Source organism: Fistularia commersonii, chromosome 2 (assembly GCF_037954325.1).
Source record: "Fistularia commersonii isolate RoL2024-O1a breed Wild chromosome 2, RoL_Fcom_v1.0, whole genome shotgun sequence".
In the NCBI taxonomy this organism is placed as follows: Eukaryota; Metazoa; Chordata; class Actinopteri; order Syngnathiformes; family Fistulariidae; genus Fistularia; species Fistularia commersonii.
This window is the reverse complement of record NC_141285.1, coordinates 24,644,306-24,713,632: the sequence shown is the minus strand read 5'-3', so window position 1 is coordinate 24,713,632 and position 69,327 is coordinate 24,644,306. Positions and strand designations below refer to the sequence as shown.

The window sequence follows — 69,327 nt, the reverse complement described above, 5'->3', positions numbered from 1 at the left end:
GAGATTTCTCACAAAGTTGTCCTGTTGTAAATGGTCATTTAGGAGTTCATACCAGTTTCTTCCTGATTGTTTCAGGCCATAAAGAGATTTCTTTAATCTATACACTAGTTTCTCTCCTGTTTCTGACATCATTTCAAACCCTTCTGGTTGTTCCAAGAAAATCTCCTCATGTATAGGAGCATGTAAATATGCCGTCTTAACATCCATTTGATGGACAATGAGGTTATTTTGTACGGCTATCTGCATTAGTGCCCGCACTGATGTAATGTTAGCTGTCGGTGCAAAAGTTTCATAGTAGTCTATGCCTTCTGTTTGATTGTAACCCTTAGCTACATATCTCACCTTAAATATTTGTCCTCCTTCAGCATTTTCTTTAAGGGCAAATACCCATTTTCCTCCAATTACTTTTCTCCCTTCAGGTAAAGTTGTCAGTTCAAATGTGTCATTCTGTTTAAGCGAGTCAATCTCTTCCCTCATGGCACAATTCCACCCGGGTGCCAGTGGTGACTTCAGTGCTTCACTATAATTCTGTGGGACTCCGCACACAGTCCTGTAACAGTAATCAATAGTTGTATGGTTTTTATCATTGTTAATATAGTCCGTCTGATAATCCTCTAAATACCTTGGAATGACCCTTTTTCGTCTAGGATAGCGACTGGTTTGATTATATCTGGGTTTTATGTCTGACCTCGTCTCTTTTTCATTTTGGACATTTTCTGCTGTTTCTTCGTCATGCGACACATCTGCGTTAGTACTCTCATCCTCATTCTGTATATGGTTGTCTGTTTTATTTTCACTTTGTGACACATCAATACTGGTTTCATCTGTAGATTCTGTGCCTTCATATCCCTGGATTTCTGTCTCATAATCATCAGTTTGTGTTTGTTGTTCAATTCTTCCCTTTTTGATAAATTTCACCAGTCTCTGTTTTGACACTTTTTCTGTAAGTGGATTATAGACCAGGTATGAAGGGCTTTTCTTACTGTATCCCACAAATATTCCTCTTTCACATCTGGGATCCAATTTCTTAGTGTCATGTTTGTATGCATAGCACTCAGTTCCGAATATCCACATTTTTGAAAGATTTGGCTTTCTCCCTGTTAACATGAAGTATGGGGTATTTTTGTGTCTGTCATTGTAACATCTATTTCGAATATGAGCAGCGGTCTGGACAGCATAAGGCCACAAAACCTTTGGTAATCCTTTTTCTATTAGCATACACCTTGCCATTTCAAAAAGGGTCCTCCATTGTCTTTCTGCTGTCCCATTTTGATGGGGAGAGTATGGGGATGATGTTTCATGTCTTCTGCCTTTCTCCCTTAGAAGAGATTGAAAAGCATTTCCTGTGTATTCAGTCCCGTTGTCTGACCTGATACATTTGACACGACCATACGCTGCGCTGTCAGCAAGGAACTTCTCTGTTGCTAATGTAGCTTCACTCTTGTATTTGAGAAAATATACAAATACTGCCCCTGAATAATCATCTGTGAATGAAATGACATACTTATGCCCTTCTTGACCAGCTGGTTCAATCGGGCCTGATAAGTCAGTGTGTACCATTTTTAGGGGTTGCATCAGCTTTTGCATCAGCTTGCCTGTTTCTGCTATTTGTGAATTTTCCCTCTGTGCATACGTTACAGTCTACCTTGGTCTGACCTGTAATCTTCATACCCTCTACTAAGTTTGGTCATTTTAATACATCTTTTACATTGCAGTGTCCCATAATTTCATGCCATGTTTTGACATCACAAGTTAAGTTTACTTTATCTCTGGACATCATGTCATTTACTGTATCATCATAAAGTTGTTGATAATTTACCGTTCTTATGTAGTAGAGTCTGTCACATTCCTCAATGCTGAAAATTTTTCCTTCTTTGGTTATGAATCTGTTCTCTCCTTCTTTGAATATCACGCTGGCTCCATCAGCTGTGGCTGCCTTCACCGATATGAAGTCCTGAGGATATGATGGGATGAATAAGGCTCCCCTTAAGGTTACCAGGACAGGTTTTCCTTCAATGTCCTGGAGTAACACTTCTGCATCACCTCTTTTTAGTGCCACTTTGTTTCTTCTGGTCCTGTCTGCTAGCTCCATGTAATGTTTGTTTGGGTTGAAAAACTCATCAAATCTTATGAATTTGTCTTCTTGTGTTATGATGTGTGATGTAGCGCCACAGTCTACCATCAGTCCATTTTTTCTGATATTTTCCGGAGGGACTTTTTGACTGACCTTGAATACAAAAGTTTGCTCGTCTTCCTTATCTTTGTCTTGGACGTCTGTGTTTTGTTTGACCGAGTCTTCTTTGGGCTTGGATTTTCTTCTGCATGTCTCGTCGGTGTGGGTTGTGCTTCTGTGATAGCTGCACCATTTTGGCCCTGATTTTTGGTGACAAGCTTTTGCCATATGGCCACGGTTTCCACATCCATAGCAGATCACCGTTGACATGTCCACTTTCATGACATTGTCTGATTTGGTTTTGCTGTCAAACTTTTCAGTCTCTTCATAACTTCTTAGTTTACTCTTGAACTGAATAAACGTCATTTTTCACTGCTTGAGTTACGTGAATGACGAAGGGCTTGTACGGTCCTGGAAGCCCTTTCATAACCATAGCGATCATCAGCTCATCACTTAATCACTAAATCTTCAGAAAGATCTGGCAACATGATAGGGTGTTACAGGAAAGACCTTAAAATCGTAACCGAAATCTAATCCGCCATTTGGATTTTGAAATCGGTTTAAAGTTGGACCGAAGTATTTGGTTTTCTCAGAGTTGAGTAGAACCTCGGTGTTCCTGAAGCCAACATGCAGAAAGAAACAGCCCTCTGGTTCTTCTCGCTGCTTTCAGCGGCGCCTCAGTGTTTCTCCTTCACCGTCACGTCGCTGTACTTCAACTTGGTGTGCGAGTGGGTGAAAGACAAACTGGATTTGGTTTATTATCGGAGCTTTAAGGGGCGGACAACCTTGAACCTCAGTTCTGGGGAGCTGGAAATCAGGAATGCCACTAAAGAAGACTCTGGGATCTTCACACTGGAGCTCAACCGCCGGGTTCTTCAGGATCAATACAGGGTCCAGATGATCGAGGAGGTACCGAAGCCCACGGTGAGCGTCGATCCACCTTCCTGTGGTCCTGAATCCGAGAAATGCACCTTGAGCTGTGACGGAAACACTGAGAATGTGGGACCTGTCAGCTACCTGTGGAGACTGGGAGATGTTCAACTGGAGAATGATTTAAAAGTCATCACCGTCTCCAACGGCAACATCATCCAGAAGGTTGAGAAGTTCTCCTGCCGGCTACATATTTTTATGTTTTTTTATGTTGACGTTACAAAATCAACATCCTCTTCAAATTTAGAATTACGTTTAAAAAAAAACTGAGCTGCAGATGTTTGAGGTGTGCTGGTGGCCATAGTGAAGAACAAGGGAGATGTTCTGTGGAGGAATTAAGCTGATAAGCCACACAGTGGAGCACAGTGGTTGGTCATGAGAAAGGAGCCTAACGCTCCGTCCTTTCAGATGGCTTCCTCTCCATGAACGAAGTGGCGCTGAGGGGAGCGCTGGGCAGTGTGGAGTCCTTCGTGGGCGGGGTCGGGCAGCTGGTGGCGGCGGGCGTGGCTCGCTGTCAGGAGAAGGTTCGGCAGCAGCGGTCGCTGTGTCTGCAGGACAAGGAGCGTCTGCTGGAGCTGCTGGTGAGCCTCGCGCAGCCGATGCCTGTCTATCAAGCTTCAACATCTCGCTCTTTTTAACATGCGCCCCATCTCTCACCGCTAGGAGGAGCATCAGCGAGACATGGAGGAGGTGCTGGTAGGTCAGACCCTGGCGGGGCTCCCGGTCGTGAGGGAGCTGAGTCAAACGCTGGGAGCGGCGGTGGAGGCGCAGCGAGACCTGGCCGACAAGGTTCGTACACCTCCGGTCTGCGTGGCCCGGGGATCTCCGGAGTCACGGATCCGTTTTGATGGTGTCTTCGTCATTGGTCCCTCGCCGCCTCGCTGCGGCTCAACGCCGACAACAGCCGGGAAACGCTGGAAGAGCTGGCCGGCTGCTGCACCCACCTGCACGGCTCCGTGTCTGGTACTAGCCCCCGTCAGGAACCTCCTGACGTTCACCAACCCCCTGGTGAACGTCAGCAGGTGTGTGAGACCGTGTACTTGTGACCCGCCGGTCTGGTGGAGCGTGACCTCCGGTGGAGCTCCAGGGCCAGGGAGCACGCCGAGAAGCAAGCCCAGGAACGCCTCTCCTTTTTGGGGGAGCTCTCCACTGAGGCGGGGGCCCAGCAAGAGGTAACATTACTTTGTTTTTTTGTTGGTTTGTTTTTTGGGAGGAGGTTTAAAGGCTTCCTCCACCCGCCGCTCCCCAGGGTGTGCAGACACACTGCGCCACGCAGCTCCAGGCGGTGGAGAAGGAGCTCATGAACCAGCAGGATGAGCTGCAGCAGGCACTGGCGGCGCTGCAGAGCCGAACCTCCGCCGACCGGGCGGCTCTGGACCGGCGGACGGCCGAGATCCGGTCCCGCCTGGACGGGAGCCGGCGGCTGGTCAGCGGCTTCCTGATGGAGGAGCTTCAGCAGGACGTCCCTACAGGTCAGTGCCCGAACCCACGCTCTCCTCGGATTCCCGAGTGAAGACGCCATCTGAGAAGGTCTCCTGCTGTCCCCGTTCCCCAGGCGCGACCCCGCAGCAGCGGGAGTACGTTTACCCCCGGCAGATGGAGAAGTCACGGAGCCGGGGCGAGCTCCTGGAGAGCCTGAAGAAGCAGCAGGAGGAGCTGCAGGCCGCCTTGGTGGAAGAGGAAGAGGAGGAGCTGGAGGAGGAGGACGGCCACAGCCAGGTGGGTCACGTACGTCTGGTATCTTCTGCAAATGTGCAGTGTGCGTTTCTCACCTTGCCCTCCCGGCTCGTGACCCAGGACTCTCTGGAGGAGGAGCTGAACACCTGCAACCAAAGCGTGGCCACGGAGCCGTCCTTCATCGACGAGAACCTGGTGTTTAACGAGAGCAAGCGGCTGCCCTTCTTTAAGGTGGGCGACGGCCTCCGAAACGTGTCGCATCAAAACCCCTTCAGCCTCACGTGATGAGTTGTTCTTGCTCCCCGCAGAAGAAGAAGAAGGGAGGAAAGAAGGAGGCGCGGGTCCACGGCCGGCAGAAAGCTGCAGAGAAGGAAGCGGCGTCGACGCCACAGAAATCCAGGCTGCCGCTTCGCTGCCAGAACTGAAGCCCCATTCAGGGAAAGAAGTCTGTGTCTCCATGTGTGTGTGTGTGTGTCTTTGTGTGTGTGTGTTATCCTCTGGGTGTTTTTTTTTCCAGGGTAAAAAAAATCTTACCTAATACATCCATGATTTTAAGTGTTGAATAAAAAAAAAAATGGTATGTGCATGTGGGGAAAAAAAACATGTCTTTCAAAGAGCTGTGGTGTGAGAAGGAAGGATTGCGGAGACAAAGGTTGGTTCTATCTTTCTCAAACACCAACAACTGGTGAACTTCCAGGGGTGGAATATGTTTTAGCTCCCCAGGTACAAAGGTTCGCAGGAAACAGCGCCTTGAACGGGGCCCGGAAACAATAGTGATGGGAATTCCGGGTCTTTTTAGAGAGCCGGCTCTTTCGGCTCCCAAACGGCTCTTCAGATTTTTTTTGTTGCTAGAATCAATATATTACCAATAATAATGTAACATTATGCACAAAATGAATTAAGAATTAATAAACAAATGTATTATACTACTATATTATAATAGCCTTTATTTTTTTCACTCTACAACGAACTTTTAACTTATTTAAACTTTTAACTCTTTTATACGAAGCAACTTTAAAGTCAAGCAACGCAGACTCCCTGAAAAACACATGACACAAGAAAATGTAAATTAAAAATATTCGCTTTTCAGTTCAACCACAAATAAACTATGAAATACAAGAATAAACTTTTTTGTACGTAACATTTAAAGTGATTTAAACACAGGATCCCTGAAAAACACACGAAATATAAATTAAAATATTTACAGATCTACAAAAAATAAATTGTGAAATAAAAAACAATTTTAGCTTTTTATACACTCAACAAATGTAAAATCAAACAACACAGAATCCCTGAAAAAATGCAAAATGATAAAACATAAATTAAAAATATGAACTCTTCAGTGCTATAAATAAACTATAAAAATCCAAGAACTTTTAACTATTCACAATTCCACTTTTAACCAATTTAGACTGAAACAACACAGAGCCTCTGAAAAACACGCAAAAATATATAAATTGAAATGTGTGACAGTCAAGGATCCGCATTCTCTGTCGACGGTCGACATTTAGTCACCGACCACGCCACGCCCATTGACCAATCATGTACGGTAAAAGAGGGATATACGTCACGGGGGATCCACCTCTCAACCAATCAGCCGCTTTTGTCCGTCTCACGTAGGTGGCTCACTTGCGTTAAAGTTGGTTGGTCGACGTGTTTTCCCGGTGTTCAACATGGAGAAACAAACGGCCTTCTGGTTCTTCTCGCTTCTTTTAGCGGCGCCTCAGTGTTTCTCCTTCACCGTCAAGTCGCTGTACTTCAAGGAAGGAGCGGAGCTGCGGCTGAATCCGTCCATCTCAGAGGAAATGCGGGACATCACCTGGAAGCTGGACGGGAACTTGGTGTGCGAGTGGGTGAAAGACAAACTGGATGTGGTTTGTTATCGGAGCTTTAAAGGCCGGACAACCGTGAACCTCAGTTCTGGGGAGCTGGAAATCAGGAATGCCACTAAATACGACGCTGGGAACTTCACACTGGAGTTCAACCGCTGGGCTCTTCAGGACCAATACAGGGTCCAGATGATCGAGGAGGTACCGAAGCCCACGGTGAGCATCGATCCACCATCCTGTGGTCCTAAATCGGAGAAATGCACCTTGAGCTGTGACGGAAACACTGAGAATGTGGGACCTGTCAGCTACCTGTGGAGACTGGGAGATGATGAGTGGGATATTGACAGGAAAGACATCACCGTCTACAACGGCAACAGCATCCAGAAGGCTGAGAAGTTCTCCTGCAGGCTGAAGAACCCAGTCAGTCAGAAATGGAGCGACCCCTTGCAGAACCCTTTATTCCTTCCACCTCCACCACCTGTATATTTGGTGGTGGTGGGTTTGGTTTTGGGTTTGATTTGCGTTTCTGTTTTGGTTGCTTTAACAATCAAGGAACAGAAATCCATCCACGAACGGATCAGTAGATGTTTCAGAAGAAAGACTGCGAAGGAAAATGGTTCAGAAGATCCTCAAATAATACCAAAGGAAGGAGAACCGCTCTCAAACCCAGCCTAGACTCCACAAAGAACTGCAGACGCTGACATATTTTTTTATGTGTGTGTTTTTAGACTAAAGCACCAGAGTTACAGGATCAAAATGGTCACGCGCGCGTGTGTGTGTGTGTGTGTGTGTGTGTGTGTGTGTGTGTGCTTGCTTGTTATGCTCTTGGATTTCTATCTTCTTTTTTATACCTTCCTGTGATTAATTAGAATGCATCCAATTTTTATGGTGTTTTCTTGTCCATGGTCAATAAAAATGAACAAAATCAATAAAAGAATAATAAACTCTTTGGATCAGTGATGCGTTTCATGTTCAACATGTTTCTGTTTTACTAAGTTTGGGTTTCCTTTTATAGTCATTTTTACGCGCCATCAGGATGATGTAACAGGTGTCGCCCATGGAGTTGTGCATCTTCAACTTTTTTTCCACCACTGTTTCACTTTGTTTCTGCTTTTCTTTGTCTTGGTGTCTGGACTCGGGTTTCCCCTCAACGCGGTCGGTCGGGGGAGTTTTTGTCTTGGGGGTCAGCTAAGGACTGGTGTGTGTGTCTGTGTGTATTTCTGCACTATATTATATTGTCAGAATAGTCCGTTATAATACCTTGTGTTTGCACGCATTTGTTGTATTTACTTATTTTTTGTAGTCCTTGTGTGACGTGGGGACGCTCACGTCAAGAGAGGGACTTGCAAAATATCTTACGTCAAATTATAGAATCTCCAACCTCACATCATTATTTCGCTATCAATTGCAAAGACTGTAAAATGTAACTGCGAGACCCCATCATGGAAGGTGAAGGAATGCGCTACCCTGCTGTTCCAATGACACCCCCCGGGGATAATCGACTAGAGCCAGGGGTCGGAGGAAGTCACTATCAGGACTTCTTCCGAACCGCGACTTCGATCAAAGCACGGTTTTACACAATCCAGGTGCTCACGGTCCAAAAGAGCGTAAACCCGGGGTCGGAGGAAGTTTATCAAAACTTCCTCCGACCAACAGCTCTGATCGAAGCGCGGTTTACGAGGCCCCGCAGCCCAGATGGCCGCACTCCTAGAGAGCGTAAAACTGGGGGGGTCGGGGAGGCCATTGTCAGGACTCCCTCCGACCCTTTTGGCCAAAAGGTATAAAATGAGCCTGATCCTTTGGATCGGGGCCAGAACTTCTTCATCTACTCATTCGACTGGACGCGTCTCAGCGGGTGTCTAGAGGAGCCGAACGATCCTCGCGGGGTGACATTCATTCTGGCCCGGGATAATCCTAAGTGTATTTTCCTGACTTTGAATAAACCATTCTTGCTTGATTAGTTCCTGGCCGTTGTGACGCTTTTCCCTGAATGATAATCTGAACACACCGGGACAACAAAGTCCGGTCCCGTGGCAGGAGCCACAAAAACGGACAAATTAGTGACCCTGGCGTGATTATCAAATGTGATTGTCAACTGGTGTGGTCTTCCCGACGTGATTTCTCAGCGGGAAAAAAGCAGGCTCGAAGGTATTCGAGGACGGAAACTGTCGATTCCAAACAGCGCGCGCAACTAAAGGTAAGCAGTTTCCTTTTCCAAAAACTGTGATTGGATATTATAAATTACTGGAATCAACGGATGACCGTAATCTGATACAGAGTAGAGCCTGGAATTGGGAAAAAAACTAAAAACCGAAATTTGAAAATAAATCGGGAAAACAAGAGACGGAGAGGAACTAATCGATCAAAGTGGGGAGTCAGAGGGTTATTGTGTGGGATCCGAAGTGAAGTGAAGTTGAGGTTGAGAGAGAACCTCCGGAGGAGTCGAGGACTCCTGGAGAACGGTGATCAATCCATAACCAGTCGAGGTTAGGAAAACCTCTGAGACACTGTGAAAGAAGACAGCGGGAGCCGAAAACTCCACCTAGTGGATCAGCGGAACTGATCGCGCCGTGTGGATCGCTAGTGTTCAAAATACCGTTCCCATTATTTATTTTTATTTTTGTTTTGGAAACCAAAAATAATTAAACAATATAGAAAATTTATGGCGGCTGAGTCTGAGACCAGTCGAGATTAAGGAAATCTCTGAGACACTGGCAATAAAGCGCAGTGGGGGTTTTATGACCCCACCTAACAGGGCAGTTATCACTCCGTGCTGACTGTTAGTGTTCAAAAAGCCAAAGAAAGACAAAAAACAATGGAATATTAGGAAGACAAAAAACAATAGAACATCAGAAAAAAAGGGGGGGGGGAATGAGGGTAAGGGTAAGAGTTATAATATACGTATATTGAATTCTGTGTGTGAATGCTGTGCCGGATCGCTGAAGCAGCGGTGTCAGTGGAAACCTAGCGGTGCAAACGTAAACTGGCAGCCTGTTGAAGTAGGCGTGAAAGTGCAGATTGCTGTGTGAATGACAAGGAAAACTGATTGTAAGATGGTGCTGGCGGAGGAGGGTAAAGGTGGTTCCCCCACCTTCGCCGATAGATGGAATATGATTGTAGAAACGCTCACGTCTGGGGTGTACACCACCACCCCCCAGATGATGACCGTAAAACTTAAACAATTTGAAAAACAAGAGAAAAAGCGAACTTATTGGCCAAAACCAGATTACACCAGACCTTTAACAAGAATGTTTAAGACACAGTTATTAAGCGGAAAAATGGAAATATCTTATTGTAAAGCCAGGTGGGAGGAAGAATGTAGCGTGCCTAAATGGAGGCGCAACACTGGGAAGTGGGCCAAGAAAGGTGATATTGCCTTGGAACGAGTAAGTATGTTACCACATATTGCAAACCTTGTGGCAAAAATGGAGGGACAAACAGAGGACTGCACTAAAGCCGCAGCTGTCACCACCACCCCGACCGCATGTTCAGGAAAGGCAAAACATCAAACTCAGATGAGACGGCAACTCCACCCCAGCCTGCCTCCTCCTTACTCCACCCCCAGCGACTCCCCCGCAGCTCCTTTAACTCGTCTCCTCCCCATGTTTCAAATTACCGGGACAGTAAAGGGGAGGGGACAACTCCTCCCGACAGACGATGAAGACACTGATGAGGGGCCGGACGTGAAGAACAGAGCAAGAGAGATGGTCATGCCGTCTGCCCCTCCTTCAGAACCAAGTAGCACTACCCTAAAGGAGCAAGAGGAAGTGAATGCAGGCCTGGACCAGACAACGAAAAACCGGACCGAAACGACGAGGCTCTCGACTGGGTGTATGTGAAGAGGTTCAAGAGCAGCTGGTGGACGCCAAGGTGGTACGGCTACATATTTTTATGTCGACATTACAAAATCAACATCCTCTTCAAATTTAGAATTACGTTTAAAAAAAAACTGAGCTGCAGATGTTTGAGGTGTGCTGGTGGCCATAGTGAAGAACAAGGGATTGCACAGTGGTTGGTTGTGAGAAAGGGGCCTAACGCTCCGTCCTTTCAGATGGCTTCCTCTCCATGAACAAAGTGGCGTTGAGGGGAGCGCTGGGCAGTGTGGAGTCCTTCATTGGCGGGGTCGGGCAGCTGGTGGCGGCCGGTGTGGCTCGCTGTCAGGAGAAGGTTCGGCAGCAGCGGTCGCTGTGTCTGCAGGACAAGGAGCGTCTGCTGGAACTGCTGCTGAGCCTCGCGCAGCTGATGTGTGTGTATCAAGCTTCAACATCTCGCTCTTTTTAACATGCGCCCCATCTTTCACCGCTAGGAGGAGCATCAGCGAGACATGGAGGAGGTGCTGGTAGGTCAGACCCTGGCGGGGCTCCCGGTCGTGAGGGAGCTGAGTCAAACGCTGGGAGCGGCGGTGGAGGCGCAGCGAGACCTGGCCGACAAGGTTCGTACACCTCCGGTCTGCGTGGCCCGGGGATCTCCGGGGTCACGGATCCGTTTTGATGGTGTCTTCGTCATTGGTCCCTCCGACCAGGTGGAGGCGATGAAGGACATGGGCGCGTTCTTCATCGGCTTGGCACGGGACCTGGCGGCGCTGCGGGACAACGCTTCCCGCGGCCTGGGCTCCCTGCTGGAAGAACGCGACAGGCTGGAGGACGCCATCCGCCGGGCGCAGGAGCGACAGCAGGCGGTGAGAGTGCTCGTCTTTTCCCCCGTGCGCTGAACGTACTGAAAGTGAAATATCGAGAGGTGGGACCCCGATGCGGAGGGTCTCCCTGACTGCATGCTTCAGGAGGTTGTTGTTGCCATAGTTACCTGATCGTCGCCTAAGGGCCGCCGCTGCTTCTTTCAGGGCATGAAGCAGACCATCCAGTGCCTGCAGGACCAGCTGAACCTGCTGGCCCTGGAGACCCAGAAGGACTATGCCGACCTGTGCTCGGCCTCTGCGGCGCTGGGCGCCCCCCTGCGGGACCTCCAGGGGAGCATCGAGAGGTCAGCTGCCGAACTTTAGGCCCCAACCTGTTACAGTAACCCCTTGACAGCTCAAATGCCGTGTCTCCTTGTCTGCAGCGGCTGCAACGTAGCAGAACTCCAGGCTTCAGCGCAGGCGGACCTCCTCTCCTCCGCCTCCTCCTCCCTCGCCGCCTCGCTGCGGCTCAACGCCGACAACAGCCGGGAAACGCTGGAAGAGCTGGCCGGCTGCTGCACCCACCTGCACGGCTCCGTGTCTGGTCGGAGCCCCCGTCAGGAACCTGCTGACGTTCACCAACCCCCTGGTGAACGTCAGCAGGTGTGTGAGACCGTGTACTTGTGACCCGCAGGTCTGCTGGAGCGTGACCTCCGGTGGAGCTCCAGGGCCAGGGAGCACGCCGAGAAGCAAGCCCAGGAACGCCTCTCCTTTTTGGGGGAGCTCTCCACTGAGGCGGGGGCCCAGCAAGAGGTAACGTCACTTTGTTTTTTTGTTGGTTTGTTTTTTGGGAGGAGGTTTAAAGGCTTCCTCCACCCGCCGCTCCCCAGGGTGTGCAGACACACTGCGCCACGCAGCTCCAGGCGGTGGAGAAGGAGCTCACAAACCAGCAGGATGAGCTGCAGCAGGCACTGGCGGCGCTGCAGAGCCGAACCTCCGCTGACCGGGCGGCTCTGGACCAGCAGACGGCCGAGATCCGGTCCCGCCTAGATGGGAGCCGGCGGTTGGTCAGCGGCTTCCTGATGGAGGAGCTTCAGCAGGACGTCCCTACAGGTCAGTGCCCGAACCCTCGCTCTCCTCGGAGCCACCGAGTGAAGACGCCGTCTGAGAAGGTCTCCTCCTGTCCCCGTTCCCCAGGCGCGACCCCGCAGCGGCGGGAGTACGTTTACCCCCGGCAGATGGAGAAGTCACGGAGCCGGGGCGAGCTCCTGGAGAGCCTGAAGAAGCAGCAGGAGGAGCTGCAGGCCGCCTTGGTGGAAGAGGAAAAGGAGGAGCTGGAGGAGGAGGACGGCCACAGCCAGGTGGGTCACGTACGTCTGGTATCTTCTGCAAATGTGCAGTGTGCGTTTCTCACCTTGCCCTCCCGGCTCGTGGCCCAGGACTCTCTGGAGGAGGAGCTGAGCACCTGCAACCAAAGCGTGGCCACGGAGCCGTCCTTCATCGACGAGAACCTGGTGTTTAACGAGAGCAAGCGGCTGCCCTTCTTTAAGGTGGGCGACGGCCTCCGAAACGTGTAGCATCAAAACCCCTTCAGCCTCACGTGACGAGTTGTTCTTGCTCCCCGCAGAAGAAGAAGAAGGGAGGAAAGAAGGAGGCGCGGGTCCACGGCCGGCAGAAAGCTGCAGAGAAGGAAGCGGCGTCGACGCCACAGAAATCCAGGCTGCCGCTCCGCTGCCAGAACTGCAGCCCAGTACAGAGAAAGAAGTGTGTGTCTTCGTGTGTGTGTGTTATCCTCTGGGTGTTTTTTTTTTACACCAAGGTAAAAAAGTGTTACCTAATACATCCATGATTTTAAGTGTTGAATAAAAAAAAAAATGGTATGTGCATGTGGGGAAAAAAAACATGTCTTTCAAAGAGCTGTGGTGTGAGAAGGAAGGATTGCGGAGACAAAGGTTGGTTCTAACTTTCTCAAACACCAACAACTGGTGAACTTCCAGGGCTGGAATATGTTTTAGCTCCCCAGGTACAAAGGTTCGCAGGAAACAGCGCCTTGAACGGGGCCCGGAAACAATAGTGATGGGAATTCCGGGTCTTTTTAGAGAACCGGCTCTTTAGGCTCGGCTCACTAAAAAGAGCCGGCTCTTTCGGCTCCCAAACGGCTCTTCAGATTTTTTTTATTGCTATAATCGATATATTACCAATAATAATGTAACATTATGCACAAAATGAATTAAGAATTAATAAACAAATGTATTATACTACTATATTATAATAGCCTTTATTTTTTTTTCACTCTACAACGAACTTTTAACTCAATTAAACTTTTAACTCTTTTATACGAAGCAACTTTAAAGTCAAGCAACGCAGACTCCCTGAAAAACACATGACACAAGAAAATGTACATTAAAAATAGTCGCTTTTCAGTTCAACCACAAATAAACTATGAAATACAAGAATAAAATTTTTAGTACGTAACATTTAAAGTGATTTAAACACAGGATCCCCGAAAAACACACGAAATATAAATTAAAATATTTACAGATCTACAAAAAATAAATTGTGAAATAAAAAACAATTTTAGCTTTTTATACACTCAACACATGTAAAATCAAACAACACAGAATCCCTGAAAAAATGCAAAATGATAAAACATAAATTAAAAATATGAACTCTTCAGTGCTACAAATAAACTATAAAAATACAAGAACTTTTAACTATTCACAATTCAACTTTTAACCAATTTAGACTGAAACAACACAGAGCCTCTGAAAACCCCCCCAAAAAATCTACTGTCTCAACTTGAAGGTTTACAATGAGTCACACCGACCACGCCACGCCCATTGAACATTACCAACCATGTGAGCTTCAAGAGGAATAAACACCCCCCCACCACCCCCGATGCCTCAGGAAGCCGGCTCGCTCGCCTGAACAGTCATTCTCAGACGAGTTGGTGGTAAGTCGGCGCGTTCCTGGAGTTCAACATGGAGAAACAAACAGCCTTCTGGTTCTTCTCGCTGCTTTTAGCGGCGCCTCAGTGTTTCTCCTTCACCGTCAAGTCGCTGTACTTCAAGGAAGGAGCGGAGCTGCGGCTGAATCCGTCCATCTCAGAGGAGATCTGGGACATCACCTGGAAGCTGGACAGGAACTTGGTGTGCGAGTGGGTGAAAGACAAACAGGATGTGGTTTGTTATCGGAGCTTTAAAGGCCGGACAACCTTGAACCTCAGTTCTGGGGAGCTGGAAATCAGGAATGCCACAAAATTCGACGCTGGGATCTTCACGCTGGAGCTCAACCGCTGGGCACTTCAGGATCAATACAGGGTCCAGATGATCGAGGAGGTACCGAAGCCCACGGTGAGCATCGATCCACCATCCTGTGGTCCTGAATCCGAGAAATGCACCTTGAGCTGCGACGGAAACACTGAGAATGTGGGACCTGTCAGCTACCTGTGGAGACTGGGAGATGATGAGTGGGATATTGACAGGAAAGACATCACCGTCTACAACGGCAACATCATCCAGAAGGCTGAGAAGTTCTCCTGCCGGCTGAAGAACCCAGTCAGTCAGAAATGGAGCGACCCCTTGCAGAACCCTTTATTCCTTCCACCTCCATCACCTCCATATTGGGTGGGGGGTTTGGTTTTGGGTTTGATCTGCGTTTCTGTTTTGGTTGTTTTAGCAATCAAGGGACGGAAATCCATCCACGAACGGATCAGTAGATGTTTCAGAAGAAGGACTGCGAAGGAAAATGGTTTTGAAGGTCCTCAAGTACCCCTGAAGGAAGGAGAACCGCTTCCAAACCCCGCCGAGACTCTATAAGGAACTGCAGACGCTGCTTTTTTTACATCACTGTGTGTGTGTGTGTGTGTGTGTGTGTGTGTGTGTGTGTGTGTGTGTTTGTTATGCTTTTGGATTGTAGTCTTCTTTTTTAAACACGGATCGTCTGTTGTTGATAAGAATGCATTGAATTTTATGGTGTTTTCTTGTCCACTTGTCCAAAAATGGACACAATCAATAGATGACTAATGACCTTGTGGGCTCAGTGATGTGTTTCATGTTCAAAATGTTTCTGTTACACTCAGTTTGCGGTTCCGTTTAAACTTATTTCTACGAGTCGTCAGGGTGACGTAACAGTGTCGCCGTCTCATGTGGAGTTGTGCGCATGCGCCTTTCTTTCCTCTACTTTTTTAATTTTGTTTCCGCTTTTCTCCATCTTGGTTTCTGGACTCGGATTGCCCCTCAACGCGGTCGGTTGGGAAAGTTTTCGTCTTGGGGATCAGCCGATAGGACTGGTACCGATGAGGTACCAGTCCTTTACACAACCAACCTGTGTAAAGGTGTGAAAATCAGTCATGTTCTTAAGATTTTTTGGAAGCACATTCCATTCTTTTATGGCTTTACAGGAAAAGGCAGACTTTCTTTTAGGAACATTGCAGTCTCCTCTAGACACCGACCTTAGCACTCGACTTGTGAGTTGGGAGCGAGGCTTGATGTAGGTCTTAAGAGGAGGCGGGGCGGCGTTCTGGAAGATTTTGTGGACCAGACGGATATCAGAGTACCTGATTTAAGCCGCGTATATTAAGTTGATCCCGGATGTTCAAGTTCCAGTTGTATTTTGTTGGTGTTTAAAATTAAAGAACCGAACTCCTCTACGCCTCCGCCATTATTTCGTCTTTGAAACGCCACATTGGTGACCCCGAACTGAGCATGTCTGAATCAGGTGAGGTTTGCGATTCAACTTCATCTACGGCGCCCCATCCGGCTCAGCTGGACCCGGCCGTCACGGCCGTGGATCAGTAGATGTTTCAGAGGAAGGACTGAGAAGGAAAATGGTTCAGAAGATCCCCAAGTCAACCTGAAGGAAGGAGAACCGCTCAGTAACCAAGTCTCTACAAAGAAGTGGAGACACTGACATTTCCACACTGCTGTCTCTCGTGTTGCACATTTTTAAAATTTGAGCACTGTGTGTGTGTGTGTGCGTGTGTGTGTGTGTGAGTGTTTGTGTGAAACATGATAAAGCTCATACCATGAAGTGAAAAGGATGAACTGTGTGGTTGAAATTGATTGATTTCATCATTTGAAGCTTCTTCCACCAACAGACACTGAACTCAAACATTGTTACTTTTCATCCTTCCTTCTTCTTCATGTCCTCTTCACTGTGTCATCGCCAGAAATACATTTACTGTTGGTGTTTTTCTCCTCTTTCCCCATCGGGCTGCTTCAGTGTTTACTAACAAAGTATCAGATGTTCACATAAGGAACTCCACGTGTTTCCCAGGATCGTCGGTGTCTTGTTGCCAGATTAGATGTGTTTCCGCCTTTCGGCTTCTCTTGTACAGGTCACTCCTGAAAGAGATTTTCGATCTCAATAGAGTTTTTCCTGCTTAAATAAATACAATGAATGAATTTAAAGATCTTCGTGGGTCTCCTGGTGTGTTTCTTGATCAGCATGTTTCTGTATTTCTCAGCTTGCAGTCCGGTTTCAGGAAGCGTTTTTGCCTCATTGTCGGGATTATCTGGCAACACCGCTGTCAGACTGAGGAGGATGACGTCATGTGGCAACGCCTCCTCAGGAGTTGTGCGCATGCGCCAGCCAGCACGCTTTCGGTCCTCCACTGTTTACATTTCTTTATTGTTTTATTAATTTCCCTATGCCCGTCCTTATTGAGGCAAGCGCTTTCAGTTTCCCACAGAAAAGACATGTCGACATTACAAAATCAACATCCTCTTCAAATTTAGAATTTCCGGTACGTTTAAAAAACAAAGTGTGCTGGTGGCCATGGTGAAGAACAAGGGAGATGTTCTTCGGAGGAATGAAGCTGATGAGACACACAGTGGAGCTATGGGAAGGAGTCGTGGAAGCCAGACTGAAGGCAGAGGTGAGCGTTTTTGAGCGACCAGGAAAGAGTGTGTCCTGTTTCCTCACTGTGATATCCTTGCCCCGAAAGATTCACAAACACCAGAGATGTGGTTTTCGCTTGTTTTACTGAACACAAAGTGGATATAGCAGTGGATAAGCAGCTACTGGTAGCCGGTGCAACTGCACGAACAGAGGTGTAACATGAGCCCTTTTGGGTTGAGTGAATACCAACCGTGCTGCAGCATTCTGTACCATCTTACACCGGTCATCACGCACCCAGGTCTGTCTTCTACCCCTGCTTAAATACCCCCAGTGATGTTAACCTCTCCTGCCCTCTACTGGACAGGAGAAGTGAAAACCTAACTACTACACTCACCTTCCGTCTCACACACGTGCAGTACATGCTCTCGCCACTGGATGGCGCTGTAGCCCCAGTGCCGGCGGTGGCTGTGACGTCACGACATACGCTGATGTATGAGTGTGTGTGTTAAAGATTACCTTTTTTTCCGATGCAATCTATACACACGGCTCAAAAAAATCAAGGGAACACAAAAAAAAACACATCCTAGATCTTAATGAATGAAATATTATGATCAAATATTTTGTTCTTTACGCAGTTGAATGTGCCGACAACAAATCACACAAAAATGATCAATGGAAATCAAATTGATGAACCCATTGAGGTCTGGAATCAAAACGAAAGTGGATAAACACACGACAGGCTGATCCAACGTTGATGTAACGTCCTGAAAACGAGTCAAAATTAATCAGTGTTTCTTCCTAAGTGGACAGTTTGATTTCACACAAGTGTGTTCAACTTGGAGTTTCATCGTGTTGTTATAGTGTTCCCTTTATTTTTCTGAGCAGTATATAGTATATATTGTAGCGAGTCACAAATGTTGTGTTTATGTTGATGCTTGTTTTCTGTGTGATTTTGTGGTTGCCGTGAATGATGTGGGTGTTTTTTGTTGTGCAATAAATTCTGTTTTTTTTTTTTTTATACACAAGGAATTGATGTGAGCAGTTTGTTATATTGCAGGCTCGTGTGGCGTAAACAGACGTTTACCATCACCAGGGTGTTTCTCTAACTAAAACGTCCTGCAGTGCTGTTGACAGGAATGTTCAGAGGTCTGTTATTTCTTACTGGCTGTGAATGTGTTTTGGCTGAGAGAGCGGGGTGTGCAGGTGCGAGAGTGTTCGGGAGGCGTGAAGGTAATGTTTTTTGAGCTTCTGTCGTCGTAGGTTTTTGGATGTAAGTGTTCTGATAAAAGAAGCGCTTGTTTACCAACGGCTGCAACTCATTGAACCCCTCCCGTCGGAGGATACGTCGGAGTGGGATGAGGTTTCTGGGCGTTCAGCTGCAACTAAAGGCTTGTTTGTAAAGTTTGTCTGGAACTGCTCCTTTGCATCCTCAGAGCGATGGGCTCGTGGAACGATTGAACAGAAAAAACAGCTCTGCATCCTCACTGCAGAACATCAGTGTGACCGTGAGATATCACCTCCCTCTCATGTTACTGATTGAATACTGTGAAGTGATAAGTTCTTATCATTTGAACCCCTGCGCCTCTCACCGGTCCATAGAAACATTTTCATGAGAGAATGAGAATGAGAACAACTTTATTTATCCCGAAGGAAATTGTTGTGCCAGAGTTTAAAGCAAAAACATAACAGTAATAGATAATAGTAGGATGAAGGAAGAATAAGAAATACAATGCAATTACATTACATTACATTACATTTGGCAGACGCTTTTATCCAAAGCGACTTACAATAGAGGACATAGGGACTGCAAATACACTTGCAAATACACGATGCCCACAGTAAGCTTGGGTTAGTGAGGGTTTTTTTTTTTTTGACAGAGACACACAAACGTACACACACACACACACACACTGCATGGCCTAACTTGCTGCCAACCTGATCTGGGGCATCAGCGCAGTAAAAAGTCTAGAAAGAGAAAAAGAGTCCTTAAAGAGAAACAGTGGGTCCTGAAATCCAGAGACGACTGAGAGACTTTGAAAGCTGACAGGGAACAAGGAGGACTTTAGACACAAAGAAACAGAGCTTGTCGTGATTTAACCGATTGTAGAAATTGTCCCGGTGGTGTGTTTCATTTGGAACTGGAGTGATTTCTCTGTATTCGTTTTATTTTCCGCCCTTTCGCTGGAACACAGTGTATATGGGAGGGCCGTCCTGCAGATTTCGTTCCCTTGGAAACCTTTGTATTCTCCTGATGGTTTTCCTGTTTATTCTGACTGGTTTCCTTCTGGATCTGGGTGGGTTTTTATGAGTTGTGCTTGGACAGGCGACTGGAGGACCCACCGAACAACACTGCTGTTTGGAGAAGAAGGATAGAAAGTCACTGCGATCAGGACCTGGTTCTTCTCTCTTCTCCATGGTGCACCGCACACTCCAACCACCGAAGTTACTCAGAGACTGCTGGATTTTACAGAGTTGAGCAGAACCTCGGTGTTCCTGAAGCCAACATGGAGAAAGAAACAGCCTTCCGGTTCTTCTCGCTGCTTTTAGCGGCGCCTCAGTGTTTCTCCTTCACTGTCACGTCGCTGTACAACATTTATACAATACAACATTTTTTTTTTTACATTCTTGCTTTCCAAGACAGTGTTACTTGAGCCTGTACTATGGTTATATTACTGTACTCTTCTGGCTCTACTTTAAAGAATAATTTGAGTTACCTTATTAGACAATTTCACCCACTATTCCAAGGAATACCAAAGTCTCTGTATGAATAACCATATTTCCTCTCAAGATTAATAAACAGGTTAACTCGAAGTGAATGCTACCTTTTACGTTTGAAACCAGACACATAAACGGCCAACTTTATCACTTTGTCTGTTACCATATTCCCACGCTGTTTAACTTAACACTAGGGGTGGGCGATACTGTGAATTTTGGTATCGGTCCGATACCAAGTGAATACAGGGTAGAATCGGCCGATACCGATACTTTTTGCATGGAAATGTCATTGAACCATCTTCACTTGACGTGTCTAAAGGGTTTGTGGCTTTTGTGGAGGTTAAAGATTTTAAAATAACTACACATTTAGTTGAAGGCCACGATTGTTTGTGTGTGTGTTTTTTTCTCTCCTTGCATTTCTATTTATTTTTACAAAGAAAAAGGCTCAGTTTGTTCTCCTCAGGGGAACCGGAGCGGATGTGTTGTTGCCAGATTGGTGGTGTTTTCGTATTTCTTCTTCTTCTTTTCTCCAGGTCACTCCTGTAAAAGAGATGTTGATATTAATGGGATTTTATCTTTAAAATGATTAAAGACAAAAGACTTCATGGGCTCATCGACACGTGTCTTGTTCAGCACGTTTGGGTTTTAACAAGTATGGCGTCTTTTTCCCAAATTGTCAGAATGATCTGGCAACATGATAGGCTGTGGCAGGAAGGACTTCCGTTCAACCCGGATCCTAAAAAAAAACGGCACCAACCTCTTGTTTTGGGATCTGATGTGTTCGCAAACGGTTTACTTCAGTTAGAAGACTGTTCATTTTGATACTTCAGTTCGACTGAAGTATTCGGTTTGCTCAGAGTTGAGCAGAACCTCGGTGTTCCTGAAGCCAACATGGAGAAAGAAACAGCCTTCCGGTTCTTCTCGCTGCTTTTCGCGGCGCCTCAGTGTTTCTCCTTCACCGTCAAGTCGCTGTACTTCAAGGAAGGAGCGGAGCTGCGGCTGAATCCGTCCATCTCAGAGGAAATGCGGGACATCACCTGGAAGCTGGACAGGAACCTGGTGTGCGAGTGGGTGAAAGACAAACTGGATTTGGTTTATTATCGGAGCTTTAAGGGCCGGACAACCTTGAACCTCAGTTCTGGGGAGCTGGAAATCAGGAATGCCACTAAAGAAGACGCTGGGATCTTCACACTGGAGCTCAACAACCGGGTTCTTCAGGATCAATACAGGGTCCAGATGATCGAGGAGGTACCGAAGCCCACGGTGAGCATCGATCCACCATCCTGTGGTCCTGAATCCGAGAAATGCACCTTGAGCTGCGACGGAAACACTGAGAATGTGGGACCTGTCAGCTACCTGTGGAGACTGGGAGATGATGAGTGGGATATTGACAGGAAAGCCATCACCGTCTACAACGGCAACATCATCCAGAAGGCTGAGAAGTTCTCCTGCAGGCTGAAGAACCCAGTCAGTCAGAAATGGAGCGACCCCTTGCAGAACCCTTTATTCCTTCCACCTCCACCACCTGTATATTTGGTGGTGGGTTTGGTTTTGGGTTTGATTTGCGTTTCTGTTTTGGTTGCTTTAACAATCAAGGGACGGAAATCCATCCACGAACGGATCAGTAGATGTTTCAGAAGAAAGACTGCGAAGGAAAATGGTTTAGAAGGTCCTCAAGTACCCCTGAAGGAAGGAGAACCGCTTCCAAACTCCGCCTAGACTCTTTGACGTAGCAGCAGACTCTGCCTTGTTTATACGACAGCATTTGCGTGTGTGTGTGTGTGTTTGTTATGCCCTTGGATTGTAGTCTTCTTTTTTAAACACGGACCTTCTATTTTTGATAAGAATGCATTGAATTTTTATGGTGTTTTCTTGTCCACTTGTCCCAAAATGAACACAATCGATAGATGACTAATGACCTTGTGGGCTCAGTGATGTGTTTCATGTTCAAAATGTTTCTGTTACACTCAGTTTGCGGTTCCGTTTACGAGTTTATTTCTACGAGTCGCCAGGATGACGTAACAGTGTCGCCATCTCATGTGGAGTTGTGCGCATGCGCCTTTCTTTCCTCCACTTTTTTTATTTTGTTTCCGCTTTTCTCCATCTTGGTTTGTGGACTCGGATTGCCCCTCAACGCGGTCGGTTGGGAAAGTTTTCGTCTTGGGGATCGGCCGATCGGACTGGTACCGATGTGTGTGTGTGTGTGTGTGTGTGTGTGTGTGTGTGTGTGTGTGTGTGTGTGTGATTGGAGTGTGTCATCAGCCAAGTGATTCAGCAGAATTTGACGGGGCCGCCTGCTCTGAGCACCCTCTAGCGGTGGGAGTGCGAACTGCAGCAGGTGTGTACGTGTGTGTTACGTTAAGTGAGGAAACAGAACACACTCTTTTCTGGCCCCTCACAAACGCTCACCTCCATCTTCAGCCTGGCTTCCAGGTCTCCTCCCCATAGCTCCACTGTGTGTTTCATCAGCTTCATTCCTCCGCTACAGGCCGCTGGAGGCTCAGTGACGGCGGCTCTGTCCCATTCACCGACGCACACACACATATTTGACTTTTTTTAGAATAGGAAATATCCGTAAAGAGGTCGGGAGAGTTTTCAGAGGAAGGTCTGCACGGGTAAACACACTCTCACACACACTTTTTCTAAATATGAGAAGGACTCAAGAAGATGCTCCGTATTTTCTTTGACGGGAACTTTCAGCGTCTTTTTGCGTGGGAACGCATCACGTGATGGCAAAAGTGCACCCGACTTTGTATTTTTCCACTAACACCCCCAGTGCACTAGCAATGACGTATCCCGAAGGCCCGGAGGCCCAGTCCAAGACACAGCCTGGTACCTAGTTGCCCACTTCCAAAGAGTGTGAAAAACAACTCCTTATTAGGAAGTAACCTTGACCATCGAGACAGTGGAATAAATCACTGCCACTCCCTGAGAGTGGGGCCGAAACCTCCTCATCTGCACATCCGACTGGACGCGGCTCAGCGGACGTCTAGAGAGGGCGAACGATCCCCTCGGGGTGACATTCATTACACGCAAGTGTATTTCTTGACCTCTAATTAACCACTCATTGCTTAATCAGTTCCTGACAGCTCTGATGTTTTTCTTGGATCACATCTGAACACACCGGGACAACAAGGTCCGGTCCCGTGGCGGAGGCCGCAAAAACGGACAAACCACAGTAACCATCTTCACTTGACGTGTCTAAAGGGTTTTGTGGCTCTCGGAGGTTAAAGATTTTAAGACGAACAAACGATTAGTTGAAGGCCAAGATTGTGTGTTTGTGTGTTTTCTCCTTGCATTTCTATTTATTTTTATAAAGAAAAAGGCTCCAATTTTTCTTCCCGGGAGTCGTCGCGCGTGGTTTGTTTGTTTGTTTAGAAGTTTATTAGGACAGTGTACAATTACATTAAGCACAGAGGCAGAGATGTTTGTACTAGATTGTAGCTCATAGCTAATTTCCATCTGTAGTCCTGGACAATACAAATATAAAACTGTGCAAAATAGACAATATATATAAAATGTACAGATAGGCAATAAAATAACTATACAATATATAAACAGGCAATCAAATATGTATTTTGCAAGTTGAAAGTGCTATTGTTGTGATATTGTTGTAATATTATGACTTTGGTCATCTGGGACCCGTCTGGTATTGTTAGTGTGAGCATGTTTGGTGCTGCAGAATCCTATTTCTAACGACCTGTGTAAAGGTGTGAAAATCAGTCATGTTCTTAAGATTTTCTGGAAGCACATTCCATTCTTTTATGGCTTTACAGGAAAAAGCAGACTTTCTCTTAGGAACATTGCAGTCTCCTCTAGACACCGACCTTAGCACTCGACTTGTGAGTTGGGAGCGAGGCTTGATGTAGGTCTTAAGAGGAGGCGGGGCGGCGTTATGGAAGATTTTGTGGACCAGACGGATATCAGAGTACCTGATTTAAGCCGCGTATATTAAGTTGATCCCGGATGTTCAAGTTCCAGTTGTATTTTGTTGGTGTTTAAAATTAAAGAACTGAACTCCTCTACGCCTCCACCATTATTTCGTCTTTGAGACGCCACATTGGTGACCCCGAACCGAGCATGTCTGAATCAGGTGAGGTTTGCGATTCAACTTCATCTACGGCGCCCCATCCAGCTCAGCTGGACCCGGCCGTCACGGCCGTGGATCAGTAGATGTTTCAGAGGAAGGACTGAGAAGGAAAATGGTTCAGAAGATCCTCAAGTCAACCTGAAGGAAGGAGAACAGCTCAGTAACCAAGTCTCTACAAAGAAGTAGAGATACTGACATTTCCACACTGCTGTCTCTCGTGTTGCACATTTTTGACATTTGAGCACTTTGTGTGTCTGTGTGTGTGTGTGTGTGTGTGTGTGTGTGTGTGTGTGTGTGTGTGTGTGTGTGTGTGTGTGTGTGTGTGTGTGTGTCAAACATGATAAAGCTCATACCATGAAGTGACAAGGATGAACTGTGTGGTTGAATTTGAATGATTTCATCATTTGAAGCTTCTTCCATCAACAGACACTGAACTCACACATAGTTACTTTTCATCCTTCCTTCTTCTTCATGTCCTCTTCACTGTGTCATCGCCAGAAATATATTTTACTGCTGGTGTTTTTATTCTTTTTCACCAGCGGGCTGCTTCAGAGTTTCCCAACAATGTGTCAGATGTTCACAAAAAGAGCTTGTTGCCAGATTGGTGGTGTTTCCTCCTTTCGTCCTCTCATGTCCAGGTCACTCCTGAAAGAGATTACCGATTTGAATGCTTGAAAAAATACAATGAATGAATTAAAAGATCTTCTTGCGTCTCCTGATGCGTTTCCTGTTCAGCATGTTTCTGTATTACCCGGTTTGCAGTCAGGTTTCAGGAAGTGTTTTTGTTCATTGTCGGAATTATCTGGCAACACCGCTGTGGACCGAGGAGGATGACGTCATGTGGCACCGCCACTTCCGGAGTTGTGCGCGTGCGCCAGCCCGCACACTCTCGCAACTCCACTGTTTAAATTTGTTTGTTGTTTTATTCATCTCCATGTGCCCGTCCTTCTTAAGGCAAGCTCTTTCAGTTTCCCCTCAGAAAAGACACGAACATTCTACATGTTTTTATGTCGATGTTACAAAATCAACATGCTCTAAATTTAGAATTACACTTAAAAAAACAACTGAGCTGCAGATGTTTGAGGTGTGCTGGTGGCCATGGTGAAGAACAAGGGAGATGTTCTTCTGACAAATGAAGCTGATGAGACACACAATGGAGCTACGGGAAGGAGTCGTTGAAGCCAGACTGAAGAAAGAGGTGAGCGTTTGTGAGCGACCAGGAAAGAGTGTGTCCTGTTTCCCCACCCGCCGCCACACACACCTGCAGTTCCAGCCCTCACCGCTAGAGGGCGCTGTAGACCCAGTAACGCCGCCCCCATCCCTTTCACCCACGCTGAAGTATGAGCGTGTGTGTGTTAAAGACTGCTTTTTTCCGATGCACTCTATACTCACGGCTCAAAAAAATCAAGGGAACACGACAAAAAAGCATCCTAGATCTTAATGAATGAAATATTATTATCAAATATTTTGTTCTTTACGCAGTTGAATGTGCCGACAACAAATCACACAGAAATGATCAAGAGAAATCAAATTGATGAACCCATTGAGGTCTGGAATCAAAATGTTAGTGGGTAAACACACGACAGGCTGATCCAACGTTGATGTAACGTCCTGAAAACGAGTCAAAATTAATCCGTGTTTCTTCCTAAGTGGACAGTTTGATTTCACACAAGTGCGTTCGACTTGGAGTTTCATCGTGTTGTTATAGTGTTCCCTTTATTTTTCTGAGCAGTATATAGTACATATTGTAGCGAGTCACAAATGTTGTGTTTATGTTGATGCTTGTTTTCTGTGTGATTTTGTGATTGCCGTGAATGATGTGGGTGTTTTTTGTTGTGCAATAAATTCTGTTTCTTTTTTTTATACACAAGGAATTGATGTGAGCAGTTTGTTATATTGCAGGCTCGTGTGGCGTAAACAGACGTTTACCATCACCAGGGTGTTTCTCTAACTAAAACGTCCTGCAGTGCTGTTGAGAGGAATGTTCAGAGTTCTGTTATTTCTTACTGGCTGTGAATGTGTTTTGGCTGGGAGCGGGGTGTGCAGGTGCGAGAGTGTTCGGGAGGCGTGAAGGTAATGTTTTTTGAGCTTCTGTCGTCGTAGGTTTTTGGATGTAAGTGTTCTGATAAAAGAAGCGCTTGTTTACCAACCACCGCAACTCATTGAACCCCTTCCGTCGGAGGATACGTCAGAGTGGGATGAGGTTTCTGGGCGTTCACCTGCAACTAAAGGCTTGTTTGTAAAGTTTGTCTGGAACTGCTCCTTTGCATCCTCAGAGCGATGGGCTCGTGGAACGATTGAACAGAAAAAACAGCTCTGCATCCTCACTGCAGAACATCAGTGTGACCGTGAGATATCACCTCCCTCTCATGTTACTGATCGAATACTGTGAAGTGATAAGTTCTTATCATTTGAACCCCTGCGCCTCTCACCGGTCCATAGAAACATTTTCATGAGAGAATGAGAATGAGAACAACTTTATTTATCCCGAAGGAAATTGCCATGCCAGAGTTTAAAGCAAAAACATAACACTAATAGATAATAGTAGGATCAAGGAAGAATAAGAAATACAATCAAATATAAATTGTCTTAACTGTTTTAAGGTCTTAACTACAAAGATTTGGAGATTCCCTGCGACTGAGGGAAGAGGAATTAAAAAGTCTGATAGCCATGCATGCATGAAACTGATCCCTGGTACAGAAAAGGTTGTTCTATGTTACATGACGTTATATTACAGTCATTTGGCAGACGCTTTTATCCAAAGTGACTTGCAATGTGACAGGAGAGGCCGAGAAACTTGACTTGAAGAAGCAGAGACAGAATTCCTTCCAGTGATACAGACAGTGAAACAGTTCAGGTGTTTGGGGACAGAAATGCATCAATCTTGTTTTGCAACGTTGAGATTTTTGAAATTGTTCAACCTCGATTTTTATCTCACCGCTATGGAGCCAACTTTGAACCATTGCAAGTGCCAGCTGACCTCAGAGCACTCTGTGTGTGTATGTGTGTGTGTGTGTGTGTGTGTGTGTGTGTGTGTGTGTGTGTGTGTGTGTGTGTGTGTGTGTGTGTGTGTGTGTGTGTGTATGTGTATTATATTCTCTGTGTTTTTAAATCTTTTTGCTGCTTCTGTGTTTCAGATTTCCATGATCCTAATGTGTGTTTAACGCAATCAGAGTTTGAGTGTGTGAAGTCTGAACAGAAATCAAAGCTGAACTTGTTTTCACAGGGTTTCTCGTCTTACATGTTGTCAGATAAAGGTGTGTGTGTGTGTGTTTGCTTTTTAATTGAAGTTATTCAATTCTTTATATGTTTTATTTCCGTCCCTTTTGATGAACACAATGTTTATGCAAACCCCGCCCTGCACTTTGTTCCCTTAAAACCTGTTTTATCTGTTTGGGTTCGTTTTAAGATCTGGGCGGGTTTTTATTAAAATATTGCAGATTTTTGAGTTGTGATTGGACAACAGACTGGCTGACCTGCCTGACAACGCTGCTGATTGGATGAGAGGGATATTACTTCTCTGACAGGTGAGCAGGAACGGATTAGACTTTAACTGTTCCTCTCAGGTAACGCCGCCATCCGACATCCAACCCAAGAACTTACTCAGACACTGACGTCTTCTGGATTTCACAGAGTTGAGCAGAACCTCTGTGTTCCTGAAGCCAACATGGGGAAAGAAACAGCCTTCTGGTTCTTCTCACTGCTTTTCGTGGCGCCTCAGTGTTTCTCCTTCACCGTCACGTCACTGTACTTCAAGGAAGGAGCGGAGCTGCGGCTGAATCCGTCCATCTCAGAGGAGATCTGGGCCATTGGATGGTTGGTGGACGGGAACCCGGTGTGCGAGTGGGTGAAAGACAAAGTGCCCAAGTATTACTATCCAAGGTTTGAAGGCCGGACAACCATGAACACCAGAACCGCGGAGCTGGAAATCAGAAATGCCACTAAAGAGGACGCTGGGATCTTCACACTGGAGCTCAACTACAGGGTTCTTCAGGATCAATACAGGGTCCAGATAATCGAGGAGGTACCGAAGCCCACGGTGAGCATCGATCCACCATCCTGTGGTCCTGAATCGGAGAAATGCACCTTGAGCTGCGACGGAAACACTGAGAATGTGGGACCTGTCAGCTACCTGTGGAGACTGGGAGATGATGAGAGGGAGACTGAGAGGAAAGACATCGCCGTCTCCAACAACAACCTCATCCAGAAGGCTGAGAAGTTCTCCTGCAGGCTGAAGAACCCAGTCAGTCAGAAATGGAGCGACCCCTTGCAGAACCCTTTCTTCCTTCCACCTCCATATTTGCTGGTGGTGTTGGGTTTGAGCTTTTTTCTTTTTCTGGTCGTTTTAGTTATTATGGGAAATCAAATCCATCCACAACTGGACCAGAAGAAGTTTCATAGAAAAAAAAAATGATGGAAAATGATTTCAAAGATCCTCAAATAACCCCAGAGGCAGTAGAACCGCTCACTAACCCAGCTTCGACTCCACAATGAACTGGAGACACTGACATTTTTTGAGCATTTCTTCAGAACATGGGGGGGTGCTCTTGGTATTTTTATCTTATATTTATCAGCAGACCTGCATCATATGCATCAAGAATGCATCACATATCCGTGATGTTCTCTTGTCCAGGTCACTCCTGAAACAGACATTGTAAATAAGAAATGAATTTAAATAAAAGGTTGTGTGTTTCATGTTCAACATGTTTCAGTTTTACTCAGTTTGCGTTTCCGTTTAAGCTCATTTCTTTGAATCGTCAGGAACAGATGTCACGCGTCCTCTGGAATTGTGAGCATGCGCCGTTTGTTCCTCCACTTTTAACATTTTCACTTTTTTTTCTGGTTTTCATCATCTTGGTTCCTGGACTTGGGTTTCCCCTCAACACCGTCGGTCGGGAGAGTTTTCGTCTCGGGGATCAGCTGGTCGGCCTTAGACCGGCCCAGCGGTTCACCAGCTCTGTGGAGCTTCAGCTGGAATGTGGAGAAAAACAGGCCGCTGGAAGAGGAGGTGAGAAGAGAAGAACATACAAGCCGTGTGTCCCATTGAGCTTTCGGGGAAACGGACGGGACAAGTGGGGTGGACGGACTGTGCGGTCAGAAGGAGTGCAGGGAATTTCATTGATGCTATGAATGCCACTCACTGTAGTTGTTTTAAGCGCATTTTAACAGTCAAAACGATCCATGCGGTGTTATCTTGATTTTCCATGTCTAAAGGGGGTTTTGTGGCTCCGGATGTTTTCTTCCCTGTGGGAATTCGGGTCCGACCGCTTCTCTGCAGACCCCTTCTTCACACTTTTGTTGTGTCCAAGTGGACGCGCAAATCACACACATAGATGGAGGCAGACGTAGAAGAGCTGAACTTCAAACTGTAACTTTATTTGCACGACTGCATTATTACACGGGCTTTCTGCGATCTGCTTGTGGTACAGAAGATGTGAACAAGGTCCTTTTTTTGGATCCTAACTGGCAGCTGACGTGCAGACACTGGATTTGGTTTTCTCTGTCGGAGTTCATTGATTTCACTGAAACTGTAGCGCCCTCTAGCGGTGAGAGTGGGAACTGTAGGCGCGTTGAGCTTCTACTGCCAGCACCGGGAAACACCAGGAATGTTTTTTTCTTATTTTTTTTTTTTTTATTGAACTTAAACAGTACAAACAAATATACATATCTGCAAATACACATGGCAAGGTAGAACTGAATGTCAATGTCAATGAAACAACCAGGGTCCAGATGATCGAGGAGGTACCGAAGCCCACAGCATGGATCCACCATCCTGTGGTCCTGAATCGGAGAAATGCACCTTGAGCTGCGACGGAAACACTGAGAATGTGGGACCTGGCAGCTACCTGTGGACACTGGGAGATGATGAGTGGGATATTGAGAGGAAAAACATCACCGTCTACAACGGCAACATCATCCAGAAGGCTGAGAAGTTCTCCTGCCGGCTGAAGAACCCAGTCAGTCAGAAATGGAGCGACCCCTTGCAGAACCCTTTATTCCTTCCACCTCCATATTGGGTGATGGTGTTTGTGGTGTTTGTGGTGTTGGTGGTTTTGGGTTTGTTTTTTTCGCAATTCGGAGATGACAATTTTTTTCAACCATTGGATCAGTACATTTTGAGTGGAAGAACTGTTTGGGAAAATAGTCCTGAAGTAATCCAGATGGAAGGAGAACAGCTCAGTTATCCAACCTAGAATCCACAAAGAACTGCAGATGCTGACCTTTTTTTTTCTACCTCAGAGCATTTCTGTGTGTGTGTGTGTGTGTGTGCGTGTGTGTGTGTGTGTGTGTGTGTGTGTGTGTGTGTGTGTGTGTGTGTGTGTGTGTGTGCATAACGTGATAGACTTCAGACCATGAAGTGAAAAGGATGAGGTTAAAAAGAGAGGGTCGGGGAACGGTGCAGTTGAATTTGAGTGATTTCATCATTTGAAGCTTCTTCCATCAACAGACACTGAACTCAAACATTGTTACTTTTCATCCTTCCTTCTTCTTCATGTCCTCTTCACTGTGTCATCGCCAGAAATATATTTTACTGTTGGTGTTTTTCTCCTTTTTCCCCATCGGGCTGCTTCAGCGTTTACTAACAATGTTCAGATGTTCACAGAAGGAACTCCACTTGTTTCCAGGAACTGCCGGTGTGTTGTTGCCAGATTGGTCGTATTTCCGCCTTTCGGCTTCTCTTGTCCAGGTCACTCCTGAAAGAGATTTTCGATCTCAATGGAGTTTTTCCTGCTTAAATAAATACAATGAACGAATTAAAAGATCTTCGTGGGTCTCCTGATGTGTTTCTTGTTCAGCATGTTTCTGTATTACCCGGTTTGCGGTCCGGTTTCAGGAAGTGTTTTTGCTCATCGTCGGGATTATCTGGCAACACTGCTGTCAGACTGAGGAGGATGACGTCATGTGGCACCGCCTCCTCTGGAGTTGTGCGCATGCGCCAACCCGCACGCTGGCGCTACTCCACTGTTTAAATTTGTTTATGGTTTTATTCATCTCCATGTGCCCGTCCTTCTTAAGGCAAGCGCTTTCAGTTTCCCCTCAGAAAAGACACGAACATTCTCCATGTTTTTAGGTCGATTTTACAAAATCAACATGCTCTTTAAGTTTAGAATTACGCTTAAAAAAACAACAGAGCTGCAGATGTTTGAGGTGTGCTGGTGGCCATGGTGAAGAACAAGGGAGATGTTCTTCGAAGGAATGAAGCTGACACACAATAGAGCTAAGGAGTCGTGGAAGCCAGACTGAAGACAAAGGTGAGCGTTTTTGAGCGACCAGGAAAGAGTGTGTCCTGTTTCCTCACCTTCCGTCACACACACCTGCAGTTCACACTCTCGCCGCTAGAGGGCGCTGTAGCCCCAGTGGCGGCGGCCGCTGTGACGTCTCGACACACACCGACGTATGAGTGTGTGTTTGTTTTAGATTGCTTTTTTTCCGATGGAAACTTTACACACTGCTCAAAAATATTAAGGGAACACGAAAAAAAAACACATCCTAGATCTGAATTAATGAAACATTATTATCATATACTTTGTTCTTTATGCAGTTGAATGTGACGACAACAAATCACACAAAAATGATCAATGGAAATCAAATTGATGAACCCATTGAGGTCTGGAATCAAATGAAAGTGGAAAAATACACGACAGGCTGATCCAACGTTGATGTAACGTCCTGAAAACAAGTCAAAATTAATCAGTGTTTCTTCCTTAGTGGACAGTTTGATTTCACACAAGTGTGTTCGACTTGGAGTTTCATCGTGTTGTTTAAGTGTTCCCTTTATTTTTCTGAGCAGTAAATAGTGTATATTGTAGCGAGTCACAAATGTTGTGTTTATGTTGATGCTTGTTTTCTGTGTGATATTGTGATTGCCGGGAATGATGTGGGTGTTTTTCGTTGTGTAATAAATTCTGTTTTTTTTTTTTTTTAATTTACCTGGAATTGATCTGAACAGTTTGTTATATGCAGGCTCGTGTGGCGTGGCTGTGGTAACAACAGCTATCGCTCATTAAACAGACGTTTACCATCACCAGGGTGTTTCTCTAACTAAAACTCCACACTAAACCGGAGCCGTCCTGCAGTGCTGTTGGGAGAAATATTCAGAGTTCTGTTATTTCTTACTGGCTGTGAATGTGTTTTGGCTGAGAGAGCGGGGTGTGCACGTGCGAGAGTGTTCGGGAGGTGTGAAGGTAACGTTTTTTGAGCTTCTGTCGTCGTAGGTTTTTGGATGTAAGTGTTCTGATAGAAGAAGCGCTTGTTTACCAACCACTGCGACTCGTTGAACCCCTCCGGTCGGAGGATACGTCTGAGTGGGATGAGGTTTCTGGGCGTTCACCTGCAACTAAAGGCTTGTTTGTAAAGTTTGGGGCCCTTTGAGAGACAGATGGAGTGCTCCAGAGAGCCTGGAAAGGGTCAGCTAGGGGGGAAGAGAGATGGTGGCCTCCAAAACACTGCGCCCAGCTTCAGCGGCTGGCGGTCCTGATGGAGAGGGTGGCGGTGGACATCGTGGGCCCGTTTCCTCACACGGACACAACAACCGTTACGTTCTGTCCGTCGTGGACTATTTCACCACACGGCCAGAGGTGTGTGCCGTACCGGACCGAGAGGCAGGGACCGTTCCAGATGCTCTGCTGGAGGCCATGTTTACCAGGTGCCTGAGGACGTCCACAATGACAGAGGACGAAACTTTGATTCAAGTGTGTTTTCTGCCATGTGAGAGCGTCTGCGGATCCTTTGCATCCTCAGAGCGATGGGCTCGCGGAACGATTGAACAGAAAAAACAAGAAAAAGCAGAGAAGAATTCCTTCCAGTGATACAGAAAGTGAAACAGTTCAGGTGTTTAGAGACAGAAATGCATCAAACTTGTTCTGCAAGTTGAGATCTTTGAAATCGTGTAACCTCGATTTTTATCTCATGGCTAAGGAGCCAACTTTGAACCACCACAAGTGTCAGCTGAACAGAGAGTACTCCGTGCATGTGTGTTCGTGTGTGTGTGTATTATATTCTCTGTGTTTTTTAACCTTTTTGCTGCTTCTGTGTTTAATCACAACCAACAGATTTCCATGATCCTAATGTGTGTTTAACACAATCAGAGTTTGAGTGTGTGAAGTCTGAACAGAAATCAAAGCTGAACTTGTTTTCACAGGGTTTCTCGTCTTACGTGTTGTAAGATAAAGGTGTGTGTGTGTGTTTGCTTTTTAATTGAAGTAATTTAATTCTTTATATGTTTTATTTCCGTCCCTTTTGATAAACACAATGTTTATGCAAAGCTCACCCTGCACGTCATTCCCTTAAAACCTGTTTTCTCTGTTCAAGATCTGGGCGGGTTTTTATTAAAACATAGCAGGTTTTGGAGTTGTGATTAGACAACAGACTGTCTGACCTGCCTGACAACGCTGCTGATTGGATGAGAGGGATATTACTTTACTTCTCTGACAAGTGAGCAGGGAATGCAGTTGACGGGATAGACTTTGATTGTTCCTCTTAGGTAACGTCGCCATTCGACATCCAACCCAAGAACTTAAACACTGAAGTCTTCTGGATTTCACAGAATTTAGCAGAACCTCGGTGTTCCTGAAGCCAACATGGGGAAAGAAACAGCCTTCTGGTTCTTCTCACTGCTTTTCGCGGCGCCTCAGTGTTTCATCTTCACCGTCACGTCGCTGTACTTCAAGGAAGGAACGGAGCTGCGGCTGAATCCGTCCATCTCGGAGGAGATCTGGGCTATTGGATGGATGGCGGACGGGGATCCAGTGTGCGAGTGGGTGAAAGACAAACTGCCTGAATATTACTATCAAAGGTTTGAAGGCCGGACAACCTTGAACATCAGGTCTGGGGAGCTGGAAATCAAGAATGCCACTAAAGAAGACGCTGGGATCTTCACACTGGATCTCAACCAACGGGCTCTTCAGGATCAATACAGGGTCCAGATGATCGAGGAGGTACCGAAGCCCACGGTGAGCATCGATCCACCATCCTGTGGTCCTGAATCCGAGAAATGCACCTTGAGATGCGACGGAAACACTGAGAATGTGGGACCTGTCAGCTACCTGTGGACACTGGGAGATGATGAGTGGGATATTGAGAGCAAAGACATCACCGTCTACAACAACAACATCATCCAGAAGGCTGAGAAGTTCTCCTGCAGGCTGAAGAACCCAGTCAGTCAGAAATGGAGCGACCCCTTGCAGAACCCTTTCTTCCTTCCACCTCCATATTGGCTGGTGGGTTTGGGTTCGAGTGTCTTTCTTTTTCTGGTTGTTTTAGTTATTATGGGATCGAAATTGAGCCTCAAAGGGACCAAAAGAAGTTTCAATGAAAAGAATTTGATGGAAAATGATTTCAAAGATCCTCAAATAACCCTTGAGGTCGGAGAACTGCTCACTAACCCAGCTTCGACTTCACAATGAACTGGAGACACTGACAATTTTTGATCTCAGAGCATTTCTTCAGAACAGGGGGGGGTGCTCTTGGTATTTTTATCTTATGCATCATATGCATCAAGAATGCATCATCTCGAGAAGATGATGGTGTGGGCCCGGATGAGCTTCAAACCTGCCAAATCTAGGTCGATGGTGCTCAGGAAAGGGAAGGTAGAAGACAAGTTCCGCTTCAACATCGCAGGTGCATCTATCCCTACAATCTCAGAGAGGCCAGTCAAGAGCCTGGGCAAGATGTTTGACAGCTCTCTCAAAGATGCAGCACCCACAAAGACAGCTTGCGTTGAGTTGGATGTCTGGTTGAAGTCTGTGGACAAGTCCGGTCTACCTGGAAAATTCAAGGCTTGGATCTACCAGCACGGCATCCTCCCCAGGATCCTGTGGCCGATCCTGTATGCTATATTGTTATGGTTGAGGACATATTGGTCTGCTGACGCACTCCTGCTCCCATGACCTCTTAATGCACTTAGTACAGCTTTAGTGATTTGGCTTCATGACTATCATTATAATATTATAGTCATAATTTGCTGAAGGCTAATAATGCGCTGAAAATGACTGAGCATGAATGTAAAGCTGTGCAAAGCTGAATTTTCATGTCGCTCAAAATATGCGCACCAACTGCCTTAACGCCGTCTCTGGAGCTTTTCCAGGGCTGACACGCAGACACTGTGTGCTCAGGTTCGTTTGAGAATCAATATTTTGTATTTTTACTAACATTTTCCTTTTTTGGATCCTAATTGGCAGCTGACATGCTGGCAGACATTTGATTTGGTTTTCTCTGTGGGAGTTGATTGATTTCACTGAGACTCTAGCGCCCTCTAGTGGAGAGATGGGGAATTGCCGGCACGTTGAGCTTCTCCTTCCAGCACCACTGCCTGCAGCTGCAGCTGCTGAAGGTTTCATAGCTGAGCTTTTCTCTTGCACTGAATGCACCGAGAAAATTTAATTTTCTCTGTAGCACTTCGTGAATTTCAGGTCACTCCTGAGAGAGATTTTCGGTCTCCATGGAGTTTTTCCTGCTTAAATAAATACAATGAATGAATTCAGAGATCTTCGTGGGTCTCCTGGTGTGTTTCCTGTTCAGCATGTTTCTGTATTACTCAGTTTGCGGTCCGGTTTCAGGGAGTGTTTTTTCTCATTGTAAGTATTTTCTGGCAACACCGCTGTGAGTACGAGGAAGATGACGTCATGTGGCACCGCCTCCTCTAGAGTTGTGCGCATGCGCCAGCCCGCACACTTTTGCTACTCCACTTTTTAAATTTATTTATTGTTTTATTCATCTCCATGTGCCCGTCCTTCTTAAAACAAGCGCTTTCAGCTTCCCTTCAGAAAAGACACGAACATTCTAAATGTTTTATGTTGATGTTACAAAATCAACATCCTCTTCAAATTTAGAATTACGTTTAAAAAACAAGGTGTGCTGGTGGCCATGGTGAAGAACAAGGGAGATGTTTTTCAGAGGAATGAAGCTGATGAGACACACAGTGGAGCTCTGGGACTGAGTCGTGGAAGCCAGACTGAAGGCAGGTGAGCGTTTGTGAGTGTCTAGGAAAGAGTGTGTTCTGTTTCCTCACCTGCCGTCACACACACACACACACCTGCAGTTCACACTCGCACCGCTAGAGGGCACTGTAGATTCAGTGACGGCGTCCCCGTCCAATTCACCGACGCTGTGACGTCACAAGACACTACGCTCTTTATGTGTGTGTGTGTGTGTGTGTGTGTGTGTGTGTGTGTGTGTGTGTTATGCTTTTGGATTGTAGTCTTCTTTTTTAAACACGGACCGTCTGTTTTGATAAGAATGCATTGAATTTTATGGTGTTTTCTCGTCCACTTGTCAAAAAATGGACACAATCAATAGATAACTAATAAACTTGCGGGGTCAGTGATGTTTTTCCTTTCTCTGGAAAGAAACACAGAAGGAACTCCACGTGTTTCCCAGGATCGTCGGTGTGTTGTTGGCAGATTGGTCGTGTTTCCGCCTTTCGGCTTCTCTTGTCCAGGTCACTCCTGAAAGAGATTTTCGATCTCAATGGAGTTTTTCCTGCTTAAATAAATACAATACATGAATGTAAAGATCTTCGTGGGTCTCCTGGTGTGTTTTTTGATCAGCATGTTTCCTCAGTTTGCAGTCCGGTTTCAGGAAGTGTTTTTGCTCATTGTCGGGATTATCTGGCAACACTGATGTCAGTCCGAGGAGGATGACGTCACATGGCATCGCCTCCTCAGGAGTTGTGCGCATGCGCCAGCCAGCACACTTTCGGTCCTCCGCTGTTTAAATGTATTTATTGTTTTATTAATTTCCATATGCCCGTCCTTATTGAGGCAAGCTCTTTCAGTTTCCCACAGAAAAGACACGACGAACATTCTACTTGTTTTTATGTTGACATTACAAAATCAACATCCTCTTCAAATTTAGAATTACCGGTACGTTTCAAAAACAAGGTGTGCTGGTGGCCATGGTGAAGAACAAGGGAGACGTTCTTCGGAGGAATGAAGCTGATGAGACACACAGTGGAGCTATCGGAAGGAGTCGTCGAAGCCAGACTGAAGAGAAAGGTGAGCGTTTTTGAGCGTCCAGGAAAGAGTGTGTCCTGTTTCCTCACCTTCCGTCTCACCCACCGGCAATTCACGCTGTCGCCACTAGAGGGCGCTGTAGCCCAGTGGCGCCGGCTGCTTTGACGTCACGACACACGCTGATGTACGAGTGTGTGTGTGTGTGTGTGTGTTAAAGATTACCTTTTTTACCTAGATCTGAATGGATGACATATTCTTATCAAATGCTTTGTTCTTTATGCAGTTGAATGTGCCGATAACAAATCACACAAAATGATCAATAGAAATCAAACTGATGAACCCATTGAGGTCTGGAATCAAAATGAAAGTGGAAAAACACACGACAGGCTGATCCAACGTTGATGTAACGTCCTTAAAACGAGTCAAAATTAATCTGTGTTTCTTCCTAAGTGGACAGTTTGAGTTCACACAAGTGTGTTCGACTTGGAGTTTCATCGTGTTGTTTTTGTGTTCCCTTTATTTTTCTGAGCAGTAAATAGTATATATTGTAGCGAGTCACAAATGTTGGGGTTTCTGTTGATGCTTGTTTTCTGTGTGATATTGTGGTTGCCCGGAATGATGTTGGTGTTTTTCGTTGTGTAATAAATTCTGTTTGTTTTTTTTTTAATTTACCTGGAATTGATCTGAACAGTTTGTTATATTGCAGGCTTGTGTGGCGTGGCTGTGGCAACAACAGCTAGTGCTCATTAAACAGACGTTTACCATCACCAGGGCGTTTCTCTAACTAAAACGCTACACTAAACTGGAGCCGTCCTGCAGTGCTGTTGAGAGGAATGTTCAGAGTTCTGTTATTTCTTACTGGCTGTGAATGTGTTTTGGCTGAGAGAGCGGGGTGTGCACGTGCGAGAGTGTTCGGGAGGCGTGAAGATAATGTTTTTTGAGCGTCTGTCGTCGTAGGTTTTTGGATGTAAGTGTTCTGATAAAAGAGGCGCTTGTTTACCAACCACCGCAACTCATTGAACCCCTTCCGTCGGAGGATACGTCGGTGTGGGATGAGGTTTCTGGGCGTTCACCTGCAACTAAAGGCTTGTTTGTAAAGTTTGTCTGGAACTGCTCCTTTGCATCCTCAGAGCGATGGGCTCGTGGAACGATTGAACAGAAAAAACAGCTCTGCATCCTCACTGCAGAACATCAGTGTGACCGTGAGATATCACCTCCCTCTCATGTTACTGATCGAATACTGTGAAGTGATAAGTTCTTATCATTTGAACCCCTGCGCCTCTCACCGGTCCATAGAAACATTTTCACGAGAGAAAGAGAATGAGAACAACTTTATTTATCCCGAAGGAAATTGCTATGCCAGAGTTTAAAGCAAAAACATAACACTAATAGATAATAGTAGGATCAAGGAAGAATAAGAAATACAATCAAATATAAATTGTCTTAACTGTTTTAAGGTCTTAACTACAAAGATTTGGAGATTCCCTGCGACTGAGGGAAGAGGAATTAAAAAGTCTGATAGCCATGCATGCATGAAACTGATCCCTGGTACAGAAAAGGTTGTTCTATGTTACATGACGTTATATTACAGTCATTTGGCAGACGCTTTTATCCAAAGTGACTTGCAATGTGACAGGAGAGGCCGAGAAACCTGACTTGAAGAAGCAGAGACAGAATTCCTGTGTGTGTGTTTTAATTGAGGTAATTTAATTCTGTATTTGTTTTATTTCGGCCCTTTTGATGGAATGCATTTTATATTCAAACCCCGCCCTGCACTTCGTCCCCGTAAAACATTTTTTATCTGATTGGGTTCCTTTTAAGATCTGGGCGGGTTTTTATTAAAATATTGCGGGTTTTTGAGTTGTGATTGGACAACAGACTGGCTGACCTGCCTGACAACGCCGCTGATTGGATGAGAGGGATATAACGGCCCGGCCCTTTGAGCAGGGATCGCAGTTGACGGATTAGACTTTGATCGTTCCTCTCAGGTAACATCGCCAGTCGACATCCAGCCAAAGAACTTAAACACTGAAGTCTTCCTGGTTTCACAGAGTTGAACAGAACCCCTGTGTTCCTGAAGCCAACATGCAGAAAGAAACAGCCTTCCGGTTCTTCTCGCTGCTTTTAGCGGCGCCTCAGTGTTTCTCCTTCACCGTCACGTCGCTGTACTTCAAGGAAGGAGCGGAGCTGCGGCTGAATCCGTCCATCTCAGAGAAGATCTGGGACATCACCTGGAAGCTGGACAGGAACCTGGTGTGCGAGTGGGTGAAAGACAAACTGGATTTGGTTTATTATCGGAGCTTTAAGGGCCGGACAACCTTGAACCTCAGTTCTGGGGAGCTGGAAATCAGGAATGCCACTAAATACGACACTGGGATCTTCACACTGGAGCTCAACAACCGGGTTCTTCAGGATCAATACAGGGTCCAGATGATCGAGGAGGTACCGAAGCCCACGGTGAGCATCGATCCACCATCCTGTGGTCCTGAATCCGAGAAATGCACCTTGAGCTGCAACGGAAACACTGAGAAAGTGGGACCTGTCAGCTACCTGTGGAGACTGGGAGATGTTCAACTGGAGAATGATACAAAAGTCATCACCGTCTACAACGGCAACATCATCCAGAGGGTTGAGAAGTTCTCCTGCAGGCTGAAGAACCCAGTCAGTCAGAAATGGAGCGACCCCTTGCAGAACCCTTTATTCCTTCCACCTCCATATTGGGTGGTGGCTTTGGTTTTGGGTTTGATCTGCGTTTCTGTTTTGGTTGTTTTAGCAATCAAGGGACGGAAATCCATCCACGAACGGATCAGTAGATGTTTCAGAAGAAAGACTGCAAAGGAAAATGGTTTAGAAGGTCCTCAAGTACCCCTGAAGGAAGGAGAACCGCTTCCAAACCCCGCCGAGACTCTATAAGGAACTGCAGACGCTGCTTTTTTTTTACATCACTGTGTGTGTGTGTGTGTGTGTGTGTGTGTGTGTGTGTGTGTGTGTGTGTGTGTGTGTGTGTGTGTGTGTGTGTGTGTGTTTGTTATGCTCTTGGATTGTAGTCTTCTTTTTTAAACACGGACCGTCTGTTGTTGATAAGAATGCATTGAATTTTATGGTGTTTTCTTGTCCATTTGTCCAAAAATGGACACAATCAATAGATGACTAATAACCTTGTGGGCTCAGGGATGTGTTTCATGTTCAAAATGTTTCTGTTAAACTCAGTTTGTGGTTCCGTTTAAACTTATTTCTACGAGTCGTCAGGATGATGTAACAGTGTCGCTAGCGACCCGTTTTAGTTTTTAAATGCATAAAATAATCACTTACAATTTTTTTATTGCATCAAGGCTTCTTGACTTTGTCAGGAACCTTGATTTCAACAAAAACATTTTTTTTCACTGCATTATAAAATGCTCTAGTTAAAATTATGTCGTTTGTAGTGTTAGGGTCGGTTTCGACCCGGGTATAAAAATAAGAGTACAAAGCAATAATTACAGCCAAAATTTAAATCATAAATGCATTGTCAGCCAACACGATGACAGCCACCTCCTCCCCCAATCATGTGAGCTTCTGGGGATGCTCATTTGTCCAGGATTGCTCCAAAAAAACAAAGCAAACAAAGATGAGCATGTCCAGTCACATCCTTGACATGACCGCTGGACTGCAGGGTCACAATATCACTTGTGACAATTTTTTTACCCCCTATGACTTTGGACAAGAACTCCTCAAGAGAGAACTTACCATGGTGGGCACAGTGAAGAAAAATAAACCTGAGTTGCCTGCTGAAATCGTGCAGTGAAAGACAGGGCTCTACTTTCCTCCAAGTTTGCTTTTACAGACACCACCACTGTTGTCTCATATTGTCCAAAAAGAAGACAGAATGTGATACTTCTGTCTACTCTTCACAAAGCCGCAGCTGTGTCATCACCGTCATCCTTCACCGTCACGTCTCTGTACTTCAAGGAAGGAGCGGAGCTGCGGCTGAATCCGTCCATCTTAGAGGAGATCTGGACCATTGGATGGTTGGTGGACGGGAATCCAGTGTGCGAGTGGGTGAAAGACAAACTGGATGTGGTTTATTATTCAAGATTTAAAGGCCGGACAACCTTGAACATCAGAACCGTGGAGCTGGAAATCAGGAATGCCACAAAATTCGACGCTGGGATCTTCACACTGGATCTCAACCACTGGGCTCTTCAGGATCAATACAGGGCCCAGATGATCGAGGAGGTACCGAAGCCCACGGTGAGCATAGATCCACCATCCTGTGGTCCTAAATCGAGAAATGCACCTTGAGCTGCGACGGAAACACTGAGAATGTGGGACCTGTCAGCTACCTGTGGAGACTGGGAGATGTTCAACTGGAGAATGATACAAAAGACATCACCGTCTACAACGGCAACATCATCCAGAAGGCTGAGAAGTTCTCCTGCAGGCTGAAGAACCCAGTCAGTCAGAAATGGAGCGACCCCTTGCACAACCCATTATTCCTTCCAGCTGTATATTGGGTTTGGGTGTTGGTGGTGTTTGTGGTGTTGGTGGTTTTGGGTTTGGTTGTTTTCGCAATTTGGAAACGAAAATGTTTCCATCAAAAAATCAGTACATGTTTGAGTGGAAGGACTGTGAGGGAAAATAGTCCTGAAGCAACCCGGACGGAAGGAGAACCGCTCAGTAACCCAGGCGAGACTGAGCTGGACAGACTTTGACCTCGTAGCACAGAGGAGACGACCTGTTTGGACCTCATGTCTCTCCTCAGGGAGAAGGACGCCTGTGTTTTGTAGACAAGGACAAAAAAAACAAACACAAATAACCAAACAAAAACATGCAGAAAAAAAGTCTCCAAACCCATGGAAGAAAATGCAGCTGGACTGATGCTTGCCATCCTGGTAATGTGACTTTTTGACAAGCAAAGCGGAGGTGGAGGGTTTGGCTTTTGTTTTAGTTCTAAAAAGCCATTTGGCTTCAATGCACAGCTGACTTCGAAGATCTGGGTGGAAGGACAATTGGATGGAGGGAAAGGACAGGAAGTGGCTGGATTGGCGGGAATTACATGGACGAAGATGATTGGCTGTGGCGACTCCAGCAGGGAGCGGCCCAAAGGAAAGGTAGACAAAATGACACGGAATTTGCCCAATATTTTTCTTTGGACGGCACAGAACCCTGTCATTGCAGATTTAGTCGACCAAGCCGTACTCCTTATTTACCTGTGTTGAAATAGCTTTGTTGCCAAGGTAACAGCAGGCTGTGGTGTTTTTGGCCAGTTTGAGATTTTTTTGAATGTAAATGACCTGCATTTAACAGTCGTGGAAGCCAGACTGGTGACAGACGTGAGCATTTGTGAGCGTCCAGGAAAGAGTGTGTCCTGTTTCCTCACCTTCCGTCACACACACCACACATGCAGTTCACAGTCTCACCACTAGATGGCGCTGCAAGCTAAGTGCCGGCGGTCCCGTCCCATTCCGCGACGCTGAGGCGTCACAACACGCTGACGTGTGTGTGTGTGTGTGTGTGTGTGTGTGTGTGTGTGTGTGTGTGTGTGTGTGTGTGTGTGTGTGTGTGTGTGTGTGTGTGTGTGTTTCAGGTATTAGTCAATGCAGTCAGTCCATAAATGCTGTGTTTAGTTGTCGTTAAGTGAAATGTCTTTTTTGTGTCCTGAAGTTGCTGGTATAGCAAATGTTATTTGCAGTCCCTGTGTCCTCTATTGTAAGTCGCTTTGGATAAAAGCATCTGCCAAATCTAATGTAATGAAATGTAATGGTAAAATTGGAGATACTGTGTTCATAAAGTGTTAGAATGTGAACTCTGAGCTCTGCAGAGAAAACCAAATTCAATGTGTTTTTCTCAGGATGTGGCATCGTATGACTCTGCCAGATTGGTCGGTTTTCCTGCTTCTTGTCCAGGTCACTGAAAAAGGGATATTGATGTTAATGTCACTAATCCTGAATAGAAAGTATAAAATATGATTGAAAAAAAAATGCTGGGTGACTTTCATGTTTCCTGCATGTTTTGGCCCAGGATGTAATTGATTAGGGCGTATTTTTGCAAACTATCTGCTTAATGCTCATAAGGAAACCGTCGTCTTCAGAGACACAAGATTTTCCAGAACGGGTTATTTCGGTTAGAAGTTGTTGACTGCACATGATAACACTTCAGTTAGACTGAAGTATTCGGTTTGCTCAGAGTTGAGCAGAACCTCGGTGTTCCTGAAGCCAACATGGAGAAAGAAACATCCTTCTGCTTCTTCTCGCTGCTTTTAGCGGCGCCTCAGTGTTTCTCCTTCACCGTCACGTCGCTGTACTTCAAGGAAGGAGCGGAGCTGCGGCTGAATCCGTCCATCTCAGAGGAGATCTGGGCCATTGGATGGTTGATGGATGGGAATCCAGTGTGCGAGTGGGTGAAAGACAAACTGGATGTGGTTTATTTTCTGAGCTTTAAGGGCCGGACGACCTTGAACCTCAGTTCTGGGGAGCTGGAAATCAAGAATGCCACGAAAGCAGACGCTGGGATCTTCACGCTGGAGTTCAACCGCCGGGTTCTTCAGGATCAATACAGGGTCCAGATGATCAAGGCGGTACCGAAGCCCACGGTGAGCGTCGATCCACCATCCTGTGGTCCCGAATCCAAGAAATGCACCTTGAGCTGTGATGGAAACACTGAGAATATTGGACCTGTCAGCTACCTGTGGAGACTGGGAGATGATGAGTGGGAGATTGAGAGGAAAGACATCACCGTCTACAACGTCAACATCATCCAGAATGCTGAGAAGTTCTCCTGCAGGCTGAAGAACCCAGTCAGTCAGAAATGGAGCGACCCCTTGCACAGCCCTTTATTCCTTCCACCTCCATATTGGCTGGTGGGTTTGGTTTGCATTTTTGTTTTGGTTGGTTTAACAATTTTGGGACTGATATATATCTACGAACAGATCAATAGATGTTTCAGAGGAAAGATTGCGATGAAAGAGGGTTGAGAAGATCCTCAAGTAACCCTGAAGGAAGGAAAACCACTCTCTAACTCTGTGTGTGTGTGTGTGTGTCTGTGCGTGCGCACTATGTTACACAGGCAATAGTCAATGCAGTCAGTTGTTGGTGTTTGAAAGGCCACTCAGAGACAAAGAATTTCTTCCAGCGAATACAGAAAGTGAAAGAGTTCAGGAGGCGTCGTCTCACATCTCGATCTTCTATGGCAACTTTGAGATGTTTTGTGGCGTGAGTGCAGAGACCAGCCTGAATATTTTGTTCACTTGCAGTGTTATCTTCACTTTACATGTCTCAAGGGCTTTGTGGCTTTCGGAGGTTAAAGATTTTAAAATAACTACACATTGAGTTGAAGGCCAAGATTGTTTGCATGTGTGTGTGTGTTTTCTCCTTACATTTCCATTTATTTTTACAAAGAAAAACGCTCAGCTTGTTCTTCTCAGGGGAACCGGAGCGGATGTGTCGTTGCCAGATTCTTGGTGTTTCCGTATTCATTCTTTTCTCCAGGTCACTCCTGTAAAAGAGATGTTGATATTAATGGGATTTTTACCCGGTTGGGTCAATAAAATGACTAAATACAAAAGACTTCATGGGCTCATTGACGTGTTTCTTGTTCAGCACGTTTGGGTTTTAACAAGTTTGGCGTCTTTTTTTCAAATCGTCAGAATGATCTGGCAACATGATAGAGTGTGACAGGAAGGACTGTTGTTCAAACTGAAATTAAAAAAAAAAGTCACATGCTAGACCTCATGATCAGGGATCTAATTTGTCCAGAACAGTTTACTTCAGTTAGAAGACTGTACATTTTAATACTTCAGTTAGATTGAAGTATTCGGTTTGCTCAGAGTTGAGCAGAACCTCGGTGTTCCCGAAGTCAACATGCAGAAAGAAACATCCTTCTGGTTCTTCTCGCTGCTTTTAGCGGCGCCTCAGTGTTTCTCCTTCACCGTCACGTCGCTGTACTTCAAGGAAGGAGCGGAGCTGCGGCTGAATCCGTCCATCTCAGAGGAGATCTGGGACATCACCTGGAAGCTGGACGGGAACCTGGTGTGCGAGTGGGTGAAAGACAAACTGGATTTGGTTTATTATCGGAGCTTTAAGGGCCGGACGATCTTGAACATCAGAACCGCGGAGCTGGAAATCAGGAATGCCACTAAAGAAGACGCTGGGATCTTCACACTGGAGTTCAACCAATGGGCTCTTCAGGATCAATACAGGGTCCAGATGATCAAGGAGGTACCGAAGCCCACGGTGAGCATCGATCCACCATCCTGTGGTTCTAAATCGGAGAAATGCACCTTGAGCTGCGTCGGAAACACTGAGAATGTGGGACCTGTCAGCTACCTGTGGAGACTGGGAGATGTTCAACTGGAGAGTGATACAAAAGTCATCACCGTCTACAACGGCAACATCATCCAGAAGGCTGAGAAGTTCTCCTGCAGGCTGAAGAACCCAGTCAGTCAGAAATGGAGCGACCCCTTGCAGAACCCTTTATTCCTTCCACCTCCATATTGGGTGATGGTGTTTGTGGTGTTTGTGGTGTTGGTGGTTTTGGGTTTGTTTTTTTCGCAATTCGGAGATGACAATTTTTTTCAACTATTGGATCAGTACATTTTGAGTGGAAGAACTGTTTGGGAAAATAGTCCTGAAGTAATCCAGATGGAAGGAGAACAGCTCAGTTACCCAACCTAGAATCCACAAAGAACTGCAGATGCTGACATTTTTTTTTCTACCTCAGAGCATTTCTGTGTGTGTGTGTGTGTGTGTGTGCATAACGTGACAGACTTCAGACCATGAAGTGAAAAGGATGAGGTTAAAAAGAGAGGGTCGGGGAACGGTGCAGTTGAATTTGAGTGATTTCATCATTTGAAGCTTCTTCCATCAACAGACACTGAACTCAAACATTGTTACTTTTCATCCTTCCTTCTTCTTCATGTCCTCTTCACTGTGTCATCGCCAAAAATATATTTTACTGTTGGTGTTTTTCTCCTTTTTCCCCATCGGGCCGCTTCAGCGTTCACTTAAAATGTTCAGATGTTCACAGAAGGAACTCCACTTGTTTCCAGGAAATGCCGGTGTGTTGTTGCCAGATTGGTCGTATTTCCGCCTTTCGGCTTCTCTTGTCCAGGTCACTCCTGAAAGAGATTTTCGATCTCAATGGAGCTGTTCCTGCTTAAATAAATACAATGAACGAATTAAAAGATCTTCGTGGGTCTCCTGATGTGTTTCTTGTTCAGCATGTTTCTGTATTACCCGGTTTGCGGTCCGGTTTCAGGAAGTGTTTTTGCTCATTGTCGGGATTATCTGGCAACACCGCTGTCAGACTGAGGAGGATGACGTCATGTAGCACCGCCTCCTCCGGAGTTGTGCGCATGCGCCAGCCCGCACGCTGGCGCTACTCCGCTGTTTAAATTTGTTTATTGTTTTATTCATCTCCATGTGCCCGTCCTTCTTAAGGCAAGCGCTTTCAGTTTCCCCTCAGAAAAGACACGAACATTCTCCATGTTTCTTTGTCGATGTTACAAAATCAACATGCTCTTTAAATTTAGCATTACGCTTAAAAAAACAACAGAGCTGCAGATGTTTGAGGTGTGCGGGTGGCCATGGTGAAGAACAAGGGACATGTTCTTCGAAGGAATGAAGCTGACACACAATAGAGCTAAGGAGTCGTGGAAGCCAGACTGAAGACAAAGGTGAGCGTTTTTGAGCGACCAGGAAAGAGTGTGTCCTGTTTCCTCACCTTCCGTCACACACACCTGCAGTTCACACTCTCGCCGCTAGAGGGCGCTGTAGCCCCAGTGGCGGCGGCCGCTGTGACGTCACGACACACACCGACGTATGAGTGTGTGTTTGTTTTAGATTGCTTTTTTTCCGATGGAAACTTTACACACTGCTCAAAAATATTAAGGGAACACGAAAAAAAACACATCCTAGATCTGATTAATGAAACATTCTTATCATATACTTTGTTCTTTATGCAGTTGAATGTGACGACAACAAATCACACAAAAATTATCAATGGAAATCAAATTGATGAACCCATTGAGGTCTGGAATCAAAATGTTAGTGGAAAAACACACGACAGGCTGATCCAACGTTGATGTAACGTCCTGAAAACGAGTCAAAATTAATCCGTGTTTCTTCCTAAGTGGACAGTTTGATTTCACACAAGTGTGTTCGACTTGGAGTTTCATCGTGTTGTTTAAGTGTTCCCTTTATTTTTCTGAGCAGTAAATAGTGTATATTGTAGCAAGTCACAAATGTTGTGTTTATGTTGATGCTTGTTTTCTGTGTGATATTGTGATTGCCAGGAATGATGTGGGTGTTTTTCGTTGTGTAATAAATTCTGTTTTGGTTTTTTTTAATTTACCTGGAATTGATCTGAACAGTTTGTTATATTGCAGGCTCGTGTGGCGTGGCTGTGGCAACAACAGCTATTACTCATTAAACAGACGTTTACCATCACCAGGGTGTTTCTCTAACTAAAACGCTACACTAATCCGGAGCCGTCCTGCAGTGCTGTTGGGAGAAATGTTCAGAGTTCTGTTATTTCTTACTGGCCGTGAATGTGTTTTGGCTGAGAGAGCGGGGTGTGCACGTGCGAGAGTGTTCGTGAGGCGTGAAGGTAACGTTTTTTGAGCGTCTGGCATCGTAGGTTTTTGGATGTAAGTGTTCTGATAAAAGAAGCACTTGTTTACCAACCACTGCAACTAATTGGAACCCCTCCGGTCGGAGGATACGTCAGAGTGGGATGAGGTTTCTAGGTGTTCACCTGCAACTAAAGGCTTGTTTGTAAAGTTTGTCTGGAACTGCTCCTTTGCATCCTCAGAGCGATGGGCTCGTGGAACGATTGAACAGAAAAAACAGCTCTGCATCCTCACTGCAGAACATCAGTGTGACCGTGAGATATCACCTCCCTCTCATGTTACTGATCGAATACTGTGAAGTGATAAGTTCTTATCATTTGAACCCCTGCGCCTCTCACCGGTCCATAGAAACATTTTCATGAGAGAATGAGAATGAGAACAACTTTATTTATCCCGAAGGAAATTGCTATGCCAGAGTTTAAAGCAAAAACATAACACTAATAGATAATAGTAGGATCAAGGAAGAATAAGAAATACAATCAAATATAAATTGTCTTAACTGTTTTAAGGTCTTAACTACAAAGATTTGGAGATTCCCTGCGACTGAGGGAAGAGGAATTAAAAAGTCTGATAGCCATGCATGCATGAAACTGATCCCTGGTACAGAAAAGGTTGTTCTATGTTACATGACGTTATATTACAGTCATTTGGCAGACGCTTTTATCCAAAGTGACTTGCAATGTGACAGGAGAGGCCGAGAAACCTGACTTGAAGAAGCAGAGACAGAATTCCTTCCAGTGATACAGAAAGTGAAACAGTTCAGGTGTTTGGGGACAGAAATGCATCAACCTTGTTTTGCAACGTTGAGATTTTTGAAATTGTTTAACCTCAATTTTTATGTCACCGCTATGGAGCCAACTTTGAACCATCACAAGTGCCAGCTGACCTCAGAGCACTGTGTGTGTGTGTGTGTATTATATTCTCTGTGTTTTTAAATCTTTTTGCTGCTTCTGTGTTTAATAACAACTAACAGATTCCCATGATCCTAATGTGTGTTTAACACAGTCAGAGTTTGAGTGTGAGAACTCTGAACAGAAATCAAGGCTGAACTTGTTTTCACAGGATTTCTCATCTTACGTGTTGTTGTCAGATAAACATTTGAATGTGTGTGTGTGTGTGTGTGTGTGTGTGTGTGTGTGTTTTAATTGAAGTAATTTAATTCTGTATTTGTTTTATTTCCGGCCCTTTTGATGGAATGCATTTTATATTCAAACCCCGCCCTGCACTTCGTCCCCGTAAAACATTTTTTATCTGATTGGGTTCCTTTTAAGATCTGGGCGGGTTTTTATTAAAATATTGCGGGTTTTTGAGTTGTGATTGGACAACAGACTGGCTGACCTGCCTGACAACGCCGCTGATTGGATGAGAGGGATATAACGGCCCGGCCCTTTGAGCAGGGATCGCAGTTGACGGATTAGACTTTGATTGTTCCTCTCAGGTAACATCGCCAGTCGACATCCGGCCAAAGAACTTAAACACTGAAGTCTTCCTGGTTTAACAGAGTTGAACAGAACCCCTGTGTTCCTGAAGCCAACATGGAGAAAGAAACAGCCTTCCGGTTCCTCTCACTGCTTTTAGCGGCGCCTCAGTGTTTCTCCTTCACCGTCACGTCGCTGTACTTCAAGGAAGGAACGGAGCTGCGGCTGAATCCGTCCATCTCAGAGGAGATCTGGTACATTGGATGGTTGGTGGACGGGAATCCAGTGTGCGAGTGGGTGAAAGACAAAGTGGATTTGGTTTATTATCGGAGCTTTAAGGGCCGGACAACCTAGAACACCAGTACCGCTGAGCTGGAAATCAGAAATGCCACTAAAGAAGACGCTGGGATCTTCACACTGGAGTTCAACCGCCAGGTTCTTCAGGATCAATACAGGGTTCAGATGATCGAGGAGGTACCGAAGCCCACCTTGAGCGTCGATCCACCATCCTGTGGTCCTGAATTCAAGAAATGCACCTTGAGCTGCAACGGAAACACCGAGAATATGGGACCTGTCAGCTACCTGTGGAGACTGGGAGATGATGAGTGGGAGACTGAGAGGAAAGACATCGCCGTCTCCAACAACAACCTCATCCAGAAGGCTGAGAAGTTCTCCTGCAGGCTGAAGAACCCAGTCAGTCAGAAATGGAGCGACCCCTTGCAGAACCCTTTATTCCTTCCACCTCTGAATTTGCTGGTGGTGGTGGGTTTGTGCGTCTTAATTTTTCTGGTTGTTTTACTTATAGGAATGAAATCCATCCACAGCTGGACCAGAAGAAGTTTCATAGAAAAAAGAAATTGATGGAAAATGATTTCAAAGATCCTCAAATAACCCCAGAGGCAGTAGAACCGCTCACTAACCCAGCTTCGACTCCACAATGAACTGGAGACACTGACATTTTTTGAGCATTTCTTCAGAACATGGGGGGGTGCTCTTGGTATTTTTATCTTATATTTATCAGCAGACCTGCATCATATGCATCAAGAATGCATCACATATCCGTGATGTTCTCTTGTCCAGGTCACTCCTGAAACAGACATTGTAAATAAGAAATGAATTTAAATAAAAGGTTGTGTGTTTCATGTTCAACATGTTTCAGTTTTACTCAGTTTGCGTTTCCGTTTAAGCTCATTTCTTTGAATCGTCAGGAACAGATGTCACGCGTCCTGTGGAATTGTGAGCATGCGCCGTTTGTTCCTCCACTTTTAACATTTTCACTTTGTTTCTGGTTTTCATCATCTTGGTTTCTGGACTTGGGTTTCCCCATCAACACCGTCGGTCGGGAGAGTTTTCGTCTCGGGGATCAGCTGGTCGGCCTTAGACCGGCCCAGCGGTTCACCAGCTCTGTGGAGCTTCAGCTGGAATGTGGAGAAAAACAGGCCGCTGGAAGAGGAGGTGAGAAGAGAAGAACATACAAGCCGTGTGTCCCATTGAGCTTTCGGGGAAACGGACGGGACAAGTGGGGTGGACGGACTGCGCGGTCAGAAGGAGTGCAGGGAATTTCATTGATGCTATGAATGCAACTCACTGTAGTTGTTTTAAGCGCATTTTAACAGTCAAAACGATCCATGCGGTGTTATCTTGATTTTCCATGTCTAAAGGGGGTTTTGTGGCTCCGGATGTTTTCTTCCCTGTGGGAATTCGGGTCCGACCGGCTCTCTGCAGACCCCTTCTTCACACTTTTGTTGTGTCCAAGTGGACGCGCAAATCACACACATAGATGGAGGCAGACGTAGAAGAGCTGAACTTCAAACTGTAACTTTATTTGCACGACTGCATTATTACACGGGCTTTCTGCGATCTGCTTGTGGTACAGAAGATGTGAACAAGGTCCTTTTTTTGGATCCTAACTGGCAGCTGACGTGCAGACACTGGATTTGGTTTTCTCTGTCGGAGTTCATTGATTTCACTGAAACTGTAGCGCCCTCTAGCGGAGAGAGTGGGAACTGTAGGCGCGTTGAGCTTCTACTGCCAGCACCGGGAAACACCAGGAATGTTTTTTTCTTTTTTTTTTTTTTTATATTGAACTTAAACAGTACAAACAAATATACATATCTGCAAATACACATGGCAAGGTAGAACTGAATGTCAATGTCAATGAAACAACCAGGGTCCAGATGATCGAGGAGGTACCGAAGCCCACAGCATGGATCCACCATCCTGTGGTCCTGAATCGGAGAAATGCACCTTGAACTGCGATGGAAACACTGAGAATGTGGGACCTGGCAGCTACCTGTGGACACTGGGAGATGATGAGTGGGATATTGAGAGGAAAAACATCACCGTCTACAACGGCAACATCATCCAGAAGGCTGAGAAGTTCTCCTGCCGGCTGAAGAACCCAGTCAGTCAGAAATGGAGCGACCCCTTGCAGAACCCTTTATTCCTTCCACCTCCATATTGGGTGATGGTGTTTGTGGTGTTTGTGGTGTTGGTGGTTTTGGGTTTGTTTTTTTCGCAATTCGGAGATGACAATTTTTTTCAACCATTGGATCAGTACATTTTGAGTGGAAGAACTGTTTGGGAAAATAGTCCTGAAGTAATCCAGATGGAAGGAGAACAGCTCAGTAATCCAACCTAGAATCCACAAAGAACTGCAGATGCTGACCTTTTTTTTTCTACCTCAGAGCATTTCTGTGTGTGTGTGTGTGTGCGTGTGTGTGTGTGTGTGTGTGTGTGTGTGTGTGTGTGTGTGTGTGTGTGTGTGTGTGTGTGTGTGTGTGTGCATAACGTGATAGACTTCAGACCATGAAGTGAAAAGGATGAGGTTAAAAAGAGAGGGTCGGGGAACGGTGCAGTTGAATTTGAGTGATTTCATCATTTGAAGCTTCTTCCATCAACAGACACTGAACTCAAACATTGTTACTTTTCATCCTTCCTTCTTCTTCATGTCCTCTTCACTGTGTCATCGCCAGAAATATATTTTACTGTTGGTGTTTTTCTCCTTTTTCCCCATCGGGCCGCTTCAGCGTTTACTAACAATGTTCAGATGTTCACAGAAGGAACTCCACTTGTTTCCAGGAACTGCCGGTGTGTTGTTGCCAGATTGGTCGTATTTCCGCCTTTCGGCTTCTCTTGTCCAGGTCACTCCTGAAAGAGATTTTCGATCTCAATGGAGTTTTTCCTGCTTAAATAAATACAATGAACGAATTAAAAGATCTTCGTGGGTCTCCTGATGTGTTTCTTGTTCAGCATGTTTCTGTATTACCCGGTTTGCGGTCCGGTTTCAGGAAGTGTTTTTGCTCATCGTCGGGATTATCTGGCAACACTGCTGTCAGACTGAGGAGGATGACGTCATGTGGCACCGCCTCCTCTGGAGTTGTGCGCATGCGCCAACCCGCACGCTGGCGCTACTCCACTGTTTAAATTTGTTTATGGTTTTATTCATCTCCATGTGCCCGTCCTTCTTAAAGCAAGCGCTTTCAGTTTCCCCTCAGAAAAGACACGAACATTCTCCATGTTTTTATGTCGATTTTACAAAATCAACATGCTCTTTAAGTTTAGAATTACGCTTAAAAAAACAACAGAGCTGCAGATGTTTGAGGTGTGCTGGTGGCCATGGTGAAGAACAAGGGAGATGTTCTTCGAAGGAATGAAGCTGACACACAATAGAGCTAAGGAGTCGTGGAAGCCAGACTGAAGACAAAGGTGAGCGTTTTTGAGCGACCAGGAAAGAGTGTGTCCTGTTTCCTCACCTTCCGTCACACACACCTGCAGTTCACACTCTCGCCGCTAGAGGGCGCTGTAGCCCCAGTGGCGGCGGCCGCTGTGACGTCTCGACACACACCGACGTATGAGTGTGTGTTTGTTTTAGATTGCTTTTTTTCCGATGGAAACTTTACACACTGCTCAAAAATATTAAGGGAACACGAAAAAAAAACACATCCTAGATCTGAATTAATGAAACATTATTATCATATACTTTGTTCTTTATGCAGTTGAATGTGACGACAACAAATCACACAAAAATGATCAATGGAAATCAAATTGATGAACCCATTGAGGTCTGGAATCAAATGAAAGTGGAAAAATACACGACAGGCTGATCCAACGTTGATGTAACGTCCTGAAAACAAGTCAAAATTAATCAGTGTTTCTTCCTTAGTGGACAGTTTGATTTCACACAAGTGTGTTCGACTTGGAGTTTCATCGTGTTGTTTAAGTGTTCCCTTTATTTTTCTGAGCAGTAAATAGTGTATATTGTAGCGAGTCACAAATGTTGTGTTTATGTTGATGCTTGTTTTCTGTGTGATATTGTGATTGCCGGGAATGATGTGGGTGTTTTTCGTTGTGTAATAAATTCTGTTTTTTTTTTTTTTTAATTTACCTGGAATTGATCTGAACAGTTTGTTATATGCAGGCTCGTGTGGCGTGGCTGTGGTAACAACAGCTATCGCTCATTAAACAGACGTTTACCATCACCAGGGTGTTTCTCTAACTAAAACTCCACACTAAACCGGAGCCGTCCTGCAGTGCTGTTGGGAGAAATATTCAGAGTTCTGTTATTTCTTACTGGCTGTGAATGTGTTTTGGCTGAGAGAGCGGGGTGTGCACGTGCGAGAGTGTTCGGGAGGTGTGAAGGTAACGTTTTTTGAGCTTCTGTCGTCGTAGGTTTTTGGATGTAAGTGTTCTGATAGAAGAAGCGCTTGTTTACCAACCACTGCGACTCGTTGAACCCCTCCGGTCGGAGGATACGTCTGAGTGGGATGAGGTTTCTGGGCGTTCACCTGCAACTAAAGGCTTGTTTGTAAAGTTTGGGGCCCTTTGAGAGACAGATGGAGTGCTCCAGAGAGCCTGGAAAGGGTCAGCTAGGGGGGAAGAGAGATGGTGGCCTCCAAAACACTGCGCCCAGCTTCAGCGGCTGGCGGTCCTGATGGAGAGGGTGGCGGTGGACATCGTGGGCCCGTTTCCTCACACGGACACAACAACCGTTACGTTCTGTCCGTCGTGGACTATTTCACCACACGGCCAGAGGTGTGTGCCGTACCGGACCGAGAGGCAGGGACCGTTCCAGATGCTCTGCTGGAGGCCATGTTTACCAGGTGCCTGAGGACGTCCACAATGACAGAGGACGAAACTTTGATTCAAGTGTGTTTTCTGCCATGTGAGAGCGTCTGCGGATCCTTTGCATCCTCAGAGCGATGGGCTCGCGGAACGATTGAACAGAAAAAACAAGAAAAAGCAGAGAAGAATTCCTTCCAGTGATACAGAAAGTGAAACAGTTCAGGTGTTTAGAGACAGAAATGCATCAAACTTGTTCTGCAAGTTGAGATCTTTGAAATCGTGTAACCTCGATTTTTATCTCATGGCTAAGGAGCCAACTTTGAACCACCACAAGTGTCAGCTGAACAGAGAGTACTCCGTGCATGTGTGTTCGTGTGTGTGTGTATTATATTCTCTGTGTTTTTTAACCTTTTTGCTGCTTCTGTGTTTAATCACAACCAACAGATTTCCATGATCCTAATGTGTGTTTAACACAATCAGAGTTTGAGTGTGTGAAGTCTGAACAGAAATCAAAGCTGAACTTGTTTTCACAGGGTTTCTCGTCTTACGTGTTGTAAGATAAAGGTGTGTGTGTGTGTTTGCTTTTTAATTGAAGTAATTTAATTCTTTATATGTTTTATTTCCGTCCCTTTTGATAAACACAATGTTTATGCAAAGCTCACCCTGCACGTCATTCCCTTAAAACCTGTTTTCTCTGTTCAAGATCTGGACTGGTTTTTATTAAAACATAGCAGGTTTTGGAGTTGTGATTAGACAACAGACTGTCTGACCTGCCTGACAACGCTGCTGATTGGATGAGAGGGATATTACTTCTCTGACAAGTGAGCAGGGAATGCAGTTGACGGGATAGACTTTGATTGTTCCTCTTAGGTAACGTCGCCATTCGACATCCAACCCAAGAACTTAAACACTGAAGTCTTCTGGATTTCACAGAATTTAGCAGAACCTCGGTGTTCCTGAAGCCAACATGGGGAAAGAAACAGCCTTCTGGTTCTTCTCACTGCTTTTCGCGGCGCCTCAGTGTTTCATCTTCACCGTCACGTCGCTGTACTTCAAGGAAGGAGCGGAGCTGCGGCTGAATCCGTCCATCTCAGAGGAGATCTGGGACATCACCTGGAAGCTGGACGGGAACTTGGTGTGCGAGTGGGTGAAAGACAAACTGGATGTGGTTTGTTATCGGAGCTTTAAGGGCCGGACAACCTTGAACATCAGTTCTGGGGACCTGGAAATCAGGAATGCCACTAAAGAAGACGCTGGGATCTTCACACTGGAGCTCAACAACCGGGTTCTTCAGGATCAATACAGGGTCCAGATGATCGAGGAGGTACCGAAGCCCACGGTGAGCATCGATCCACCATCCTGTGGTCCTAAATCGGAGAAATGCACCTTGAGCTGCGACGGAAACACAGAGAATGTGGGACCTGTCAGCTACCTGTGGAGACTGGGAGATGTTCAACTGGAGAATGATACAAAAGACATCACCGTCTCCAACAACAACATCATCCAGAAGGTTGAGAAGTTCTCCTGCCGGCTACATATTTTTATGTTTTTTTTATGTTGACGTTACAAAATCAACATCCTCTTCAAATTTAGAATTACGTTTAAAAAAAAACTGAGCTGCAGATGTTTGAGGTGTGCTGGTGGCCATAGTGAAGAACAAGGGAGATGTTCTGTGGAGGAATGAAGCTGATAAGCCACACAGTGGAGCACAGTGGTTGGTTATGAGAAAGGAGCCTAACGCTCCGTCCTTTCAGATGGCTTCCTCTTCATGAACGAAGTGGCGCTGAGGGGAGCGCTGGGCAGTGTGGAGTCCTTCATTGGCGGGGTCGGGCAGCTGGTGGCGGCCGGCGTGTCTCGCTGTCAGGAGAAGGTTCGGCAGCAGCGGTCGCTGTGTCTGCAGGACAAGGAGCGTCTGCTGGAACTGCTGGTGAGCCTCGCGCAGCTGATGTGTGTCTATCAAGCTTCAACATCTCGCTCTTTTTAACATGCGCCCCATCTTTCACCGCTAGGAGGAGCATCAGCGAGACATGGAGGAGGTGCTGGTAGGTCAGACCCTGGCGGGGCTCCCGGTCGTGAGGGAGCTGAGTCAAACGCTGGGAGCGGCGGTGGAGGCGCAGCGAGACCTGGCCGACAAGGTTCGTACACCTCCGGTCTGCGTGGCCCGGGGATCTCCGGAGTCACGGATCCGTTTTGATGGTGTCTTCGTCATTGGTCCCTCGCCGCCTCGCTGCGGCTCAACGCCGACAACAGCCGGGAAACGCTGGAAGAGCTGGCCGGCTGCTGCACCCACCTGCACGGCTCCGTGTCTGGTACGAGCCCCCGTCAGGAACCTCCTGACGTTCACCAACTCCCTGGTGAACGTCAGCAGGTGTGTGAGACCGTGTACTTGTGACCCGCAGGTCTGGTGGAGCGTGACCTCCGGTGGAGCTCCAGGGCCAGGGAGCACGTCGAGAAGCAAGCCCAGGAACGCCTGTCCTTTTTGGGGGAGCTCTCCACTGAGGCGGGGGCCCAGCAAGAGGTAACATTACTTTGTTTTTTTGTTGGTTTGTTTTTTGGGAGGAGGTTTAAAGGCTTCCTCCACCCGCCGCTCCCCAGGGTGTGCAGACACACTGCGCCACGCAGCTCCAGGCGGTGGAGAAGGAGCTCACGAACCAGCAGGATGAGCTGCAGCAGGCACTGGCGGCGCTGCAGAGCCGAACCTCCGCCGACCGGGCGGCTCTGGACCGGCGGACGGCCGAGATCCGGTCCCGCCTGGACGGGAGCCGGCGGCTGGTCAGCGGCTTCCTGATGGAGGAGCTTCAGCAGGACGTCCCTACAGGTCAGTGCCCGAACCCTCGCTCTCCTTGGATTCCCGAGTGAAGACGTCATCTGAGAAGGTCTCCTCCTGTCCCCGTTCCCCAGGTGCGACCCCGCAGTGGCGGGAGTACGTTTACCCCCGGCAGATGGAGAAGTCACAGAGCCGGGGCGAGCTCCTGGAGAGCCTGAAGAAGCAGCAGGAGGAGCTGCAGGCCGCCTTGGTGGAAGAGGAAGAGGAGGAGCTGGAGGAGGAGGACGGCCACAGCCAGGTGGGTCGCGTATGTCTGGTATCTTCTGCAAATGTGCAGTGTGCGTTTCTCACCTTGCCCTCCCGGCTCGTGGCCCAGGACTCTCTGGAGGAGGAGCTGAGCACCTGCAACCAAAGCGTGGCCACGGAGCCGTCCTTCATCGACGAGAACCTGGTGTTTAACGAGAGCAAGCGGCTGCCCTTCTTTAAGGTGGGCGACGGCCTCTGAAACGTGTAGCATCAAAACCCCTTCAGCCTCACGTGACGAGTTGTTCTTGCTCCCCGCAGAAGAAGAAGAAGGGAGGAAAGAAGGAGGCGCGGGTCCACGGCCGGCAGAAAGCTGCAGAGAAGGAAGCGGCGTCGACGCCACAGAAATCCAGGCTGCCGCTTCGCTGCCAGAACTGAAGCCCAGTACAGAGAAAGAAGTCTGTGTCTTCGTGTGTGTGTGTGTGTGTCTTCGTGTGTGTGTGTTATCCTCTGGGTGTTTTTTTTTTTTTTTACACCAAGGTAAAAAAGTGTTACCTAATACATCCATGATTTTAAGTGTTGAATAAAAAAAAAAATGGTATGTGCATGTGGGGAAAAAAAACATGTCTTTCAAAGAGCTGTGGTGTGAGAAGGAAGGATTGCGGAGACAAAGGTTGGTTCTAACTTTCTCAAACACCAACAACTGGTGAACTTCCAGGGGTGGAATATGTTTTAGCTCCCCAGGTACAAAGGTTCGCAGGAAACAGCGCCTTGAACGGGGCCCGGAAACAATAGTGATGGGAATTCCGGGTCTTTTTAGAGAACCGGCTCTTTAGGCTCGGCTCACTAAAAAGAGCCGGCTCTTTCGGCTCCCAAACGGCTCTTCAGATTTTTTTTGTTGCTATAATCGATATATTACCAATAATAAAGTAACATTATGCACAAAATGAATTAATAATTAATAAACAAATGTATTATACTACTATATTATAATAGCCTTTATTTTTTTCACTCTACAACGAACTTTTAACTCATTTAAACTTTTAACTCTTTTATACGAAGCAACTTTAAAGTCAAGCAACGCAGACTCCCTGAAAAACACATGACACAAGAAAATGTAAATTAAAAATAGTCGCTTTTCAGTTCAACCACAAATAAACTATGAAATACAAGAATAAACTTTTTTGTACGTTACATTTAAAGTGATTTAAACACAGGATCCCCGAAAAACACACGAAATATAAATTAAAATATTTAAAGATCTACAAAAAATAAAATGTTAAATAAAAAACAATTTTAGCTTTTTATACACTCAACAAATGTAAAGTCAAACAACACAGAATCCCTGAAAAAATGCAAAATGATAAAACATAAATTAAAAATATGAACTCTTCAGTGCTATAAATAAACTATAAAAATACAAGAACTTTTAACTATTCACAATTCAACTTTTAACCAATTTAGACTGAAACAACACAGAGCCTTTGAAAAACACGCAAAACAAACTACTGTCTCTACTGTCACGACTGTCACTACTGTCACTGAGGGTTGACAATGAGTCACACCGACCACGCCACGCCCATTACCAACCATGTGAGCTTCAAGAGGAATAAACCACGCTGTCCCCCCCCTCGATGCCTCAGGAAGCCGGCTCGCTCGCCTGAACGGTCGTTCCCAGACGAGTTGGTGGTAAGTCGGCGCGTTCCTGGAGTTCAACATGGAGAAACACACATCCTTCTGGTTCTTCTCGCTGCTTTTAGCGGCGCCTCAGTGTTTCTCCTTCACCGTCAAGTCGCTGTTCTTCAAGGAAGGAGCGGAGCTGCGGCTGAATCCGTCCATCTCAGAGGAAATGCGGGACATCACGTGGAAGCTGGACGGGAACTTGGTGTGCGAGTGGGTGAAAGACAAAGTGGATTTGGTTTGTTATCGGAGCTTTAAGGACCGGACAACCTTGAACATCAGTTCTGGGGAGCTGGAAATCAGGAATGCCACTAAATACGACGCTGGGATCTTCACACTGGAGTTCAACCGCTGGGCTCTTCAGGATCAATACAGGGTCCAGATGATCGAGGAGGTACCGAAGCCCACGGTGAGCATCGATCCACCATCCTGTGGTCCTGAATCCGAGAAATGCACCTTGAGCTGCGACGGAAACACTGAGAATGTGGGACCTGTCAGCTACCTGTGGAGACTGGGAGATGTTTAACTGGAGAATGATACAAAAGTCATCACCGTCTCCAACGGCAACATCATCCAGAAGGTTGAGAAGTTCTCCTGCAGGCTGAAAAACCCAGTCAGTCAGAAATGGAGCGACCCCTTGCAGAACCCTTTATTCCTTCCACCTCCATATTGGGTGGTGGCTTTGGTTTTGGGTTTGATCTGTGTTTCTGTTTTGGTTGTTTTAGCAATCAAGGGACGGAGATCCATCCACGAACGGATCAGTAGATGTTTCAGAAGAAAGACTGCGAAGGAAAATGGATTTGAAGGTCCTCAAGTACCCCTGAAGGAAGGAGAACCGCTTCCAAACCCCGCCTAGACTCTATAAGGAACTGCAGACGCTGCTTTTTTTACATCACTGTGTGTGTGTGTGTGTGTGTGTGTGTGTGTGTGTGTGTGTGTGTGTGTGTGTGTGTGTGTGTGTGTGTGTGTGTGTGTTTGTTATGCTTTTGGATTGTAGTCTTCTTTTTTAAACACGGATCGTCTGTTGTTGATAAGAATGCATTGAATTTTTATGGTGTTTTCTTGTCCACTTGTCCCAAAATGAACACAATCGATAGATGACTAATGACCTTGTGGGCTCAGGGATGTGTTTCATGTTCAAAATGTTTCTGTTACCCTCAGTTTGCGGTTCCGTTTAAACTTATTTCTACGAGTCGCCAGGATGACGTAACATGTGTCGCCGTCTCATGTGGAGTTGTGCGCATGCGCCTTTCTTTCCTCCACTTTTTTTATTTTGTTTCCGCTTTTCACCATCTTGGTTTCTGGACTCGGATTGCCCCTCACCGCGGTCGGTTGGGAAAGTTTTCGTCTTGGGGATCAGCCGATCGGACTGGTATCGGTGTGTGTGTGTGTGTGTGTGTGTGTGTGTGTGTGTGTGTGTGTGTGTGTGTGTGTGTGATTGGAGTGTGTCATCAGCCAAGTGATTCAGCAGAATTTGACGGGGCCGCCTGCTCTGAGCACCCTCTAGCGGTGGGAGTGCGAACTGCAGCAGGTGTGTACGTGTGTGTTACGTTAAGTGAGGAAACAGAACACACTCTTTTCTGGCCCCTCACAAACGCTCACCTCCATCTTCAGTCTGGCTTCCAGGTCTCCTCCCCATAGCTCCACTGTGTGTTTCATCAGCTTCATTCCTCCGCTACAGGGCGCTGGAGGCTCAGTGACCGTGGCCCCGTCCCATTCACCGACGCACACACACATGTTTGACTTTTTTTAGAATAGGAAATATCCGTAAAGAGGTCGGGAGAGTTTTCAGAGGAAGGTCTGCACGGGTAAACACACTCTCACACACACACTTTTTCTAAATATGAGAAGGACTCAAGAAGATGCTCCGTATTTTCTTTGACGGGAACTTTCAGCGTCTTTTTGCGTGGGAACGCATCACGTGATGGCAAAAGTGCACCCAACTTTGTATTTTTCCACTAACACCCCCAGTGCACTAGCAATGACGTATCCCGAAGGCCCGGAGGCCCAGTCCAAGACACAGCCTGGTACCTAGTTGCCCACTTCCAAAGAGTGTGAAAAACAACTCCTTATTAGGAAGTAACCTTGACCATCGAGACAGTGGAATAAATCACTGCCACTCCCTGAGAGTGGGGCCGAAACCTCCTCATCTGCACATCCGACTGGACGCGGCTCAGCGGACGTCTAGAGAGGGCGAACGATCCCCTCGGGGTGACATTCATTTCGGCCCGGGAATTACCGCAAGTGTATTTCTTGACCTCTAATAAACCACTCATTGCTTAATCAGTTCCTGACAGCTCTGATGTTTTTCTTGGATCACATCTGAACACACCGGGACAACAAGGTCCGGTCCCGTGGCGGAGGCCGCAAAAACGGACAAACCACAGTAACCATCTTCACTTGACGTGTCTAAAGGGTTTTGTGGCTCTCGGAGGTTAAAGATTTTAAGACGAACAAACGATTAGTTGAAGGCCAAGATTGTGTTTTTGTGTGTTTTCTCCTTGCATTTCTATTTATTTTTATAAAGAAAAAGGCTCCAATTTTTCTTCCCGGGAGTCGTCATGCGTGGTTTGTTTGTTTGTTTAGAAGTTTATTAGGACAGTGTACAATTACATTAAGCACAGAGGCAGAGATGTTTGTACTAGATTGTAGCTCATAGCTAATTTCCATCTGTAGTCCTGGGCAATACAAATATAAAACTGTGCAAAATAGACAATATATATAAAATGTACAGATAGGCAATAAAATAACTATACAATATATAAACAGGCAATCAAATATGTATTTTGCAAGTTGAAAGTGCTATTGTTGTGATATTGTTGTGATATTATGACTTTGGTCATCTGGGACCCGTCTGGTATTGTTAGCGTGAGCATGTTTGGTGCTGCAGAATCCAATTTTTAACAACATGTGTAAAGGTGTGAAAATCAGTCATGTTCTTAAGATTTTCTGGAAGCACATTCCATTCTTTTATGGCTTTACAGGAAAAAGCAGACTTTCTCTTAGGAACATTGCAGTCTCCTCTAGACACCGACCTTAGCACTCGACTTGTGAGTTGGGAGCGAGGCTTGATGTAGTTTTTAACCTTCTCCAGGCAGATGTTGCAGATTTGCGACAGCCAAATATCAGATTTTTCCTGCAACTACAACTTAATTTGAGCCTGAGAGGGTTAAGAGGAGGCGGGGCGGCGTTATGGAAGATTTTGTGGACCAGACGGATATCAGAGTACCTGATTTAAGCCACGTATATTAAGTTGATCCCGGATGTTCAAGTTCCAGTTGTATTTTGTTGGTGTTTAAAATTAAAGAACCGAACTCCTCTACGCCTCCGCCATTATTTCGTCTTTGAAACGCCACATTGGTGACCCCGAACCGAGCATGTCTGAATCAGGTGAGGTTTGCGATTCAACTTCATCTACGGCGCCCCATCCAGCTCAGCTGGACCCGGCCGTCACGGCCGTGGATCAGTAGATGTTTCAGAGGAAGGACTGAGAAGGAAAATGGTTCAGAAGATCCTCAAGTCATCCTGAAGGAAGGAGAACAGCTCAGTAACCAAGTCTCTACAAAGAAGTAGAGATACTGACATTTCCACACTGCTGTCTCTCGTGTTGCACATTTTTGACATTTGAGCACTTTGTGTGTGTGTGTGTGTGTGTGTGTCTGTGTGTGTGTGTGTCAAACATGACAAAGCTCATACCATGAAGTGACAAGGATGAACTGTGTGGTTGAATTTGAATGATTTCATCATTTGAAGCTTCTTCCATCAACAGACACTGAACTCACACATAGTTACTTTTCATCCTTCCTTCTTCTTCATGTCCTCTTTACTGTGTCATCGCCAGAAATATATTTTACTGCTGGTGTTTTTATTCTTTTTCACCAGCGGGCTGCTTCAGAGTTTCCCAACAATGTGTCAGATGTTCACAAAAAGAGCTTGTTGCAGATTGGTGGTGTTTCCTCCTTTCGTCCTCTCATGTCCAGGTCACTCCTGAAAGAGATTACCGATTTGAATGCTTGAAAAAATACAATGAATGAATTAAAAGATCTTCTTGCGTCTCCTGATGCGTTTCCTGTTCAGCATGTTTCTGTATCACCCGGTTTGCAGTCAGGTTTCAGGAAGGGTTTTTTCTCATTGTCGGGATTATCTGGCAACACCGCTGTGGACCGAGGAGGATGACGTCATGTGGCACCGCCACTTCCGGAGTTGTGCGCGTGCGCCAGCCCGCACACTCTCGCAACTCCACTGTTTAAATTTGTTTGTTGTTTTATTCATCTCCATGTGCCCGTCCTTCTTAAGGCAAGCTCTTTCAGTTTCCCCTCAGAAAAGACACGAACATTCTACATGTTTTTATGTCGATGTTACAAAATCAACATGCTCTAAATTTAGAAACAACTGAGCTGCAGATGTTTGAGGTGTGCTGGTGGCCATGGTGAAGAACAAGGGAGATGTTCTTCTGACAAATGAAGCTGATGAGACACACAATGGAGCTACGGGAAGGAGTCGTTGAAGCCAGACTGAAGAAAGAGGTGAGCGTTTGTGAGCGACCAGGAAAGAGTGTGTCCTGTTTCCTCACCCGCCGCCACACACACCTGCAGTTCCAGCTCTCACCGCTAGAGGGCGCTGTAGACCCAGTAACGCCGCCCCCAGCCCTTTCACCCACGCTGAAGTATGAGCGTGTGTGTGTTAAAGACTGCTTTTTTCCGATGCACTCTATACTCACGGCTCAAAAAAATCAAGGGAACACGACAAAAATGCATCCTAGATCTTAATGAATGAAATATTATTATCAAATTTTTTGTTCTTTACGCAGTTGAATGTGCCGACAACAAATCACACAGAAATGATCAATAGAAATCAAATTGATGAACCCATTGAGGTCTGGAATCAAAATGTTAGTGGGTAAACACACGACAGGCTGATCCAACGTTGATGTAACGTCCTGAAAACGAGTCAAAATTAATCCGTGTTTCTTCCTAAGTGGACAGTTTGATTTCACACAAGTGCGTTCGACTTGGAGTTTCATCGTGTTGTTATAGTGTTCCCTTTATTTTTCTGAGCAGTATATAGTACATATTGTAGCGAGTCACAAATGTTGTGTTTATGTTGATGCTTGTTTTCTGTGTGATTTTGTGATTGCCGTGAATGATGTGGGTGTTTTTTGTTGTGCAATAAATTCTGTTTCTTTTTTTTATACACAAGGAATTGATGTGAGTAGTTTGTTATATTGCAGGCTCGTGTGGCGTAAACAGACGTTTACCATCACCAGGGTGTTTCTCTAACTAAAACGTCCTGCAGTGCTGTTGAGAGGAATGTTCAGAGTTCTGTTATTTCTTACTGGCTGTGAATGTGTTTTGGCTGAGAGAGCGGGGTGTGCACGTGCGAGAGTGTTCGGGAGGCGTGAAGGTAATGTTTTTTGAGCGTCTGTCGTCGTAGGTTTTTGGATGTAAGTGTTCTGATAAAAGAAGCGCTTGTTTACCAACCACTGCAACTCATTGAACCCCTTCCGTCGGAGGATACGTCGGTGTGGGATGAGGTTTCTGGGCGTTAAGCTGCAACTAAAGGCATGTTTGTAAAGTTTGTCTGGAACTTCTCCTTTGCATCCTCAGAGCGATGGGCTCGTGGAACGATTGAACAGAACAAACAGCTCTGCATCCTCACTGCAGAACATCAGTGTGACCGTGAGATATCACCTCCCTCTCATGTTACTGATTGAATACTGTGAAGTGATAAGTTCTTATCATTTGAACCCCTGCGCCTCTCACCGGTCCATAGAAACATTTTCACGAGAGAAAGAGAATGAGAACAACTTTATTTATCCCGAAGGAAATTGTTGTGCCAGAGTTTACAGCAAAAACATAACAGTAATAGATAATAGTAGGATGAAGGAAGAATAAGAAATTCAATGCAATTACATTACATTACATTGCATTTGGCAGACGCTTTTATCCAAAGCGACTTACAATAGAGGACATAGGGACTGCAAATACACTTGCAAATACACGATGCCCACAGTAAGCTTGGGTTAGTGAGGGTTTTTTTTTTTTTGACAGAGACACACAAACGTACACACACACACACACACACTGCATGGCCTAACTTGCTGCCAACCTGATCTGGGGCATCAGCGCAGTAAAAAGTCTAGAAAGAGAAAAAGAGTCCTTAAAGAGAAACGGTGGGTCCTGAAATCCAGAGACGACTGAGAGACTTTGAAAGCTGACAGGGAACAAGGAGGACTTTAGACACAAAGAAACAGAGCTTGTCGTGATTTAACCGATTGTAGAAATTGTCCCGGTGGTGTGTTTCATTTGGAACTGGAGTGATTTCTCTGTATTCGTTTTATTTTCCGCCCTTTCGCTGGAACACAGTGTATATGGGAGGGCCGTCCTGCAGATTTCGTTCCCTTGGAAACCTTTGTATTCTCCTGATGGTTTTCCTGTTTATTCTGACTGGTTTCCTTCTGGATCTGGGTGGGTTTTTATGAGTTGTGCTTGGACAGGCGACTGGAGGGCCCACCGAACAATACTGCTGTTTGGAGAAGAAGGATAGAAAGTCACTGCGATCAGGACCTGGTTCTTCTCTCTTCTCCATGGTGCACCGCACACTCCAACCACCGAAGTTACTCAGAGACTGCTGGATTTTACAGAGTTGAGCAGAACCTCGGTGTTCCTGAAGCCAACATGGAGAAACAAACAGCCTTCCGGTTCTTCTCGCTGCTTTTAGCGGCGCCTCAGTGTTTCTCCTTCACTGTCACGTCGCTGTACAACATTTATACAATACAACATTTTTTTTTTTACATTCTTGCTTTCCAAGACAGTGTTACTTGAGCCTGTACTATGGTTATATTACTGTACTCTTCTGGCTCTACTTTAAAGAATAATTTGAGTTACCTTATTAGACAATTTCACCCACTATTCCAAGGAATACCAAAGTCTCTGTATGAATAACCATATTTCCTCTCAAGATTAATAAACAGGTTAACTCGAAGTGAATGCTACCTTTTACGTTTGAAACCAGACACATAAACGGCCAACTTTATCACTTTGTCTGTTACCATATTCCCACGCTGTTTAACTTAACACTAGGGGTGGGCGATACTGGGAATTTTGGTATCGATCCGATACCAAGTGAATACAGGGTAGAATCGGCCGATACCGATACTTTTTGCATGGAAATGTCATTGAACCATCTTCACTTGACGTGTCTAAAGGGTTTGTGGCTTTTGTGGAGGTTAAAGATTTTAAAATAACTACACATTTAGTTGAAGGCCACGATTGTTTGTGTGTGTGTTTTTTTCTCTCCTTGCATTTCTATTTATTTTTACAAAGAAAAAGGCTCAGTTTGTTCTCCTCAGGGGAACCGGAGCGGATGTGTTGTTGCCAGATTGGTGGTGTTTTCGTATTTCTTCTTCTTCTTTTCTCCAGGTCACTCCTGTAAAAGAGATGTTGATATTAATGGGATTTTACCTTTAAAATGATTAAAGACAAAAGACTTCATGGGCTCATCGACACGTGTCCTGTTCAGCACGTTTGGGTTTTAACAAGTTTGGCGTCTTTTTTCCCAAATTGTCAGAATGATCTGGCAACATGATAGGCTGTGGCAGGAAGGACTTCCGTTCAACCCGGATCCTAAAAAAAACGGCACCAACCTCGTGTTTTGGGATCTGATGTGTTCGGAAACGGTTTACTTCAGTTAGAAGACTGTTCATTTTGATACTTCAGTTCGACTGAAGTATTCGGTTTGCTCAGAGTTGAGCAGAACCTCGGTGTTCCTGAAGCCAACATGGAGAAAGAAACAGCCTTCCGGTTCTTCTCGCTGCTTTTAGCGGCGCCTCAGTGTTTCTCCTTCACCGTCAAGTCGCTGTACTTCAAGGAAGGAGCGGAGCTGCGGCTGAATCCGTCCATCTCAGAGGAGATCTGGGACATTGGATGGTTGATGGACAGGAATCCAGTGTGCAACTGGGAGAAAGACAAACTGGATGTGGTTTATTATCGGAGCTTTAAGGGCCGGACAACCTTGAACCTCAGTTCTGGGGAGCTCGAAATCAGGAATGCCACTAAATACGACGCTGGGAACTTCACACTGGAGCTCAACAACTGGGTTCTTCAGGATCAATACAGGGTCCAGATGATCGAGGAGGTACCGAAGCCCACGGTGACCATCGATCCACCATCCTGTGGTCCTGAATCCGAGAAATGCACCTTGAGCTGCGACGGAAACACTGAGAATGTGGGACCTGTCAGCTACCTGTGGAGACTGGGAGATGATGAGTGGGATATTGAGAGGAAAGACATCACCGTCTACAACGGCAACATCATCCAGAAGGCTGAGAAGTTCTCCTGCAGGCTGAAGAACCCAGTCAGTCAGAAATGGAGCGACCCCTTGCAGAACCCTTTATTCCTTCCACCTCCATATTGGGTGGTGGCTTTGGTTTTGGGTTTGATCTGCGTTTCTGTTTTGGTTGTTTTAGCAATCAAGGGACGGACATCCATCCACGAACGGATCAGTAGATGTTTCAGAAGAAAGACTGCGAAGGAAAATGGTTCAGAAGATCCTCAAATAATACCAAAGGAAGGAGAACCGCTCTCGAACCCAGCCTAGACTCCACAAAGAACTGGAGACTCTGACATGTAAACACCATCCGTCTCTCATGTGAAGGCGTCGGCAACCCGTGGCTCTTTCAACCTTACGCTGCGGCTCCGAGTGGCCTGGGAAAATAAATTATTAGTATTTAATTGAAGTGTATTTTATCCTTTTTTTAATTTTAGTTCTTAATTGGAACATTATTGTGATCTTGAAATATGAAAATAAAATTACATTTATTATTTTTCGACGCTCAAAATATACATCACACTCGCAGAAGCCGGTATACCCTTTTTTATTTTTATTTCTTTTATTGAACAGATAAATAGTATAAACAGATATACATATGTACAAATAAACATGGCAAGGTAGAATCGAATGTCAATGAATCAACCGGGGATGAGGAAGCTAAGGATATAAGGACATTCGTTCTGAATGTAATCCCTTAACTGTACGAATTAACAGTATTGAAGGTTTTTGAGAAATGTTTAATGCTAGAAGAAAAATAAAGAAAAATAAAATAAGATAATTAAATGAATTGGGGAAAAAAAACATTAAAAAATTGCAAGGGGAACATAATATGTATTTAACTTGCTGGTTCACAAGGAATCTCAGACATCAAACTGTATATTTTTTGGTTTTTAGACTTTTCAATAAGTTTTGAGGATTTTTTAAATAATTCAAAATCGTTTATAAAGAACGTAAAATTGGAGGACCACTTTTGCATTCTGTGTTTGGACATGAAGAACTTGGCCAGGGCTAAAATGACATTGACACATAGTTCATCTCTTTTGTCGCTTAAAAGTAAACCAAATGTAATGTCATCTCTTGAGAAGGAAACTGGTGACGATGGAAATTTGTCTTTAACCCATTTTTGAGTTTTAGCCCAAAAGCCTTGTACTTTTTTGCATGAGAAAATAAATGGTCAGTAGTTTCAATGTTGTCTTCACAAAAAGTATATTATCTTCAATATTGAAGTGCCCTCGATAATTCCTTCGATGGATAGATGTCATTCATAATTTTGAAGTGGGTCTCTTTTGCCTTGGGGGCTATGGGTAGAGTCAGATACATAGTTTGCAGCCAGTCCATCTATCCACCAAATCAGGAGCCAGCTTCCTCCCTGATTGGAGGGCAGCCGGCTTACGTCACCATTACCACTTAGGTGCCATGTAACTAGTCCTTGCACAGAAGTTACTCAGACGCGATCCTTTAAACACTTTTTATTTGTAGATTAATTTCATGAATGCAACACACTCGTTGTTGTTTTATATCCAGCATGAAGGTTAAAAGTAACACATCTTTCTGGACTTGTTCCTGTTCGAAGTTGGAACCACAGTAACCATCTTCACTTGACGCGTCTAAAGGGTTTTGTGGCTTTTGGAGGTTAAAGATTTTAAAATAACTACACATTTAGTTAAAGGCCAAGATTGTTTGTGCGTGTTAGTGTTTTCTCCCTGCATTTCAATTTGTTTTGTTTTTTTTTTACAAAGAAAAGGCTCAGTTTGTTCTTCTCAGGGGAACCGTAGCGGATGTGTTGTTGCCAGATTGCTGGTGTTTCCGTATTTCTTCTTCTTTTCTCCAGGTCACTCCTGTAACTGAGATGTTGATATCAATGGGGGTTTTACCTGGTTGGATCAATTAAATGATTAAATGAAAAAAACTTCATGGGCTCATCGACGTGTTTCTTGTTCAGCACGTTTTGGTTTTCACAAGTTTGGCGTCTTTTTTCCAAATCGCCAGAATGATCTGGCAACATGATAAGGCTTTACAGGAAGGACTCTCGCCAATACCGAAGCTTAAACCTCGTGGTCAGGGATCTAATGTGTTCGGAAACGGTTTACTTCAGTTAGACTGAAGTATTCGGTTTGCTCAGAGTTGAGCAGAACCTCGGCGCGTTCCTGAAGCCAACATGGAGAAAGAAACAGCCTTCTGGTTCTTCTCGCTGCTTTTAGCGGCGCCTCAGTGTTTCTCCTTCACCGTCACGTCGCTGTACTTCAAGGAAGGAGCGGAGCTGCGGCTGAATCCGTCCATCTCAGAGGAGATCTGGGAGATTGGATGGTTGATTGACGGGAATCCAGTGTGCGAGTGGCTGAAAGACAAAGTGGATTTGGTTTATTATCGGCGCTTTAAGGGCCGGACAACCTTG

The 69,327-nt window shown here is 45.6% G+C and overlaps 4 protein-coding genes and 2 long non-coding RNA genes across 8 annotated transcripts; all 6 read left to right on the top strand.

Annotated features, from left to right (window-relative positions):
- Positions 1–2,885: 2,885 nt before the first annotated feature.
- LOC147236832 (uncharacterized) lies at positions 2,886–4,279 on the top strand. The gene is made up of 2 exons (XM_086163029.1): positions 2,886–3,684; positions 3,767–4,279. The coding sequence occupies exons 1-2, from the start codon at positions 3,526–3,528 to the stop codon at positions 4,277–4,279; spliced, it is 672 nt and encodes a 223-aa protein (XP_086019155.1). The 5' UTR covers positions 2,886–3,525.
- LOC147236830 (kinesin-like protein KIF11) lies at positions 4,074–13,440 on the top strand. Of its 2 annotated transcripts, none has more exons than XM_086174574.1 (5): positions 4,074–4,275; positions 4,353–4,575; positions 12,422–12,585; positions 12,664–12,774; positions 12,852–13,440. In XM_086174574.1, the coding sequence occupies exons 2-5, from the start codon at positions 4,404–4,406 to the stop codon at positions 13,071–13,073; spliced, it is 669 nt and encodes a 222-aa protein (XP_086030700.1). In that variant the 5' UTR covers positions 4,074–4,275; positions 4,353–4,403; the 3' UTR covers positions 13,074–13,440. The 2 variants fall into 2 exon arrangements, with proteins under 2 accessions (XP_086030700.1, XP_086030708.1); XM_086174582.1 differs by lacking the exons at positions 12,422–12,585; positions 12,664–12,774; positions 12,852–13,440 and adding exons at positions 4,659–4,822; positions 4,901–5,011; positions 5,089–5,622 and having other exon boundaries at positions 4,078–4,275.
- On the top strand, positions 9,663–12,392 carry LOC147236831 (kinesin-like protein KIF11-B). The gene is made up of 9 exons (XM_086160431.1): positions 9,663–9,681; positions 10,661–10,776; positions 10,916–11,041; positions 11,132–11,287; positions 11,450–11,589; positions 11,668–11,828; positions 11,919–12,037; positions 12,115–12,337; positions 12,382–12,392. The coding sequence occupies exons 1-9, from the start codon at positions 9,663–9,665 to the stop codon at positions 12,390–12,392; spliced, it is 1,071 nt and encodes a 356-aa protein (XP_086016557.1).
- A 6,922-nt stretch (positions 13,441–20,362) lies between the features above and the next one.
- On the top strand, positions 20,363–56,724 carry LOC147236829 (uncharacterized). Of its 2 annotated transcripts, XM_086174559.1 has the most exons (5): positions 55,143–55,421; positions 55,666–55,838; positions 55,921–56,220; positions 56,311–56,429; positions 56,507–56,724. In XM_086174559.1, the coding sequence occupies exons 2-5, from the start codon at positions 55,680–55,682 to the stop codon at positions 56,697–56,699; spliced, it is 771 nt and encodes a 256-aa protein (XP_086030685.1). In that variant the 5' UTR covers positions 55,143–55,421; positions 55,666–55,679; the 3' UTR covers positions 56,700–56,724. The 2 variants fall into 2 exon arrangements, with proteins under 2 accessions (XP_086030693.1, XP_086030685.1); XM_086174567.1 differs by lacking the exons at positions 55,143–55,421; positions 55,666–55,838 and adding an exon at positions 20,363–25,068.
- Positions 56,725–56,852: 128 nt separating this feature from the next.
- LOC147236828 (uncharacterized) lies at positions 56,853–57,821 on the top strand. Its single transcript, XR_015107340.1, has 3 exons — positions 56,853–56,976; positions 57,055–57,165; positions 57,243–57,821. It is a non-coding gene; the product is annotated as an uncharacterized LOC147236828 (long non-coding RNA).
- A 5,185-nt stretch (positions 57,822–63,006) lies between these two features.
- On the top strand, positions 63,007–68,118 carry LOC147236827 (uncharacterized). The gene is made up of 2 exons (XR_015108857.1): positions 63,007–63,127; positions 65,098–68,118. It is a non-coding gene; the product is annotated as an uncharacterized LOC147236827 (long non-coding RNA).
- The last annotated feature ends 1,209 nt before the right edge of the window (positions 68,119–69,327 follow it).

What these genes read in the sequence shown, in the direction of transcription:
- LOC147236829 (XM_086174559.1), top strand. Translation starts at nt 55,680, where the DNA reads ATGAACGAAGTGGCGCTGAGGGGAGCGCTGGGCAGTGTGGAGTCCTTC. An exon ending in CCTGCACGGCTCCGTGTCTG is followed by an intron (nt 56,221 to 56,310) that starts GTACGAGCCCCC and finishes TGTGACCCGCAG; the next exon opens with GTCTGGTGGAGCGTGACCTC. An exon ending in AGGCGGGGGCCCAGCAAGAG is followed by an intron (nt 56,430 to 56,506) that starts GTAACATTACTT and finishes GCCGCTCCCCAG; the next exon opens with GGTGTGCAGACACACTGCGC.
- LOC147236832 (XM_086163029.1), top strand. Translation starts at nt 3,526, where the DNA reads ATGAACGAAGTGGCGCTGAGGGGAGCGCTGGGCAGTGTGGAGTCCTTC. An exon ending in AGCGTCTGCTGGAGCTGCTG is followed by an intron (nt 3,685 to 3,766) that starts GTGAGCCTCGCG and finishes TCTCACCGCTAG; the next exon opens with GAGGAGCATCAGCGAGACAT.
- LOC147236831 (XM_086160431.1), top strand. An exon ending in TGGCTCGCTGTCAGGAGAAG is followed by an intron (nt 10,777 to 10,915) that starts GTTCGGCAGCAG and finishes TTTCACCGCTAG; the next exon opens with GAGGAGCATCAGCGAGACAT. An exon ending in AGGCGGGGGCCCAGCAAGAG is followed by an intron (nt 12,038 to 12,114) that starts GTAACGTCACTT and finishes GCCGCTCCCCAG; the next exon opens with GGTGTGCAGACACACTGCGC.
- LOC147236830 (XM_086174574.1), top strand. Translation starts at nt 4,404, where the DNA reads ATGAACCAGCAGGATGAGCTGCAGCAGGCACTGGCGGCGCTGCAGAGC. An exon ending in TCAGCAGGACGTCCCTACAG is followed by an intron (nt 4,576 to 12,421) that starts GTCAGTGCCCGA and finishes CCCGTTCCCCAG; the next exon opens with GCGCGACCCCGCAGCGGCGG. An exon ending in AGCGGCTGCCCTTCTTTAAG is followed by an intron (nt 12,775 to 12,851) that starts GTGGGCGACGGC and finishes TGCTCCCCGCAG; the next exon opens with AAGAAGAAGAAGGGAGGAAA.